The following is a 72,089-nucleotide window of genomic DNA, read 5'->3' on the forward strand; positions in this document are numbered from 1 at the left end:
AACATCATTTGTCATTAGGGAAATGGAGATACAATTTCAGTCTCCTAAGATGACCAACCTAGATAGCATATTAAAAAAAGCAGAGATATTACTTCACCAGCAAAGGTCCATCTAGTCAAAACTATGGTTTTTCCAGTAGTCATGTATGGATATGAGAGTTGGACCATAAAGCAAGCTGAGTGCCGAAGAATTGATGCTTTCGAACTGTGGTGTTGGAGAAGACTCTTGAGAGTCCCTTGGACTGCAAGGAGATCCAACCAGTCCATCCTAAAGGAAATCAACCCTGAACATTCATTGGAAGGACTGATGCTGAAGCTGAAGCTCCAATACTTTGGCCACCTGGTGCGAAGAACTGATTCCTTGGAAAAGACCCTGATGCTGGGAAAGACTGAAGGCAGGAGGAGAAGGGGGCGACAGAGGATGAGATGGTTGGATGACATCACCGACTTGATGGACATGAGTTTGAGCAAGCTCTCTAGGAGTTGATGATGGACAGGGAAGCCTGGCATGCTGCAGTCCATGGGGTCACAAAGAGTCAAATATGACTGAGCAACTGAACTGAACTGAAGATGGCTGTAACAACACAAACAAAAGGAAACACAGAAAATAAGTGTTGGTGAGGAATTCCCTGGTGGTCCAGTGGTTAGGACTCCATGCTTCCACTGCAAGGGGCACAGCTTTAATCCCTGGTAGAGGAATTAAGATCTTATAAGTCTTGTAGCACAGCCCCCCTCCCTCAAAAAAGAGAGAGAAATAAAGAAAGAAAAGAAACAGAAAACAAAGGGTGGTGGGATGTGGAGACATGGGAACCCTCATGCATTGCTGGTGGAAGTGTAAAATGGTGCAGCTGTTAAGGAAAATAGTTTGGAGGGTTCTTGAAAATTAACCATAAAATTACCATGAAAGTGAGAAGTGTTAATTGCTCAATCATGTCTGACTCTTTGTGACCCCTTGGACTGTAGCTTGCCAGCCTCCTTTGTCCATGGAATTCTCCAGGCAAGAATACTGCCTGAATACTGCCAAGAATACTGGACTGGGTAGGCATTCCCTTCTCCAGGTGATCTTCCCAATCCAGGGATCAAAGCCAGGTCTCCTGCATTTCAGACAGATTCTTTACCACCTGAGCCACCAGGGAAGGTCAGCAATTCTAGTCCTAGGTGTATATCCAGAAAAGAATTGAAAATAGGCCCCCTCAAATAGATACTAATATACCAATGTTTCATAGCAGCATTATTCACAACAGCCATAAACATTGAAACAACTCAAGTGTCCATCAACAGATAAATAGATAACTAAAATTTGGTGTGGACATATACAATGGACTATTATTCAGCTACAAATAGGAATGAAGTTATGCTACATGCTACAACACGGATGAACCTTGAAGACATTATGCTAAGTGAGAAAAACTGGACACAAGAGGATAACCATCACATGATTCCACTAATATGAAATATCTAGATGGGCAAAGTCATAGAGACAAAAGTATATTAGCAGTTACCAGGGGCTGCAAGGAGTGGAAAATGGGAGGTCATAGCTTCACGGGTACAGAGATTCTGTTTGGGGCAATTAAAAACTTTTGGATATAGACGGTGGGGATGGTTGTACGACATTGTAAATGTAACTAATGTCATTGAACTCAGAAAATGATTAAAATGGCTAAGTTTATCTTGCATATATTTTACCATAATTAAAAATTTTTTAATCCAACAGGAAAACACATGGGGCCAAGACCCTCTTTGACAAGAATTCTGCTCTGTCTTTTTGGAATTAGGGGAGCCCCGTGGAGGGTGGACCCTCTAAAGTGCAAGTGGGAGACTGATTGCACTGTCCCTCTTTCTCTTTGCCAGCTGCCCCCAGGTCCCCACACTGCCCCCTCTTCTGGCCCAAGGCACGGGGGGCAAGTTGGCCAGGACGGGGCCAGCCTGGGCCTCCTCTGAGAGCAGATGGCTTCCCTCGCCTCCTCTCTCCCCACCCCCGGCCCCCTAAAGAAGAAGAGGCCTTTCCAGAATACATCATCTCACTGGCGCTGTACATGTTGAATTTAAATTCATACTTTGTACCACCTTTGATTTCAAAGCGGATTACACCTCTGCGGTGAAAGGCGACCCCAGCACAGGGCCTGAGCCGGCCTCCTGGGCCTCTGCTGGGCCCTGAAGCATTGTTAACTCCTTCCAATTCATTAGGTCTAATCCTGGTGGTGCTGAGTTAGGGGCCCTGGGCCGCACCCGGCACTCGGGACCATATGTGCCCATTGTATCTCTCAGCTGCTAATCCTGCGCCGTTGTGGGCACCAGTCCACCGGACAAGGGCTCTGGTCCCCTACACCAGGCCAGGAGAGGGTCCTGACCCTCAGGGGGAAGGCAGTCGGGGTCTGGCTCAGCTCCACCCCCAACCCACAAGCCTTTTAGAGAGTGGCCCCAAGGAGTGCAGCGTGGAAGTCAGAGAGGGGTGGAAAGATGGACACCCGCCTGCCCTATGCTAAGGTTCTCTCCACCAACATACACTCGCTTCCTAAACGCCCAATGTGAATGCACGCGCATGTGCACACTAGTTCACACATCCACACTCACTCTGCGATGTCCACATGCTCACAACACCCAGCAGCACACTTGTGCACCAAGCACGTGCACCCCCAGACACAACCACTCTTGTGCACGCTCACACAATCACCCCATGCTCACGACAGCCACCCCCCAGGGGTGTCCCCATGTGCCTGCACACTCTTACACCTCACACAGGCAGACATGTACACACCCACGTACCCTCAATATACCTGATCACTCAAGTATGCCCACCCACACACCTGTATCTACCCACTCCCATCTACCTGGTCCACTTTACAGAACTTTCCAAGTTTGTGTTTTAAAAAATAGAGTCCTGGGCATATATTTGGAGAAAACCATATTTCTAAAAGATACATGCACACCAATGTTCATTGCAGCACTGTTTACGATAGCCAGGACATAGATGGAACCTGAATGTATGCATGGAGGGATGGATAAATAAGATGTGGTACATATACACAATGGAATATTACTTGGCCATGAAAAAGAACAAAATAATGCCATTTGCAGCCACACAGATGGATCTAAAGGTTGTTGTAAAGTAAGTCAGACAGAGAAAGACAAGTATCCTATAATATCACTTATATGTGGAATCTTAAAAAAAGGGTACAAATGAATTTATCTACAAAACAGAATTAGAGTTACAGAGGTAGCAAACAGACTTATGGTTACTAGAGAGTAAGGGGGCGGGGATAAATTGGAAGATAGGGATGAACATATACACACTACTATATAAAATAGATAACTAATAAGGACCTACTGTATAGCACAGGGAACTCTACTCTGTATTACTCTGCAAAGGCCTATATGGGAAAGGGATCTAAAACAAGAGTGAATAAAAACACACATGTATAACTGATTCACTTTGTGGCAGAGCAGAAGCCAATACAACATTGTAAATCAACTATACTCCAATAAAAATTGCTTTAAAAAGAGCCCCTGGCATTCCTCACCCCCTCACCCCCACCCCTGATCCCCAACTATTGCCATGCCCAGGATGTTAGTGCTGGAAGGGGCTTGAATGCGAATTGAGTCCATCTGTCTCATCTACAGGCGGGCAGACGCAGCCTAGCAGTGACAAGGCCCAGCAGGCAGGCTGGGAGCCTGGGAGGAGCGGGACCTGCCGTGAGCAGCTCTGCCCATCTTGCTCGTGGACTTTGAGAAATTCTCTTAGGACCCCAGAGCTCCCTGCTTTCTCATCTAGCTAAAAAGAAAATGGCACTTATTTATTTTTGGCTGCTCATGGGCTTTCTCTACTTGCAGTGCACAGGCTTCTCCTTGCGGTGGCTTCTCCCGTCGTGGAGAACAGGCTTTAGGTGCCCGCAGCTGTGGCACAGGGCTCGGTAGTAGTTACGACCTCCTGGGTTCTAGAGTGCCCAGCAGGTATGGCGTGTGGGCTTAGCTGCTTCACGGCATGTGCAATCTTCCTGGGCCGGGGATCAAAGCAAAGTCCCCTGCACTGGCAGGCAGATTCCTATCCACTGTACCCCCAGGGAAGTCTAGAAAAAGATGTTTATAAGAGCACCGGACCCACAGGACTGCAGTGAGGATAAGACAAAACAATGTGTCCAAGTGCTTTGTGAATGCAAAAGTGCCCCACGCCAGCGTGTCCCAAATGGGCTTCCAGGGAGGCTCATGAAACAGCAACAATGGGAAGACCAGAACCCAGAGCTCTGGCCTCTGCCCAGGCTCCCCACTGCCCATGGCTTTTCGGGAGAGAGCGAATGCCATCCCAGATCCCGGGCCCGGCAGGAAGGAGCCAAACAGCCCACAGCGGGGCCGGTCCTTGCTCAGGCAACCCCCCTCACATGGTGACCTGAATCTTGAGGAAAAGTGGGTTCTCTAGGTGAAAAGAGTGAACAGGGCATGTCTGGCCACTGATAACTCCATGCCTGGGCTCCAAGGCTGGCGCTCAGGTCTCTAAGAGCTCCCTGAAATGCAGGCTGGCTGCGGGTGACACTGCTGGGAGAGGGGGCAGAGGCCACCATGTCACCGCTGCTGTCCCCACACGGAGCCCCTAAGGCCGCCTGAATGCAGAGGCCCCGGCCCAACACCACCTGTCTACCTTTCATCAGTCTTTCTGCCCACCTGTCCACAGTCAGGGCCACCGAGGGAGAGGGCTGAGGGGAAGGCTGGTCAGGGAGGGGCCGGTTCTGTTTCATCTGATGATTTTCTCCAGCCAAGAAAAGAAATCTGCACACACTGGAGTCAGCTCCTATCTCACAAGAGCTGAACACACACACACACACACACACACACACACACACACACACTACTGTCTAACTCCGTGTTCAGGGACGCCACAGTTGACAGCTTGAAACCGGCTATGATGGAAGGATTTATCCTACCAAAATGGGTGAATGCTACCAGCCGGGACTTTTCCCCAGAGAGCCAGTTGATAAACATTCAGCAGCATCCCAGGAAGTTTCAGCCTGGAGTCCTGTCTCCTTCATCAGCCCCCGGCAGACACCCAGCCCCTGTTCACAGTCCTGACCCCAGATCCAGAATGCCAAGGGAGCTCCGGACTCCCAGAGCCACGAGCCACTTGTTAATTAATTGCACTAATTATCAGGGGTGAGGCCGGACATCTGGACCCTGCTCCCGGGTGAGTTCAGACAGACCCTCAACACACTCTGGCTGAGGATAGTTGCCTGCAGGGACATCATCTCCAGTGTGCTGGACCTGGACTCCCCCTTCGACAGGCGCAGAACTCCCCCCACACTCTAAGCACCCCAAAGGGAGGGGATGCCAGATCAGGCTGGGGTCAGGAGCCCTAAACTACATCCCCGCCAAAGGCCATTCCCCCCAGCTTAGTCACCTCTGGAGTGAGGAAGGGTTGTGGGGAGGATGCCCTGCCTAGGGCTGGAAGGAGCCCTTTGAGCTGGGAGAGCCGCTGGGCCCCTCCTCGTAGCCCTGCTCGTCTTCCCTGGGGCCCATGGACCGCTCAGTCCCCTTCATCCTCAGCACCCAGGGCCACTTACTGGCGTCTCCATTTGAATATTCCTCTAGGTTCTTAGAGGTAATGTTTCTCAGACAAAAGCAAAACCATAAAGATCTGTCATCCCTGCCATTCATTCATTCATTAAAAAAAATACTAATCAAGCACTGACTCAGAGTCATGCTCTATGCCAGGCACCGAGCCTGCAGCTCTAACCAACATGTGATATATACACACAATGGAGTAGTATACGGTCGTGAAAAGGAATAAGATTCCAAGACACGCCATAGCACATGTGGACCTTGAAAATGTGATCACTAAGTCAGACACAGAAGGACTAAAATAGAATGATTCCACTCACATGAGGTATAGGTGAATTCAGAGATAGAAAGTAGAATAGGGGTAACCAGGATTTTTGGGGAGGAAGGAATGGGGAGTGATTGTTTAAGGGGGATGGAGTCTGTGTTGGAGATGACGAAAACGTATAGGATACAGACAGTGGTGATGGTTACATAACATTGCAAATGTTTCTGATGTCACTGAACTGTACACTTACAAATAACTTAAATAAATATTGTTATAGATATATATCCCACAGTACAAACACAAAACAGAAGTCTTTATCTTCATGGAGCTTAAATTCTAATGGAAAGAGAGAGCAAAAAAAAAAACAAGTAAAAATATATGAAAGATGGTGACAAGTGCTATGGAGAGAAATTAAGTCAGAGAAGGGATTGCCAGGGGGAAGGGTTATGGAAATAAACAGGATGGTCTGGAAGACCCCACAGAGACAGAGGACCTTCCAGCGAAGGCATGATGTGGGTGAGAGAGCACGTGGACACCTGGGGGGACAGAGACAAGGCCCTGAGGTGGGAGCAGGTCTGGGGCCCACGAGGTACAACATCAGGGCAGCAGAGGGAGCAGAGGGCAGGGGGTGGTAGGGGAGAGGAGCGGGCTGACGGGATACAGGCCCGAGCGCACCTGGAGCACTCATTACACACCCAGCACACGTCTGTGAAGGCCGGCTGCACCCCAGGACCTCCCAGGCCCCGCTCCCCAACCCTGCCCCTCACACTCCTGACCCACCTCTCAGGTCCACCGTCCACGGCCCCTCCTCCCATCTCTAAACTCGGGCCCCCTCCGTGTTCCCCCCTCGGGTACCTGGATACCCTCCTGAACCCCTCCTCCCGGTCTCACTGCAACTACACTCAGGCAGATGTTCTAGTTCCCATCTACACGGCCCTCAGATGGGCCCCTGGCCTGGGGCTCTCCCACGGACTTCGTCCTCACTTCTCAGACGGGTATACCAAGGTTCAAACAGAAGGACGCCAGCTTCTTGACCTGAGGTTTCCTAATTCTGCTTCAGCAAGAGGAGGAAGGCTTGAGTCCAATCCCAGAAAACAGTATCTTAAACCTCCAGGAAGTAGCCTGCACGTGTGTGTGTGCGCGCACGTGTGCGCATGCCTCCCCGAGGCTCATACTGCAGAAGAAATGCCTGTCACAGACCTCAGCGGGCAGAAAAGGAAAGGTGATTGGACGAGGGAAGCTCCAGCTCGGGATAGCAGCTCAAACATGTTCTTAGCAGAAGAAAACTACCAGTTCACGTTGAACGTGCTCAGGACCACCCACCCCAGCCCCTCTGGCCCCATCACCCTCTCTGGCTCCCACCTTCCTTCTCCTACAGTCTACTGTCAACCCAGCAGCCAGAGGGACCCCATTAAGCCTAAATCAGATTACGTCTCCCCCCACTCAAACTCTGCTATGGCTCCCTGCTTCCCACAGAGCCCTCCAGTGACCCACCAGGACCATCTATCCGTCCCCAGTGCCCTCCCCTCTCAGCACCCCCCTCCCACCATGCTCTCCCCCTCTCATTCCACTGGCTTCATTCATTGACTCTCCTCCAGTGCCCCAGGCCCTGTCCTGTTTCAGGGCTTTTGCACTAGTTGTTCCTTATGCCCAGAAGTCTCTTCCCCCAGAATTCTGCACGGCTCATCTAGATCAGGTCTTTGCTCAGTTGTCACCTTCTCCGGGAAGCCCTCCTTGACTACCCTACTTAAAACCCATTCCACTCCCACAACTGCCTCCACACCCCTTTTGTCTCTTTCACTCACCAGCTGATGTTATTTACCATTTGTCTCCTTCAGCTTGGATGTAAACTCCCTGAGGGGAGTCATTTCTGTCTCTTCATTGCTTGTCGCCAGTGCTTAGAACCATCCCTGCACCTAGTCTGTTTTCCATCAAATGAATGAATCTACCAGGAACTTCAATGGAGAGTGAAGCTCCCAGGGAAGGGGCAAGGAAAAGGGAGGAAGAAGAAAACTGGCATTTGTCTTAGCCTTTGGGTAGCTTAGATGGTAAAGAACCTGCCTGTAATGCAGGAGACCTGGGTTTGATCCTTGGGTCTGGAAGATCACCTGGAGGAGGAAATGGCAACCCACTCTAGTATTCTCACCTGGAGAATCCCATGGACAGAGGAGCCTGGTGGGCTACGGTCCATGGGGTTGGAAAGAGGACTGAGCGACTAACACTTTCACTTTTCACTTTCTGTAAAATGAGCACCTCACATGCAGGAGACTGATGGTCAGAAAGGTGAAGTAACTCACCCAGGGTCACACAGCTTAGAAAGGGGAGAAGAGTGAGGCGTCTCTGCTTCAAAGCCTGTTTACTCTACCCTGTGCTGCCTCCTGACCTCCTGGATACTGGATACAATCCCCTCTGTCCTTCCTCTCTGCCCTCCTTGTTCCACTAAATGATGTTTCCAAACAGTTCTCCCTCCTACATCAGGCAACAATCCCATTCCTCGCCCCTCCCTCCCCACCACATCATTCCCACTGGGAATCCTGTCCTGAAAAACCCTGGATTCCGAGTTCTAGTACCAAGAACCCATGTGACCTTAGCAAGGTCCTGCCCTCTGCACCCTGTACTTTCTCACTGGTAAGCTTAGGGGCCGCATTAGAAGACATCTAGGTCCCTTTGCGCCTGCTTGAGATGGGATGAACGCCTCCACGCGCACCTTGGCTTTCCCTCAACCCGGAGAACCTGCGCATGCGTCTGTGTTCCTGGGGGCGGGGCGGGGTGGGGCAGGATGGAGGCGGGTGGGGCAGGGGAACGAATGAAGTGAACACCCTTGAACCACTCCAAGCTTCCGCAGGTGAGGGCTGCAGCTGGGACCAGGTCGAGGAACCCCACCCAGAGGAGGGGACTGGAGAGGAGAACAGAGCTGAGGGAAGGCCCCAGATGGGCATGGGGATGAGTGTGGTCTCACAGCCCTCTCAGAACCCATCAGCCGCAGGGTGGTCGCCACCACCATTACTGAGCGCGCGCCGTGTACCCCGCACCACGTTAATAGCTTCACACACATTAATCTCCTTTCATTCTCCCAGCTATCCTGGGAGGTCGGTCCTGTTACTAGCCACCATTTTCTAGGTGAGAACGCTGAGACTCAGGGAGGCCAAGTGACCCGGCCGTGATGCCACAGCCAGAAAGAGGCAGAGTCGGGATTAGAACTCAGTCCTTTCTGAGCCCAAAACCCATGCCCTGTTTTGCAGCCTTTAGGTGGGGCACCTACCACCCCGCCTCTCCCAGAATGCCCCAGTTCCCTCAGTCTCATATTTAGGGTCATCGATTGATTATTGACGGGTGCATTTGTGGTCTGGCTCTGGGGCCTCTCAGTCAGGCCCTGGGCAAGGACAGGAACGGGGGTGGGGGGCGGGGGTCCTCCAACCCCAGGAAAGGCCCTCGGGCTGCCCCCACCCCAGCGCCTGCTTTGGTGGCCAGCACTGCCAACTCAACCCACCTTCCCTCCGCCTCTGGATTTAAAGGCACAGTGACAATTAATCACCCGACGACGTGGAGGGCAGGCTGCAGAGGAGTTAATTAATTAGGGAAATTTCTCCCAGCCCTTTGAAGGTGAAATGTGTGGGGAGGGGACAGGGCCAGAAACAGTTATTATTCAAGCTGAACAAACTGACTCTTAGAGAAGTCTTCAGGAGTGGCTCCAGGTGGTCTTTGGTAGGGTGGGGGCAACTTTTACCATCACCACTCCCCCATTTAGGAAAAGGGGGCTTTTACCAGGAAAGATGTGGGCATGCCCAAGACTGCCCTCCTCAGCCCAGCTCTAGGCCTCCAGCCTCCAAGGCTGGAGTCTCCCTCGTTTGTCAATGGGATGTATGTGCGTGTTAGTCAATCAGGCATGTCCGACCCTTTGAGACCCCATGGACTCCTCTGTCCATGGGATTTCCCAGGTAAGAATAGTGGAGCGGGTTTCCATTCCTTTCTCCAGAGGATCTTCCCATCCCAGGGATCGAACCCAGGTCTCCTGCATTGCAGGCAGATTCTTTACCATCTGAGACCAGGGAAGCCCTGCCAATGGGATGGGACATCCCTAGAGGCATATGGGTCTCGAAGAAGTAGAAGAAGAAAGGCAAAGCTGATTCCTGCACCTCTTCACCAAATAAAAGCAGCCAATGATATTGCATGTGCCAAAGCCCCCACCCCCACCCCCTGGAATGATCTGAGTGTTGTTTTCATAGCTTGGATGCTCCAGACACAGAGAAGCCTGGCAGGGCACTCCGTCAGCCCAGGCTCAGGGAGGGAAACTGGGCAGGGGGCGAGCTTGGTCATAGGAGTTGGGGGGGCAGGAGGGTCATAAGTCCCCATCCCCTCTGCCACATTCTCACCGACCAGTGGAGTAGGTGGGCAGTTGACATGGCCATGAGAGTAAGGGCAGCAGGAAACCCCATCCCCCCAACCACACATTAATTATCACCCTCTGCAGCATCAAGACTCGGAAGCTAGAGAGACACTGCCCTGAGAGAGAGGCTTGAGACCTGGTCCCTACCTCGAAGGCCCCCACGATGGGGTCAGACCATCTTACGCCATTGGCAGACAAGCCAAAGGTTGCAGTCAACACATGGTGGATGCAAAGCGCCACGGGAGCACAAAGGAGGCGCCGATTCAGAATGATCAAGGGGATCAGGAAAGACTCAGGAGGTGTGTCGTCAGGGTGAACCCTTGAACGACAGTAAAAATCTCAACCGGCAAAGAATGGATGCAGGTGGCACTCACACGGTGCATGTGGGGAAGGGTGAGACGGTGAGTGGCCGGCCCACTGCGGAGAGGATAGACTGGGATGTGGGGGGCTGGACTGGGAGTAGAGCAAGGTGGTGGGCCCCGGCGGCAGATGGTCTTATATGCTGGGACTGGACAGGATTCAGACAAATCCCCGGGAGGGCTTTAAGGCAGAGCTGCCATGACTGCAGAGCTCTGGGCTTGAGAAAGAATCCCCTGGCAGCTGGGGTGTCAGTGGGTTCATCGGGGAGGGGTGAGGCAAGATGGGAAACCACTGAGGAGGCAGGTCTCACGGTCCAGGAGAGAGCTGATGTTGGCTTCAGCCAGGAGATAAAGCACAGGGGAAGGGACTATGGTTTATTGTTCACCTACTATGTCCCAGACATTGCACCGGACACTTTCATCATCTTCTCCCTCCATCTTGGGATTTCTATCATGTCCAGCATTTGGGGGCAGCTAGGGATCTAATGGAGAAGGAAATGACAACCCATTCTGGTATTCTTGCCTGGGAAATCCCACGGACAGAGGAGCCTGGCGGGCTACAGACCATGCGGTCACAAAGAGTCAGACACGACTCAGCGACTGAGCAACAGCAAGGGAGCTAATAAAGTGGAGGTAAGCAGGTTCTGTACACTGAGCAAGTGTCTTTTCTCCGTTCTCTCCTCTCCCCTCCCCCCGGGAACCTCCTTCCCACCCTGCAGGAGGGTCAGGGGCCTGGGAACCCTGCTGGTGCCCAGCGCAGGGACCCCCACGGAGAAATCGGAAAAGCAATGCCACGCAGGCCGCACCGCCCCCTACCCCCCACCCCCACCCCCTCCAATCATTTGTACGACAGGAAAAGAACCTAATCCCAAATCTGAAAAACTATGTGATGGAGGATTTACAGTATTAGAAGGCAAACAGTGGCAGGTGTAATTAGGAGAAAAATTTGTCATGCTCTCGACTTGGGGAAGGGAAGGGAAGGTCTGGCATCACAATCTCCCCGGTGTTTACCCAGTGTGTGCACACACGCGGGGGAGCGGGCGCTGGCCACGGGCAGATTAATATTTGATGCAAGGAAGAGAAACGCATGCTGTTCATGTTTATTTAGGATATTGTGAAATACAGTGAAATTTGCAATTTTATTGGATTTGGGGGGGGACGGTGTTTTGGAGAAGTCTTAAGCTGCATGGTAGGACACGCACATCTCTCTGGAGCATACCAGCTTCGGCTTTGGCGGTGAGCCCTCTCGACCCCCCTTCCCAAATCCAAACTTCTAGTTCCATCCCCCCTCCTGAAATGAGAGACGATTGGCCCCAGGGGTATGGGGGGAACAAGAGAAATCTCAGCTGGGCCTCTTAATCTGGAGTTTAGTGGCATGTGGCTGGCACAGAGAGAGGCCATCTCGGGGAGTGGGGGTTCTTGTCGATTACAGTAGGGCTGGAAGCCACGCTTGGGCAGCTTAAGGCACTGGTGTCCATGACTGGTGTTAGTGGGGGTGCCTGGGAGGGGTAGGGAGAAGGGGGAGGGTGAAATAGAGAGTCTTTCTCTTTGTGTTCAGGAAACTGGGTGATGGGAATTCCCTGGCGGTCCAGTGGTTAGCCATCAGCACCAAATTTTTTAGAACTGTGAAAACAAAAGAAAGAAACTGGCTGATGGATAGAGCCTTAAAAGGCGGGAGTCTAAACTCCTTCTTTCATTCAAGGGTTCAACTTTCCCATTTCCTTTCTCCACATAGTCACATAGCCTGCGCTTCCATGTCTCCAGTGCTGGGGAATCTCATGAACTCATTCCACTGATGACACTCCCCATGGAAAGCTTTCCCTTAGAAACAGTTTCCAAGGTACATAGTCAGGTTGGGGGGCAGAGGAGGGGCAAGGGTGAGGTCATACATGCTCTCTTTTGTGTTAAAATAAAGGATCTAGATGACAGATAGATTGAAAGATAGATTGATCGATCAATAGATAGAAACGTATGTGTGATGCACAGTCAATTTCTGAAAGAAAATATAAACATTGGTAATAGTGATTGTTTCTGGAGAGGGAAACTGGATGACTGTGAAACTGGGAAGTCTGGGAAGGGAGAGAGACCTCCTTTTCACTGTATATATTTGACCAGTTCGAACTTTTCATCATGTGTACGTAGTACTTTTTGTGAACAAAAACACTCTTTACTTTTTAAAAGAGAATATTTTCTAATCAGAGAATAAGGTGATATAAAAAGAAAACAGTGTGGTATAAAAAAAGAAATATGGAAACTTCCCTGGCAGCCCAGTGGTTAAGGCTTCACCTGCCAAAGCAAGGGGGATGCAGGTTCGATCCCTGGTTGGGGACCTAAAATACTATTTGAGGTCAAGAAACCAAAACATAAAACAGAAGAAATGTTGCAATAAATTCAACAAAGACTTTGAAAACGGTCCACATGAACATCTTTATGAAAAAAAGAAATAGGAGAACTAGGGGAGCAGTTGAGATAAAGGACTACTAGGAAACTAAAAATGCAAGAGCAGAATACACGCACACAGAGAAATCACACCGATCATCATATTGAACCAAAGTCTGTCTCCTTGGAGCTTCTGTCCACTTTCCCGCTGCACTAGTTCTATCAACTGGGTCACACAGAAACCCCTTCCCTCTGCCTACGGCAGCTCTAATAGTATTTGAAGATAGAATGAAATTCCGCAAGTGGGTCTGGTACCTATAACCATCTGATCTGGACTGAATCGAGTCCTCGCCCCCACTCAAGCTTTTCCCCTTCACCACGTTCACTCCTCTTTTTCTCAAGGATGTGCTCTGGTGAGGCTGTCAGTTCTGGTCTTGCCCCCAGGCTCACGCTCCTCTTAGGCTAGGAGCTCCACGCTGGGCTGAGCCATCCCCCATTCGGGGCTGTCTCTGCTGTTGGCTCACACTCCACGACCTGGACAGAGGCCCAACCTTATTCAGCAACAAACACTGGGGACCTCTGCAGCCTGGTAGCCTCGGAGACAATCCAACTGCCACATTTTAAGAATGGGTGACCTGAGGTGTCACAGGATGGGGGAATGGCCTGAGATTGTAAAAGCAAGTTTGGGTCTCCTCCTCCCTCGGTGGTGAGCGAGCCTAGCGTTGGAAGTGGCTCTGTCCTCAGTATAAACCACCACCAAGCCCAAAGAACCGGGCAAGCCAGACAGGGAATGAGGGTGACTCAGGCTTGTGGAAAGGCTGGAGGCCGGGGAGGCATCGGCATGCAGCAGTGAGAGTGGGAAGGTGCCTATACTGATGCTTAGGGTACCCATTTGTGTGTGTGTGTGTGTGTGTGTGTGTGTGCATCTGCCCCCAGCACACTCCCTGTCTTGCCTTTGTTCAAAAGGTTGCCTCCTCCTCTGAACTGTGACCTGAAGTCTCATCTTTTTTAAAAAAATTTCAACATTCCCAGTGCCAAGAACTATCGAAGGCATATAGTAAGTGCTCAGTAAACACTTGCTGGGCTGAACTGAATTTTCCCAGTGTACCAGGGAGGGGACAGGTGCCATGGGTGAAGCCTGGGGACAGTGTGCACATGCGTGTCTGGGGCAAGGCTCTGAGTGTGCATTTGGGTCCATCTACATGTTGTGAACCCACTGAACGCAAACCACAAGGAGGGAACACGCATTCACCTGTGTGCATATGTGGGCGTACACACACGTGTGCCAGTTCCAAAAGCCCTCGCAGGCATGCAGAAAGCCCAGTGACTCCTGGCTTTAGTTAAGCCAGGTTTCTTCCTGGTAAACCTGGAGCAGCTAAAATTAGTATGAAAATGGTAGTGTTCGGTTAAAAGGAAGGGGGGTGGGAAGAGATGAGAGTGCCCGTGAGTGCTATTTTATTTCTCAGTGAGAGGATAAAGTGATTTTTCCTACATAATTTTTGATGTAGAGGCTAAATTAGGCCAGAGGAGAGGGACAAAGCAACTTTCGCCCTCATTAGTATTCTGGCCGCGTTGGCCCAGCCACGGCAGTTATGTATTTTTGCAAGTATGCATATAATTTATTGTGGAGAACACAATTTACATGGTAGTCGATGCCTGTTTTATAGCCTCACAAATAGATGTATGAACTCAAGCATATAATGGCCCAACCAGCAGGCGCAAATACGTTCTAAATCTTCTAAATGTGCTTCACAAAAATGTAACTGAGGAATATAAAACAGATCAATTCTTGCATGTTATATATTGGTTTTTGATTTACAAATCTAATCTGGGACATTTCTTCAGAAATGAGGGGCTTTTTTCCCTCCTCCTCCTCTTCCTCCTCCTCTTCTCCCACCAACTTCTCTGTGCACAGACCTGGCCCGTTGGTCAGGGGCCTGCAGGTGTTGGCCCCTCCAGAGTGTGCCCACGCATGTGCCCACGTGTGGCACATGCTCTTGCCCAGCTGCCCACATGTGCACTCGTAGGTGTGTTAGGAAGCTGCAGACCTTGGGCGGGAGGCATGGCGTTATCTTCGATCCAACTATGTGATGTCCCCCATTTGAGGCTAAAAATTGGGATAGAGGGCTGATAAGAGAGCTCTCTTTGGCTTGTGGCATCTCTCAGATATAGTCCCTCTGGGCTCGGACATCAGTGATCTATTTTCTCTGAGACCCAGACTGGTTTTGTGATTGACTGGAGCAGAAAAAGAAAGTGGTGAAGGTCTTAGAAATGAACCTTGAATTAACATTCTCTGAGTTCCATCTTCAATTTGTATTTACTGTGAATATTTTTATCAATGTATTTTCATGTCTTTTAACTTTTTTTTTAAAGCTTATTCCATCATTAGTTGAATGGACACATAAATAGTGGTAGACTTCTAAAATGGAATGTGACACAGCAAAGAAAAAGGAAACTCTTGTATTCAAGAGTATGGGTGAATCTCACACACATGATGTTAAATGCAAGAAGCCAGATCCAAAGAAGGACCTGCTGTAGTATGGATTTATATAAAGTCCAAAACACCAACTGAACCAAAATATAATGTTTAGAGATGGCAAAACTATCAAGGAAAGTAAAGAAATACTTTCCATAAAAGTCAGGATGGTTGTTATCTTTAGGGAAGAAAGGCTGGGGAAGTGTTCAAGGGGCATCTGGGCAGCTGGCAACATTCTAATTCTTGACTGGGTGGTAGTTCCAAGGGTGTTCCATTGGTGATAAATTTCTGAGCTGGGCATTTGTTTTTACTCACTTTTCCATACATGTGTTTTATTTCACAATGAAAACATTTACAAAAACAGCCTGTAAGGGCTTGTAATTAAAAGCAAATGGCCCTCCCTCCCCTTCTTACTCCCTGAAAACAGTGACTAGTGACTGTTTCTGATTGTTCTCTTCACAACTCTAGAAATGTTGTGGAACTTCTCTGGAGCCTCGGTACTAATAAAATTTTATAATCCTTTTTATTTCTGTAAGGTCAGTAGTGGTATCTCCACCTCTATTTCTGATTTTAGTAATTTGAGTCTTTTCTTTTTTTTCCCTTGGTCAGTCTAGCTAAAAGTTAGTCAATTTTGTTGATCTTTTCAGAGAACCAACTTTTGGTTTAGTCGATTCTCCTTTGCAGTTGTTGCCTTTTTTACTCCCCATGTCCTCTATCTCTAATCTTTATGATGCCCTTCCTTCTGCTGGCTTTTTCCAGTAAAGTGAAGTGAAAGTCACTCAGTCGTGTCCGACTCTTTGCGAACCCATGTACTATACAGTCCATGGAATTCTCCAGGTCAGAATACTGGAGTGGAGATACTCTACTAGCTTTTCCCTTCTCTGGGAGGGGATCTTTCCAACCCAGGGATCAAACCCTGGTCTCGCGCATTGTAGGCAGATTGTTTACCAGCTGAGCCATAGGGAAACCCAAAAACACTGGAGTGGGTAGCCTATCCCTTCTCCAGGGGATCTTCCCGACCCAAGAATCGAACCAGGGTCTCCTGCACTGCAGGCAAATTCTTTACCAACTGAACCATCAGGGAAGCCCTCTTCTAGTAGGGTGAGGAGTTATTGACTAGAGACATTTCTTCTATTTTAATGTTGCTATTTCAGCTATAAATTTCCCTCTGAGCATTGCTTTTGCTGCATCTCATACATTTTGGTATGTAGCATCTTTGTTTTCATTCACCTCAAAGTATTCTATTCTCAAATTTCCCTTGTGATTTTTCTTTGACCCTTAAATTAGTTATTTAAGAGTGTGTTGTTTCATCTCCACATATATGTGACTTTTCCAAATTTCCTTCTGTTCTTAATTTTTTAATTTCATTCCACTGTCATCAGAGAGCATGCTTTGTGTGATTTCAATCTTTTACAACTTATAGAGGCTTATTTTGTAGCCTAAGATGTGTTCTTTCCTGAAGAACGTTCCATGAACACTTGAGAACATGCATTCTGCAATTGTTGGGTGGAATATTCTATTCGGTTAGAAAATAGTGGGACTTCCCTAGCAGTCGAGTGGGTAAGACTCCTCATTCCCAAGCAGGGGGCCTGGGTTTGATCCCTGGTCAGGGAACTAGATCCCACATGCTGCGCCTAAAAGTTCGAATGCCACAACTACAGATCCTGTAAGCCGCAACGAAGATGGAAGATTCCACATGCTGCAACTAAGATCCAGCAAAGCCAAATAAAGAAATAAATATTTTTTAAAAAAGAAGGAAAATAGTGTCTGCTAGGCCTAGTGGTTTATAGTACTTTTCAAGTCTTCTATGTCCTTGTTGATCTTCTGTCTAGCTGTTGATCTTCTGTTCTAGCTGTTACATCAGTGGGATTTTACTTCTCACCTGTGTGGTACTCATGATATACAAATCCCAGCCCCAGTTTCAAGGGCTTACAATCTGGGGAGAAGATGGAGCTTTGGTTCTACTGAGCTGGGCCACCCCATCCCTGCTCCCCGATAAAGGATGCGCTCTCTCACCCCCACACAGTCCTGCAGTCTGGGGGACTACCGGAAACCCCCATCAGCCTTAAACATCCCCCTCACTCCCAGGGTTAGTGACCCTGAGGGGAGGAAAGCAGAACGGGAGAGTCTTTGAGACCATGTAGTAGCGGCCCATGTGCCCCTGGTACCCAGGGGGAGACTGAGGCTCAGGAGGGGAGGATCTTGTTCAAGGTCTCTTGGAGCCAGGCCCACTGGCTGCTTATCTTATCATCTGCTCAGCCCACTGCACCATGACGGACACACTGGTTGTCAAATAAAAAGGGGGGACCTATTATAGTCACCCTGGGTGGCTCAGTGGTGAAAGAATCCGCCTGTGATGCAGAAGATCAGGAGAGGCCACAGATTCGATCCCTGGGTCGAGAAGATCCCCTGGAGGAGGGCATGACAACCCACTCCAGTATTCTTGCCTTGGAGAAGCCCATGGACAGAGGAGCCTGGCAGGCTACAGCCCATACTGTCGCTCAGAGTCGGACACGACTGAAGCGACTGAGGACGCACACACAGGGTGGTGGAGGTGGACAGGGGTCGGACAGGTCAGGAGATACAGTCAATGGCCATCCCAGCGAACTTAGAAGACTTTCATCCCAGCCTCACTTACTCTGAGCAGTGTGACCTTGGGTGAGTCATTCTCTGAAGTTCAGTTTCCTCTGAAAGTATCACAATCACTGGCATCATTTTCAGAGTCTCCGGCATGCTCCTGGTATGGTACATATAGAATCTCATTCAATCCTCTCCCAGCCTTGGAAGAGGTCAATTCCTTAGGTCTAGGAGGAAACTTGGGCCCCCTAAAGCAAAATAACTTCCCCAAAGCCACAGCAATCACCCATCACTTCTCTGGAGGTCCCAAAGCTACAGCCCAGAGAGTTTGCTATTTGCCTTCCATTCACCCTCGGATTATGAGTCTACATACTTAAAGGCAGATTTAAAGCCAGATCGAGAATTAGATGATATTCATCCCTGAGGTTACTGTTCATTTGGTTAGGTGTGATCACCGCGTGGTCAGTTATCAAGGGGAGATACACACTGAAGTGTTTCCAGATGAAATGGCCTGCTATCTGCTGATTTGCTTTCAACTACCCCAGCCAAAAGATAAAAAAGAAAGTGAGAGAGAGGGAGTAGATGAAACAAGACGGGCCAAGCTGATGATTGTTGTACCTGAATGATGAGTACCTGGGACTCAAACTACTCTCTCCAGCTTTTACTGTTTGAACATTTTCATAATGAAATACTCACAAAACCCCTCAGGGATTCTGGCTCCAGACAGACCCCCATCTAGGAGAGTTGCTGGTTCTCAGAAAACTTGGACACTATTTCAGAACAAGTTCCAGGCCCCTCGGCATCCCCAGGGTCAGCAAGAGTCTGGTCTCCTCACCAGGAGGAGGAGGACCAGACGTGTGGCTGGGTGACTCCCCATGTTTCTCTTCCTGCCCCGGCCACCTGCCCGCAGAGCCCTGGGGAGGCAGGAGGCCAGCCCCCGGACACTGAGACCCACGGTCCCCAGGACGATGGAGACTTTTCCCTTTGGCCCAGGAGAGCCCTCCTGAGGGGCAATGGAAGGAAAGGAGGCCTTTGCTTTAAATAACAGAGAGGTAACTGGGCGGGCTCTCCAGACCAGTTTCCGAGACAAACACAGCCCGGCTGGGGGTCTCCACCTGCCAGGAAGGGGAGGGGGTGGAAGGCTCAAGTTGAACTTCCAAGCCTGTATTCACAGCTAGCATTCCCATGGCAACAAGCTAGTTAGAGGGTCCTCAGCACGGCCCCCTGGGGCCACTCATCTGTGCCCCCCCTCCAGGAGGGCAGTATTGATGGGCTACCCTGCCCTCCTCCCCACTCCCAGCTCTTAGGCCTTCCCAAGAGACCCCCACCCCCTCCAACCATCTCCCTGGTGTACATAGCCCAGGAGACAAAGGCTCCCTACCCCTGGCCCATACAGACACACGCGTGCATAGATGTGCACACACACACCCCCATCTGGCTCTCACACATACACATGTCCTTCTCTCTCACACACATACACACTTCTGTCTCATGCATACACCTCCCCTGCTTGACCTTGCTCTCCCCTCCCACACAGATCCCGCTCTGTGTTTCAGAGAAAAAAGGACCAAACATTTGCTCCCACACTCAGACACACACTCACGGCCACACAGACGTTCTCACAGTCACACATGACCTGGCAGGTGTCAGCGGCCAGGCCTGCAACCCCTCCACACACAGGGGAAGGGAAGGTCCAGTGTGGGAACCTTCCAGCCCGGGGAGGTTCTGGCTCTGCTCTCGGGGATAACACACCAGCTCCGCAAGCCCTGCCCCACCACCTGGCAATAGGGAAGTTGCTCTTTGAGCCTCAGTTTCCCCATCTCTACATTGGGAATAATCAGACCAACCACCTACGCCGGCTGTAAAGATTAAATCTGATCAGGAGAACACAGTAGGTGCTCAGTAAATGCTTCCTTCTTCTACTCCGGGACCCAGGGCAGTCTCTGTCTCTGGGAGGCTGTGCTGGGTTCTGGGGACGGAGGGCCTGGGAGTCAGACAGCGTGGCAGGTGACTTTGGCCTCTGCCACCAACCAGATGCTTGATCTAAATGGTCATGTAATCTCTCAGAGCCCCAATCTCCTCCTTTCTGGATGTCTGTGAGGAATAGACGTGTTAACACAGCATTTAGAACAATGCTTGCTATGTTGTTGTAGTAATAATATCACTATTGCTTTTCAGGTGGGTCAGGGGTAAAGAACCCTCCTGCCATTGCAGGAGATGCAGGTTCAATCCCTGGGCCAGGGAAGACCCCTTGGAGAAAGAAATGGCAACCCACTCCAGTATTCTTGCCTGGAGAATTCCATGGACCGAGGAGAATGGCAGGCTACAGTCCATGGGGTCACAAAAAAGTCGGACACAACTTAGCAACAAAATAATACTAATACAACTAATACAATAATACAAATAATAATACAAACAACAAAAATAATACCATTAATAATGTGTGTGTGTGTGTTAAGTCACTCAGTCATGTCCGATTATGTGTGACTCCATAGACTGTTAATAATAATTAACAATACTATTACTATTATTACAGAAGCTATCACAACTATTTTCACAACAAAACCTGATGCTCATGACAACAAACACTGCCTGAACAGAGAGCTTACTGTGTCCCCAGCTCTCCATCGACACATGAGCCCAGCTAGTCCCCTCAAAGTCTAAGAGGGAGATACAGCCATCATTTCCATTTCACAGACGGGAAAACTGGGGCATAGATACACTAAGAAACTCATTCAGGCCACAGAGATGGAAAGTGGTGGTGTGGGGCTTACACGCCAGGCAGCTTGACTCTATGTGCATTGCTGGGCCACACGGCAGTGTTGGGAGGTGCCACTGTTATTTTTAGAGAGAGGTCACGGATCACAGACCTGCTCAGCTTGAGTGAGGGCTGGACCCCTCACTTGACAGAAAGGAGAAGTGAGTTTTCGAGAGGTCACCCCTATCATATCATATGCCTGGGGCAACCTCCCTTCTAGGGCGCTCCACGCTGACCCAGGGCTGCGGAGAATCGGGCAGCAACAGCTGGCTGGAGCCTCAGTGGGGCTCTTGTTGGCAGAGACCCCAGAATCTTGTCATAAATCCCTCCTGTCCCTCGTTTTTCATCCTTCACTCCTTCCTTCCTTTTCCCTTGCACGAGTCTGACTGAATCTCAGTTCCTTGGGAGCAGTCTTTCATGCTCAGCAAGACTGCCCTCCCCCGCCCCATCCACCAAGCTAGACAGCACACGGTGGGGCTTCTCTGTTTCCAGATTCCCTGACCTCGGGCGACCCTGCAACCACTTGATTTTCTGTCTGTAAGATGGGGGTATCACACTCCCATTCCCAGGGCTGTTATAACAAGTACTTGAGAGAACCTGGAAAAGCTCAGAGCAAGCCCTAGTGTGTGACGTGCACTCAAGAAAATGCTTTACTTCCAGGGGGTCCCTGGTGGTCCAGGGGCTAAGACTCTATGCGTCCACTACAGGGGGCATGGGTTCTATCTCTGGTTGGGGGAGGTCCCACATGCCACGTGGCATAGCCAAAAAATAAATAAATAGAAATGAAAAATGCTAAAATCTTTAAGCAAGAAAGAAATGCCTTTCTTCTATTCTGTACAGTTCTCAGCAGCAGCAGGGCCACTCCCGTACTCCTCTCTCAGCCTTGCCCCTCAGGCTTGGCACCCCTGGGGCCCAGGCTCATGCATTTCTGCCCCCCTCCAATGATCTGGCGTGGAGAGCCATTTGAGGCTCTATTTGATAAGGCCCTGGCTTCAGAGGACCCCACACGTGGCAGGAGAGAGAAGCGAGCATCCTAGTAAGTGAGGGAGACCACACAGGGTGACAAAGGAACAGCCAGCTCCAGTGGTCCTCATCGCGGGATGCAAGTCAGAATCTTCTGGGAATTCTATGCCTGGGGTGTACACGATGGGGTTGCCCGTGGGGTTGGAGTGGGCCACAGGGTCTCCTAGGACCCTTGGTCACAGTGTGGGTGGTGGAGAGGAGGCAGAGCACAGAGTCACCAGAAGGAAAGGGTCTGATACCCACCCCTTCTACCTCCAAGTTCTGGAAACAGCAAAGGCTTTAAAAAACGGACTTTTAGATACATGGACTCTCCAGGAAGTTCTCCTAGAGGAGGAAATGGCAACCCACTCTAGTATTCTTGCCTGGGGAAGCCCATGGACAGAGGAGCCTGGCAGGCTACAGTCCATGGGGTCACAAAGAGTCGGACACGACTGAGCATGCACACATGCACGCACGCACTCCACTCCAAGCTAGAAAGTGTCTTAGAAATCAACTTGTCCAACTCCCCATACAGATGGGGAAACTGAGGCCCAGAGAAGAGCATGAAAGGAGTCACCAGCATCTGGGGGGCAGTGTTGTGTGTGAGAGTTCCCTGCACAGACCCTGGGGTAGGGGCAAGGATGGGGCATCTCCTCTCGCTGTTCTCGAGGCTGCCAAAACCTCACACTGGAGGCCAGTGAGCCAATTTTAAGGGGCTGTATTCATCTCCTAGGGCTGCCACAAAAGTACATCACTCTTGGTGAAACGACAGAAATATATTGTCTCACAGTTCTCCAGACCAGAAGGCTGAAAGCAAGGGCTGGCAGGGTTGGTCCTCCTGGAGATTCTGAAGGAAAATCTACGCCCTGACTCTCTCCTTACTTTCTGATGGCTGCCAGCATCCCTTGGCTTGTGGCTGCATCACTCCCGTCTCTGCCCCCATCTCCACATGGCCCTCTCTGTGGGTCTCAAATCTCCTTCCTCTTAAAAGGACATGAGTCATTAATGTAGTTGTTGTGGTTTAGTTGCTAAGTTGTGGCCAACTCTTTGCAACCTCATGGACTGTAGCCTGCTAGGCTCCTCCATCCATGGGATTTCCCAGGCAAGAATACTGAAATGGGTTGCCATTTCCTTCTCCAGGGGATCTTCCCGACTCAAGGATCAAGCCTGTGTCTCCTGCTTGGCAGGCAGATTCTTTACCACTGAGCCCCCAGGGAAACCCAGAAGGGCCCACCCTAAATGCACGATGATCTCACCTCAAGACCCTTAAATTAATTAAATTGACAAAGATTCTATTTCCGAATAAGGTCACATTCACAGGTACTGGGCTTTAGGTTTTGGACACATCTTTTGGGGGGAAGACAATTCAGCTCACTAATAAGGGCCTCTCTGGGTCTCCACAGAAGAGGGGGGAGCAGCAGGGTCCCCACATCTGACCCTCTCAGCCCCGAACTGTCCTCCTGGGTCCAGCAGCCTCAAGTGTGCCCTCCATGCTCACCGGCACCCCAGGATAAGCCCAGGTGTGTGCTGGAGCACCGAGTTCCAGAGGGAGCAGGACACTGTCTGCATGCTTCCCACGTGCTGGGGACTGCGCTGGGTGCTGGTGGGAAGCCAGAGGGGGAGCTGAGTTCCAGACTCCTGAACAGAGGGACCTGGGAGTGCTGGCTTGGGCTGACAACGCTGTGGGGCAGGGACCGCCCAGGGCAGCCTGCCAAGAGGACCAGGAGGAGATGAGGGAGGGTCAGGAGATGATGCTGGGCCTAGCCTTGAAGGATGCAGAGGACTTCAAAGAAGAGAAGTGGGGAGGAGGTTCTAACTATGGGAGTGGGTGCAGGGAGGGTCATCCCTGGAGCTCCCCAGGCTGGGCCCCAGGAGACTTGCTACACGTGGGGTCCTTGGTTTGTCCTCCGCTGACCCCTCCACCCGGCAGTGAGCTCCTGAGAGCAGAGGCTGGGTGTTTCATCAGAGCACCTGCACAGTGGGGGCTCAACACCTTCTCTGACCGAGCAATGGACAAAGGGCTGCTTCTGCAGGGACCCTAAGGGGAAGCCCCTGAGAATCTTGAGGTAAGGGCTCCCCCACTTCATCTTCAACTCATGCCACCATCATTACCATCAGTGATTGACTCCTAGGGTCCTTTATGTACCATGCAACACACACACACAGTCAAGAATCTGATGCAGCGTGTAAAAACAACATACAAATCAGTTCAGTTCAGTTCAGTCATTTAGTCGTGTCTGACTCTTTGTGACCCCATGAACCGCAGCACGCCAGCCCTCCCTTTTCATCACCAACTCCCAGAGTTCACCCAGACCCATGTCCATCAAGTCGGTGATGCCATCCAACCAGCTCATCCTCTGTCGTCCCCTTCTCCTCCTGCCCTCAATCTTTCCCAGCATCAGGGTCTTTTCCAGTGAATCAGCTCTTTGCATTAGGTGGCCAAAGTATTGGAGTTTCATCTTCAGCATCAGTCCTTCCAATGAACACCCAAGACTGATCTCCTTAAAGATGAACTGGTTGGATCTCCTTACAGTCCAAGGGACTCTCAAGAGTCTTCTCCAACACCACAGTTCAAAAGCATCAATTCTTCGGTGCTCAGCTTTCTTTATAGTCCAACCCTCACATCCATACATGACTACTGGAAAAACCATAGCTTTGACTAGACGAACCTTTGTTGTCAAAGTAATGTCTCTGCTTTTTAATATGCTATCTAGGTTGGTCATAACTTTCCTTCCAAGGAGTGAGCATCTTTTAATTTCATGGCTGCAGTCACCATCGGAAGTGATTTTGGAGTCCAGAAAAATAAAGTCAGCCACTGTTTCCCCATCTATTTGCCATGAAGTGATGGGACCGGATGCCATGATCTTAGTTTTCTGAACGTTGAGCTTTAAGCCAACTTTTTCACTCTCCTCTTTCACTTTCATCAAGAGGCTCTTTAGTTCTTCTTCACTTTCTGCCATAAGGGTGGTGTCATCTGCATATCTGAGGTTATTGATATTTCTCCCGGAAGTCTTGATTCCAGCTTGTGCTTCCTCCAGCCCAGCGTTTCTCATGATGTACTCTGCATATAAGCTAAATAAGCAGGGTGACAATATACAGCCTTGACGTACTCCTTTTCCTATTTGGAACCAGTACAAATAGGTAAAGTGAAGTGAAATGAAGTCGCTTAGTCGTGTCCAAGTCTTTGCGACCCCATGGACTGTAGCCTACAAGGTTCCCTTGTCCATGGAATTTTCCAGAAAGCAAAATTTAAATACATGAAGATGACATTGAGACCAAAGGAAAATGTAAACAGAGGTATTAGCACTGGCCTCATCCGTTGAGCACCTACTGCATGCCTTCACAGATGGGTGACTCCAGCTTCTCCTCTTTCCTGGCCAGGAAAGAGGCTGGTCATTTTAGAATTTCAAGGTTCTCAATCTGGAAAAGCCCCTAGAAGTGCCTGAATTCAATCTCCTACACAAAGAGGAGTGCGCTAGATTTCATTCGTTCACTCATTCATGTGTTTATTCCACAAGTCCTTTATTGAGCACCTACTGTGTGCCCACCAGTAAGCACAGACAGGCAGTCTGGACAGAATGGCAGCCGTCTGTCCCTGCTCTATCAGTCTCCGCTCTTTACCAAGTGCTCTCCAGGGTCTCTCTCTCTCTCTCTCTCTGTCTCTCTGACGGCTCCATGCTGTGACACACAGCCACCCCTACAGGGAAGCGGGACACAGATGCTGGGATCCAGCCTGCCAGGACCACTGAATAAGAGAGAGGGTGGAGGCCAGGCCCGATCCAGGCTTTCTGGAATGGGAACAGGACTGAGGCCAGGCATTCAATAGCCTTTTCACGTACTTCATTTTATGTGTCATAATGCAACGTGACCTTGGGCTAGATACTCAGCTTCTCTGGGCCTCCCTAAGCTCATCTGAAAGGTGAGACGATTAAAAACTCAAGGACCTAAATGTGCCAATGTTGGTTTTGACACGTGTACAACGGTTATGTAAGATGTTAACAATAGGGAGAGCTGGGTGAGGGGCTTACGGGAACTTACCACTATTTTGGCAACTTTCCTGTAAATTTAAAATTACTCCAAATGTAAAACTTTAGTAAAAAAAATTTAAAAGACTGTCTCCAAAGTTTGTTGTGAGGAGGACTAACTATGTAATAAAGCACACTCTAAGTACTGATGATTATGACTTAATCCTCACAAAATAGTGATGGAGGCTTAAATGATTTCCATTTTCCAAAGGCCTCAGAGAGGTTCAGGGAGTTGCCTGAGGTCACACAGACAGTATTAGGCAACAGCTGGATTCGAACCCAGGCCTGAAGTGCTCCAAAGGCCACGTTCTAGCGCACTCAGCCCCCTCTAACATTTTAGAACTTTCAGTGACAAGGAAATGACCGCTTCGCTGGCAGCAGTTCTAACTGGAGCCTGATCACTGTAATGACAAATGATCGCATGTCCTCTCCTGCTCAGGCCTCAATTCTGAATGAGTGGTCACCGCCGCCCCCCCACCCCATCTCACACACGCTGACCCATCTCAGCTGGTCATCGTCCCCCTTTACCTTAAGTGAGGGGCTCAGAACAGGCTCAGGGCTCCGGGTGTGGCCCCTGAGAGCTCAGCCATCCTCTTCCTCCAGGGGTCTGGGCAGCACGGTGCAGCTCGTGCAACCTGGGAGGAAGGAAGCCTCGTCCTGCCGCTGAAGGCGCCAGGGAGAGCATCGCCCTGGCTGCTCGGGTGTCGCCAAATAAAAAGACACAGCGTTCAGTCCTGGCCATTCTGCGTGTCGGTGTGGCTGTGGGCGGTCCATTAACCTAAGACTCAGTTACCTTACCTGATACACAAGGAGACTAATAACAATACTTCCTGTCCCCACCTGCCTCCCAGGCAGAGCTTCAGGTGAGATACCCCAGCCCTGCCCATCCGCCCGCCACAGTCCCTACACTTCCCAATGGCATAGCCTATGGGACAGCAGCACAGCCTACATAGCATACATATCGTAGCATAGCCCATGGCACCTTGGGCTTTCCTGGTGGCTCAGACGGTAAAGAATCCACCTGCAATCTGGGAGACCTGGGTTCGATCCCTGGGTTGGGAAGATTCCCTAGAGCAGGGCATGACAACCCACTCCAGTCTTCTTGCCTGGAGAATCCCCATGGACAGGCTACAGTCCATAGGGTCGCAAAGAGTCAGACACGACTGAGCAGCTAAGGACATAGGACTGTGACACCACTTTCCTTGTATCTCTTCCCCCAGAAATCTACCATTCCTTCTGGCAGCAGCAACTGTGTCTTATTTATCTTGGGGGTGCTCAATATCTAATAAGATTGACAGTAGACAACTTTCTATAGCACCTCCTCTGGGTTGGGCTCAACCCTGTGAGGTAGACACTATTTTTTTTTTTCAGAAGATCACTCTGATACATATTTATTCATCCAACAAGCACTTATTGAGCACCTACTACTCGCTAGCCACAGGCCTGTAACGCGATCCTAGCTCTAACAATAGCTGCCCTCCTGGAGTTGACCTCTTGTGAGAAGAGAAAGGCAGATGCACAATGGGGCAAGCAAGACCATGGAATAAAGAGGCCACGGGGGTTCTGAGACAGACAGCAAGGGACAGCAGAGCAGAAGGGGATGCAGAGAGGAGAGAAGAGAAAGGGAGCAGGCCAGGAGATGCAGAAGGAAGCGTCTGCAGGCATCCAGGTGAGTCAGCAGTGGTCCAGGGGAGGGGAGTCATGGTGGGGATGGAAAGAAGAGCCCGGGGTCAGGCCTCCTCGGCTCAAGCTGAGAGCTCTGTGGCCAGAGCATCTGGCCTGCATCTCCTCCACCGCCTGGAGGAGTCTCATAGGTGCACCACACCTGCTTGCCCAGGCTTCTCTGACTCTCTGTGCATCCCACCTTGGGCTCCACCCCTTACCACCCAGATTTCTGAGACCCGTAGATCCTATTTTTATCCCTGTTTTACAGAGGAGGAACCTGAAGAACAGAGAAATGTCTGGAACTGTACCTGGCACACAGTGTCCAATATCTGCTCTTGTTAGATGGAAGCATGGATAGGTGAGTTAATGAGCTGCTCGGCGGATGGATGGTTGGGAGGATGGATACCTGGGTAGAAGGATGAGTATATGAAAGAATGGGTGGATGGGTGCATATGGAGCACAGATGGCTTGGTAAAGAGGTGAGTGTAGGGGTGTGTAGACAGGGTGGGTGGGCAAGTGGAAGGATGACTGGCTGAGTGGGAAGATGGATGGGTGGATGGATGGATGGGTGAGTGGTTAGATGGATAGATAGTGGATGTGTGGGTGAGTCAGGAAATGGATGAAGGAATGAGTGAACAGATGGATACCTGGACGAGTGCTCAGAGGGTGATTCGGAAAGCGTCTGTGTTATCAAGTCCTGAGAGTGAGGAAATAATCTTGCAACCATTTAAAGGGTGGAGGCATTTAGAAACAGCAAAGGAAACCTCCTCCTCACTAATCCTGGAAAGCCACTCCCCACTCCAGATCCTTGGGCAGGCGGCCACCCCCACACCTGTGTTCTCTCTCCTCCCCCGCCCCTGACACCGCCCCCCACCCCCCCCCCCACACCTGAGGATGAAACGTGGGGAGAGGCAGCGGGTGGGAGGGCGGCTTGCTCCCTCATTGTCGGCGGTAACCTTCCTCCCGGCTGCTTGTTCTGCGTAATGTTACACTTGTCTTCCTGCAACACTTGGATACCCGAGCCAATTTTGTCATGCAAATTAATTCAGCCCATTGTAAATCCCGCGGAGGGAGCGGGTCTCCGAGCCAGCGGGGGCGGGGCTGCGCCAAGAGCCGAGCGGTGCCCCCCGCACCCCCTCCTCCGCCACGGAGGAAGGGGGTTACAGAGCTTGGCAGCAGACCCCTGGCCCTTCCCCACCTACCCCCACCACCCCCCCCTGAATCCCAGACCGTTAAAGCCGTAGCAGGCTTCACAGATGATCATCTCCGATGACAGGTTAATAATCTGAGGCCCAGAGAGGGTCAGTGACTTGACTTAGACACACAGCCGTCACTAATAGTTAGGGCTCACCTGCTTCTCGGTCACAATTCCCTCCACTGCGGTTGAGCTGCCCCTGCTATGTCGTCATTCAAAGCCCACTGGCCACCAGGGTGGCCCAAATCTACTCCGCCATCCAATCTAAACCATAGGGTGACTGTACCACCTTCCAGGGGCAGGGACCTCCCAGGAGCTAGTCCTGCCAGAGGCGGCAAGACTGAAATGGGGACTAGGGACAGGTCTGACTCAAGAGAGGCAGGAGGGTCTAGGGAACAGTCCACCGGTCTAGGCAGGTGAAGGCCACGTCCATGGATGCTGGACATGGCAGGCAGGGCTGCGCTGACAGGTGTTAATGGTGGATTTTTGGGCTGGAGTGCAAAGGCCAGGGATTTTGCCGAGGAGGGCAGGCTGGCATGAATAACAGGATGTCATCATTAGCAAAGGCAGGAACGGGTGGGAGAATGCTTGGCCCCTGGGAGACAAGGTATGATTAAACCCACATAGCCATCTGGGGCCGTGAGGAGCGTGAGCACTGCATGGGAGCTGGCCTGGGGACGGCAGACTGCCTTGTCCCAGCCGCAGTGCTGACAGCAGGCAGGGTGGGAGGTGAGGACGGGAGAACTGGCTTTTAGTTCAAGGCTGCAACACTCCAGCCACTTGACACGCTCCTGAGCTAATTCTTGCAGCAACTCTGTGAGACAGATGTTGTCCCCACATTACAGATTAGAAAACTGAGTCCAGGGAGGTGATCTCCCTGGACCCCAAGGCCACAGATCCTGGAGAGCTGATTCACAGTTCACAAGATTCGGGCATTCCCGAGGCAGTGATCTCGCCACTCCACATTCGGCCACTCCTGCCAAACTCTGCTCCAGGGAAGCAGTCCCACAGTGAGCTGCTGACACCTGAGGAAGATGGGTGTGATGAGGGTGGTAGCGTTGCATAATAGAAAGAAGGAAAGAAGGGAGGAAGGAAGGGCTGAAGGGGGAGGGAGGGCAATGGGGGAGGGGAGGGGAGGAGTGGGAAGGGAAGAGAAAGGGAGGAAGGAACTGGAAGCCAGCTGGCCCTAGAAGGAAGACAGGAGCAGGCGTAGAGTGAATAAATCCCAGACTTTGGAGTCCAAGAGTCCAGAGTCTTACGGGCCGGTTACTTCGTCTCTTTGGGGCACTTCCCTGGCAGTCCAGTGGTTAGGACTTTGCCCTCCCACTGCCGAGGGCCCAGGTTCAATCCCTGGTTGAGGAACTAAGATCCCACAAATGGGATGCACAGTGGGGCTGAAAAAGAGAGAGAGAGAATACACTTCACCTCTCTGGTCTCAGGGTTTTCCCCTGTAAACTGAGCGTGGAATGGCTTCCCCTTAGGTAGTGGTGAGGATAACAGAAGAGAAGTAAAAACACTTGGGACATGTAAGAAGCGCTCAACAGATGCTGAGTCCCTTAACTACCCCCTGCCCAGTGTTGGGCCCTTGCCAAGTGCCCAGGAGGGTGCGGGGGTGAGTCATGTATCAGGAGAGGCTGCGTCTGAGGGCTCCCCAGCTGTCCACACCGCGGACTCCGTGACCAGCGACCTTCTATACTCGTCGCATCTGTCTGCCCTATATTCTTGCCCCACTTGCATCCCCCTGCCCCATCCCGTCACTGCATCCCTCTGCTGATGACCCTGTCCATTCTCAGCTGGCCTGAGCCAAACCAGATACAGAGGAGCAATCAACTGCTAAAAGCACTCCCATTTTGGAGCCTGACTCGGGTCGTTCTGAGCAAGCTGCGGCCCAGAACAGCCTCAGATACAGGCTCAGGGCCCCGGGGCCAGTGGCAGGGCCTTGGGTCCCCTCTGCCCCCACGGCTGCAAGCACCAGTGATCTCTCCTGCCTGGCCAGCCTGATGGCGGAAGCAGCCCAGAAGGCAGGATGCTGCAAAGGAAAGGAACCCCACCACCACCCCCGAGAGCTGTGAGACCTGGGCCTTTGTCCAGCTCTGCCTAGGACCCACCATGTGCCCCGGGCCAGCCCCTTCCTTCTCTGGGCCTCAATATCCCATCTGCCAACCGAGAGGACTGGACTCAGGAAATGCCAAGGCCTCAGCTTTATGGGAGCAGGACCTGAGGATAAGGCATTCACTTATAGCTCAGAAACCTCTCCCCTGAACCTCACTTTCCCCCTCGCTGGCCCGGATGAAGGAGGAAGTGCTGAGCTGTATACAGGCCTTAGGACCATCAAGGAACAGCAACCACACAGAAAAGAAAAGGCTTACTGAGCACGTGGCAAGTGCAGGCATTGTGCTAACGTGTACATGCTTGTACTCAGCCGCCTCAGTCGTGTCCGGCTCTTTGCAACCCCATGGACTGTAGCCTGCCAGTCTCCTCTGTCCATGGGATTCTCCAGGCAAGAATCCTGGAATGGGTTGCCATGCCCTCCTCCAGGGGATCTTCCCGACCCAGGGATCGAACCAGCATCTCCATTATTTTCCTCATTTCTCGGGGGGGAAGGGCAAGAGAAGGGCCCCTGTCCCAAGCTCCCCAGAGCTCAGTTCTGCCCACCCCAGTCCCCATTTCGGCATCTGGGTTGGACTCCGCCTGGCTTCAGGGCTTGGCTTGGGGACATTTGTGAGCCTCTCTGCCCACACGTGCCCACTCCCCTCTGCTGACTTCGAAGGAGGGTGGCCCTAGGTAGAGAGAAGGAGGAGTTTACAGGCAAAAGATGCTCACAGTGCCCCTCAGTGCCTGGCTCTTCCTAGGCACTGGTGCTGGAGGAAGGGCAGGTGAGGAAGGGAGAGACCCACAGCCCCCGATGTTCAGGGGACATCCACCCTCCACATCGCCACCTGGACAGTAGTCCAGGCTACAGGAGGCTCATCTCTTTCAACCAGGCCACATGGGAGGCTTGGGCCAACGTGGAAGTTTCTAGAACGACAAGAACCTGCAAGAGGCCTCGGGGGCACCCTTCTGTTCTCTGATCCTCATCCCTGCCAGACGTGGACTTGAACCCCAGGGCCGTCTGCACCGCCCACCGACTTTGCGGCACTCCCCCAGCCCCTGGCAGCTCAGCGAGCCTCCCCCATCCCTCCGCGCCTCTCCCCACCCCCCTGCTGATGAATACACTGCACCCAGAGGGTCCCGATGCCCATGCCGGAGCCCCTCCGGGCCAGCCACCGCGCCCACGGGGTGCGCCTGGCCGCCCCCGGGCCGGACAACGCCTTTCGTCAGCATAATGTATGCCCCGCGCCGCCGCCGCCCTGTCACTCGGTCCCAGCCGGTCTGCGGAGGCAGAGATAGTCCTTAATGAGAAGGGCCCCGGCTTTATCTGCTTTCTACTTCAGCCATTATCTCCCCCAGTCTATAGACACGCAGTTACCTCTGACAATAATGCGCAGAGGCAACAAATGCTGATGAGTTTTCTATGCAGTCCGCACAATAAGTCTATCAAAACAACCTCGGAAAATTATGAACCCCCGTGACAGACAAATACAACCAGCTCCGGCATGAATTTAGAGCCCCCAACGCCACGCTTCTTTTAATTCTTCAGGCCTCTCTTATCTCTGCTGTTCCTCTTCTGGTAGGGAGATAACAGTAATTCTTCTCCGTGCTGGTTTTTTTTTTTCCCCTCTCTCTCTCTCCCTCTCTCTCTCCCTCCCCCCTCCTTTTTTTTTTTTTCCACCCACTGAGTGAGATGTTTTCCATGTCTTTCTGCTTGCTAAAGATAAAGGGTTAAAGACCAACTTATGTTGGGTGCTGGGAAGGGGGGAGGGGGCACAGGAGGGGGGGGCAAAAGTAATCAGCATTCAAGAGATTGCTATCAGAGAATCGGCGCAGAGAACAGTAATTTTGCTGGCTTCGCGAGGGCTCTCTCCGCTCCCCCCCACCTTTTTTTATGAATGCACATAATGCCTGGAGTGTTGGGGCCAGATAAAAGAATTAGCGGCAGGCAGGGGGACGGAGGCCCGGAGAACAGGGGAGAATTAGAATGTCTATCTTTGTCTCTTCCGGCTCATCCAGCCAGCCGAGGCTCCCGGCTCGTAAACAATTTAATCTTTTTGCTACAGTTAAAATACAAAGACAGCAAGCCTCCTTCTTCCAAATGGAAACGGGAGGAGGAGCAGGAGGAGGAGGAGGATGGGGAGGGGGGCTGGGGGGGTCCGCAGGGTGAGGGCGAGGCCGATAGGAAAGAGCTGACACCAGAAACTTGGCTGCTGGGGGCTTAACCCCTTGGCCTTGAGACCTCAAGAACTGACCTCCATCCACCTCCACCCGCGCTGCCCCCCACTGGGGACACAGCCTAGATCTGGTTTGGCCCAGCCACTGGAGGAAGGGGACCCGGCAAGGGCTGAAGGGTCGGGGGGCTGGAGGCAGTCTTGCTTCTTCAGAGGGTCTCTGTTCCCTTGTCTTCCAGGGAGGTGACAGCTGAGGCCATTCATCCCAGGCTTCCTCCCTTGGAAAGTAATGACAGCCAAGGCCTTTCTTTATTCCTCCTCTACCTCCTGCCTCTCCTCCCCTGGCTCCTAAGCTCTGCTGAGAGTTCTCGAGTCTTGCAAAATGACTTGCTCACCAGGCTGCAAGCTCCCTGAGGCTCAGGGGGTTATAGTGGGCACTATGCCACCGTGCTCCCTGCAAGGGGCAAGAATGGGGCTTTCTGCCTCGAAGCGGGGCTCCAGCTCTCCACCTACTGAGACCAGGGATGGAGAAGGAGGTCCTAGGGATGGAGAGAGGTAGAGATGAGATGTAAGGGTGCATCCTTTCTCCCTTTTCCCCGTTCTTTCACACGTGCACACACACAGTGGAAGAACAGAACTCAGGAAAGAACCTAGCCTAGAAGGAGAAGCCCCTCTGCAAGGACAGATCATTTTGAGGAACTTGAAAATAAGCCAGAAAAGTAGAAGCCTTCCAAGGGGTCCTGGAGATGAGTTTAGAGAAGGCGGGACCCCTCCAACCCAAGGGTGCCAGCAGCCCATGTGGCTGGCCAGCTGGGCATCCTCAGGCGATCCAAACAGCCCGCACGTGCTCGCAGTAACACCACGCTGTGGCCACTCTGAGCCATTCCAGCTGGACTCTTGTCCCAGACAACGTGAAAAGCTCACTTCCCATAGGGCCAAGTTGGAAGCTGGATCCTCCTTCTCTGCCCTCGTCTCTCCCGCACGGTACTCATCCCAGGGTACTGGCAGTGAATGCACTGCCCCCTCTTGCTTGAAAGCTCTTAAATGGCCAGGAGCGTCCTCCCTACCCCTGGATGCCTGAAACCAGCACAGCGCCTGGCCAAGCTGAGTGAACTCATGCTGAGTGATTCTGTGAATGAAGAGAGGAGTGAAGTCAAGGAGAGCTGGGCGAGAGGAGGGGGCTTCTTTGGGCCCAGACACACACTTGAGGAGGGGCCACCCCAGGGAGACGAGAGCTCACACGGAGGAGGATGGAGGTGTGGTTGGTCCAGAGAGCCAGTCCTTTCTCCCCAGGCTCCACCAGCTGGAGCCATTCAGCAAATGGCAGGAATCAAAGCAGTGCTTGGGCCTCAGCCACTGTCCGAGTGAAATCCCCAACCCCTTGGCTTGGGTCCCTTCCCAGGAAGGCATGGAGGGAAACCGTAGGCCTTGGGGTCAAGGGAGCTGGGGGCACCTTGCAGCTCGAAACCTCTTGTGAGCTGTGTGTGTGGACTCCATCCAGTAGGCCAGTCTCTCTGAGCCTCCTCAGCCCCCTATCTATAAAATGGAAATAATGACTTCTACTAACACTTGGGTTAGCACACAATAGTTGGGTTAGCACATAGTAGTTGGTCATATCAAAGGAGAAGAAGCAATGCCTTGTAACAACAAGCATAGCAGACACAATAAACCAAGGATGCTGAAAACTGAAGCTCAAAGCTCCACAGAGAAGCTTCCATTTATAGCTGACCCTTGAACAACCTGTGGGTTAATCTCAGATTATAAGCTAGACAAATAACATATACGTCTACCATAATATATAACATATATATATATATATATACACATATATATAACTTAAATAACCTGTAACTTAGAGTTGGCCCTCCATATCTCTGGTTCCTGCGCATCTGTGTGTATTTACATAGTTCATCCTACCTCTGCCCTCTACTCCTTGGGAAATTGAAACTGGACTGAGCCATGATGAGGGGGCAGGGGAAGGGATTGTAAAGTTGCTTCCTCCAGCTCCTCTGGAGCTGGGAAGGGAGCAGTTCAGGTGGAGCTGTTGGGAGACTCCAAGGGAGGTGGGGGCTAGTCACCTTCTCCGGGGTCTACAGCTTTGCAACTAACCTCCAACCTGCTGGCTTCCCTTCCAATCCCTTCACATCTGTGACCTGGGCTAAACTCTCCCTCTGGTCCCAACTCCAAGCCCAACTTATTCATCCTTCCACATCCTGACTCCAATGTTACCCTGAAAATGACCCCCTCAGTGTAGCAGAGGTGACATGGGAGTGGAAAGTAGTGTATGAACATGGGTTTATAGAAACAATGTTCAAATAATAATGTTTAGTATTTATATCTTCAAACCAAGTAACAGTTATTTTCAAACATACATGAATTATATGTAATCTTGGCCATGTCCTAAGCCAGGATTTCCCCAAATCATCCACATGTCAGGATCATATGGGTAATTTTAAAAGAATACTAGATTCTGAGCCCAAGCCTAGAGATTCTGAATCAATGTCTATGTGGGTGGTTTTAGATTTGGGGGGTGAGAAAGTAGATTTTTCAAAAGATCCCAGGTGATTCAGCTGAGAAGTCTAATTTTGGATCTGCTGTCTTTAGCGGCAAATAAAGTGGCTTCACTTTATTCATTCATTCAACTTTTAAAATTAATGAATTAATTAATTCAGTACTTTTGAGCCCCTTCTATCTATCTTTGTGTTGCAGGTGGGGTTTGGGGGGCAGGACATAAGCCAAAAAGCCCACAGGGCACAAACAGCAGTGTCTAACCACCACGAAGATAGTCCCCACTCCCCAGCCTCAATGGAAAAATGCACCCAACACTGATTTCTCCCCTTCTGATATCTGTAGGGCTTAATGTCTCTTCTCTACTTAATAGAGTGAGTCAAACTCTTTGCCACCCCATATAGTGTAATCCCTCAGGCTCCTCTGTCCATGAGATTCTCCAGGCAGGAATACTGGAGTGGGTAGCCATTCCCTTCTCCAGGGGATCTTCCCAATCCAGGGATTGAACCTGGGTCTCCTGCATTGTAGGCAGATTTTTTAACATCTGAGCCACCAGGGAAGCCCCAAGAATAGAGCAGGAATACATATTAAGTAAGGATCTGATAAGTGCCAAGCATTAAATTCAGTGCGTAACTACCTATGATTGAACTTAATCCATACTTTGTGTGGTGTAGTTATTGTTTTACAAAATTTCATTTATTTGGTTGCACCAGGTCTTGTTTGCAGTACAAAGGGTCTTCAGTATTCATTGTAGCATGCGGGATCATTCGGTTGCAGCCCATGAACTTTTATTTGTGACATGTGGGTTCTAGTTCCCTGACGAGGGACCAAACCCGGGCCCTCTGCATTGGGAGTGTGGAGCCTCAGCCACTGGACCGCCGGGAAAGTAGTTATTATTACTTCATATTATGAATGAGGACACAGAGGCACAAAGAGGCTGAAGAATTCACATAAGTTCACAAAGCTAGCAAGGGACAGGGGACAATTCCACTGGAATTGTGTGCTGCTTAAGTGTAGGGTCTTGGCTTTCTATTTTTTTTTTTATAATTAATCATAGTGCATACTGCTTAATCAGTCATTCATTCAAAAAACTGATAAACCACCCACTGTGTGCAAGGCACTTGACTGGTTGGGGGGGAGTTAAATAAGACCCTGTCCTCAGAATGCAGGTGAAGTTGGGCAACTGAGCACATAATTCAGAGGAAATGTATAGGTGCCTCCCAGGAGAGGGGCAGTAGTAAGTTATCAGAATCCATGGAGAGAAATTCCTTCCAGCTTCAGGGACTCGGAATGCCAGAAATCCAGAGGTCCTTGGCAAGCACTGAGGTCTTATTTCATCAGGGAGGTGACACACCTCACGCAAGGTCACACAGTTGGGTGTGCCATAAATACATGATGAATCGAAGGAGATTATTCACTAACTCCAATTACATCTTAACCGCTAATAACTTGGCGCTGGCTCCCCTAATGGGATTTCCTCCTTGGACATCAACCTTCCCTCCCCCTTCCACTGACATCGGCCAATTAGAGAAGGGCAGGTGCTGTGATTGGGGTCACCGTGGGAGCAAGGGATGAAGAGGACCACAGCTCACCCTCACCCAGAGCTGAGAAGGAGGTGATCCGTTTCAGGTGCTCACAGCCTCTTGTGACGGCGTCTAAGAGAAGCTCACCCACGTGGCACTTGGATGTCCATGTCCAAGTGCCCCCAACATGAATGCCTACAGCATCCTTTCTGCACCATGTTGAAGATCGGCAGGTGTGGGGAGAGATGTACAGCTATACGGAGAGACACTGAGGCAGACCAGTAGACAAGGAGAGGGGCGCTAGCCCAAGAAACACACCTATACCTGAGCACAGACCAGGTACTGCCACCAAACTAGCTACTGAGAGAGTCCCTGAGATCCAGAAAGATGCGGGCAGACGCAAAGGAATTCTGGGCAGATTCAGGTATCCACTGATTTATTCTACTGGAATACATGCCTGCTTGAGTGCTCAGTCGTGTCTAACTCTCTGCAATCCCATGGACTGTAGCCCACCGGGCTCCTCTATCCATGGGATTTCCCAGGCAAGAACACTGGAGTGGGTTGCCATTTCCTCCTCCAGAGGATCTTCCCCACCCAGGGATCAAACCTGCATCTCCTGCATCTCCTGCATCACAGGTGGACTCCTTACCTGCTAAGCCATCAGGAAAGCCCACTGGGATGTACGAGGCGCCTGCACTGTGCAGGTGCAGGGAGCTCTTGGTCCTCACAGAGCTCGTGCCCTGGCGGGAGAGAGCAGGCACGAGAATGGCAATTATAACACACAGAGCAAGAAACACAAAGATGAAAAGCAGCCCGGAGAAGCACAAGAAGGCAGCCAGGAAGGAGAAGATACAAAGAGAAACCCAGAGATGCTGAGAAAGAGGAAGGCAGAGGTGAAAACACACGGAAGTGCTTAGAGAGAGCAAGAGACGTACACGCGCGCGCACACACACATGTGCACACCTCTGCTCTGTGCAGTGGAGTACAGAAGAGGTTCACACACACACACACACACACGTGCACACCTCTGCTCTGTGCAGTGGAGTACAGAAGAGGTTCCCGCCCAGAGCCCCCCTCTCAGCAGCTCCAAAGCTTCCTCCCATGAGGATATGAGAGTGGGGCTTGGGGATGTCTAAGGTTTCTCCCGCAGGGACCCAGTAGGCTCACGTGTGGGAAGGGTCAGGCCCCGAGGACGGCAAACAAGATCTGTAGATGTGGACAAAGAAGAGCGAGATGGCAGCTGCTGACATTGCTTCCCACCCCCCACTTCCCCGGGAGCCAAGGCCACCAGCCCAGCGCCTGCAGATTCTCCATGATGACTATGTTTGGGTCAGCAGCCCTCTGCCACGAACCAAGAGCCCTTCAGCTGGCCCACTGCAGAGGAAGGGGGTCTCCTGACCTTAAGAAAGTCCCTCGGGCTTCTCTGGTGCCTCAGTGGTTAACGAGTCCTCCTGCCAATGCAGGAGACTCGGGTTCGATCCGTGGTCCAGGGAGATCCCACATGCCTCTGGGCAACTGAGCCCTTGTGCCACAACCACTGAGCCTGTGATCTGAAGCCCGGGAACCACAACTACTGAGCCTGCGCGCCTGGAAGCCACTCCACAATAAGAGAAGCCAGCGCAATGAGATGCCTGTGCTCACCGCAACTAGAAAAAAAAAAAAAAAAAGAAAACGTCCCCAGTCACCTAACCTGGAACCACGCAGTCCTGAAAGCTAACATCCTTTCAGTCTAACTTGAGTCTCTCCAACTGGGGCTTAGGTCCACTTCCAGTGGTAGAGGGCAGGAGCTTGAGGCCACAGAGCAGGTGTTTCCAGGATGCCTGCTTCATTCTGATCACCTGCTCAGGAGCCCAGCCCCCTGGAAGTCACCTAAAGTGGCACCCCCTCGGAGAGGTTCTAGACTGAGCTTCATTAGACAGAGGGCAAGTCAGGGACAGGATGGGAAGGAGGAACTGGCCCAAGATTTTGAAGAGGTGGGATCGGAAAGGGATCCTGACTCCTCACAGGCAGGCTAAGTCATTTCAGCCAAGTCTGAATCTGTGCAACTGCATTAGCTGTAGCCCGCCAGGCGCCTCTGTCCATGGGATTCTCCAGGCAAGAATACTGGAGTGGGTTGCCATTTCCTTCTCGTCACAGCACAGCCCTTTACCCCATAGCCCCTGGCCCCTGGTTCCTGGTGGAAGCCAGGAGCCCATGGCTGACTTGAACCCAAGGGGACACAGTTGGCACCCCGAGGACTGGAGAGGGTTTGAATGTAGTCTTAGAGGACATGAGCGTGTCCCAGTACCCAACCTGAGCCCTATACGAATTTAACAGCACAGGGTCAGGCACCCCATGAGTCACCTGCCTCCACCAGCCCCCTCCCACCAGCTGAGCCCAGGGGTCATATGATTTCCTCAGCATCCTTCCTCCTGCCATGTTTCCACTCATTGAACAATTGTCTGTTGAGAGCCTCCTTCCTGGGCTGAGCAGTGGGATGTGGAAGTGACAAAAACAATACTTCATGAAGGGGCTGATGAACGGGGTTGGTAGCGTGGGTTGGAGGCCCACGCAGGGCCAGTAACCTCACAAAAGGCTGAATCAGAGCAGAGGGGCTGCAGGGCAGGGGCTCACCCACCCAGTGCCCCCTGCCCGAGGCCTCTGCACCCCACCAGTCCCTCGACCGCTGCTCTCCTACCCAGCGCTGCCCAGCCTGGGCATCCCCCGACCGCGTGGAACGGGCCCAGGCTACTCTCTGATTCCACTCGCACCCCGCTGGCCTCTGCCACCTGACCGTGACCTTGACCCTGACCGTGACCCTGACCCTGCGCTTGTGCTGCCAGACGCCGCCAGACCGGCTCAGTTGCCTCCACAGCCCGGAGCTCGCCAGCCCTCTCGAGAGCGAGCGCGCGCGCGCCCGCCGCTCCCGGGGCCGCGCCGGGGTCCCGGGCGCGCGCTGCGCCTCCAGAGGCTGTGCCCGGCGCGCCCCCCGCATGTTAAGTGCGGGGCCCAGACTTAAGTAGCAATTAAGGCTGCCAGAGAAGAAAGAGGAGGGCAAACAGCCTGTTTATTTCCCTCCCTCCTCTATCCCCATTACACACACACCTCGTAGATGGAAGAAAAGAGGGTAAGAGTGAGAGAAAAAGGGGGAGGAGGGAAAAAAAACTAAACCAAACATCACTGCAATTAGGAGAGCCGGCTGGGGGAAAAAAAAAAAAAAGATATGTATTAAATGGATGTTTCTGCACAAAAACCCCAGGCTGACAACATCGCTGGCCTTGTAAGGGGGAAATGACCGTGCCTCGGTGTTTACATAGCCGAAATCAGGGGGAATTATGCTGTCATACTGACAACTGGAGGAGGACAATTTTAAAATTACACCGTTCAACACCTTTAATGATTTGTAACAGAAGAGGTGTGGCTACTCCTATTAAATGTGTTGCCAAATCAATAAAAGGGATAATTGGAGTTGTTAGAGCAAATTATAGCCGCGTCTCTTCTGTTGCTGTACAATGTTCCCTTGTAAACTGCTATTACAGGCAGTGCCGTATTTCTCTCTTATTTGGCCGCTTTGTAATGAGTTGGCATTTTGCAGCATAATAGTTCCACTTTCTTTTATGGAGCTCTTACTTTAACTTTTTCTCCTTTGTGCAGCCTATAATTTCCTCGCCCTCCCAGCCTCCCTGCCTGTTTTCAGAGGTGGCCACACTGCCTGTCAGCAGCCTCTGGGTGATAAACTATATTATTTCACATTATTTTCAGGCCTTTTCAATTGGCAGTCGGATGGGGCTGAGGGGTAGATGAGTCTGAAGGGATGGGGCTATGGAAGGCAGAGAGAGAGGAGACAGGGCCAGGAGGAGAACTAAAAATTCACAGAAATGGAAAGGAAAGGGGATGGGCAGGGGGTCCAAGGCGAATCTGAATCCCAGGGGCGGGGGGCCTGGCCCTTCAAACACAGGACTTGGCAGAGGCTTCTGAGCTGAGCGGAGACTCTGCCTGGTGACTTAGCTATTGGTGTGATGGGGGGAGGGGTGGTGCAGAACCCTGCCAGACCCCAGCTTCACCCTCAGCACCCCAGAATATCTGCCTTTGCCTGCTCCTAAAAGTAAAACCCAATGAACAGCTCAGGAGCAAGGAGCTATTGTTTCTCCCTCCCCTGCCCCCATCCACCCACCTTCTCTGCCTGGGCAGAAAGAAGCAGGCATCCAGAGCTAAGGCCAGGCCACCGGAGGAGTGAAGAAGCTGCAGTCCTGGAAGCATCTAGGAACCCAGATGGATGGAAGAGCCTTAGAGGATGGACCATTCCCATTACAGATAAAGCCTGAAACTACAGGGAATTCTAAAGCACCGTAGTCACAGCAGAGGCAGGGAGATGGAGACCATTGCAGACCTGTTCCTGGGGCTGTATCAAGAAACCAGAAGCCTAGCTTCCAGGCCTGAAAGTGCCACCTCTCACCTCACCCACACACAGGCTTTGGACCCTGGCTGGAGAGGACCGTGTCCCTGGGCAGCTCTGGACCAGCCTCACGGTGTGTAGCATTCAGTTCCCAAGACAGCGACAAAAATTCTAGCCCAGAAAAACCTGATGCAGTCAGTCCCTGCGTCGGGTTACAGGACAATCAATTGGAATCACTGAGAGGTCTCAGTGAAAGACAATTGGAAGTGAAACACCACTTTATTACTTCCACAGGACTACCATCCCTGGAACCCATCTGCTGCCAAGCAGCGTGGCAGTGAGACCGGCTCGGATGAGCAGATAAGACTTGATGGTGAGCAAATAAGATCCATCTGCAATAAGCAGCATCAATTTGCTTGCCAACAATGAACAAAGTCCTAATTCTCTATGGTAGGTGCCTTATGGCCTTTGGAGTGTCCTCTTGTTTTATCCTTCATGGTTCAGGCTAAATTTTTTTTTTCCCAAGAAAGCAAATGAAAGTCAGCTTGCTTAGGTGCGACGAGAAGAAGTTTTAGATGATTAAGGTTTGAGTGAATGCCATTTAGCCTGTGACAGATTTCCAGGTACCTGTCACCAAGCTCCCTAATTTGAACAATAATCAGTCCCATACAATCCCAGCAAAATGAAAATGTGTGGACAGCCCCATAGCATCTGCTTTCAGCAAGAAGGTGACATTTTTCTTTATACTGGTCTGTACTGACAGTACTTCAATTCAAAGAGTTAACTATCAATCCAACCCAGGTTAACAGTCTCTGATATGCCAGGCACTGTACTGAGTGTTAGGGATCCAGTGGCGAACAAAAAAGACACCATCTTTGCCCTCCAGGAGGACACTGCAAATGCCATTATGAGCAAGACAGGTGTCAGGCTTGCTCCTATGCAGCTTATGGTCTAGTAGCAAAGCTAGACATCAATCAAATCGTCATATGAGTATATAATTGCAGAATGTGATGAATACTGGGAAGGAAATTTAAGCAGGAAATTTACACTACATGTTAGGAATACCACTCACTGCAGATGTACTGGGCAGATGGGATTGGAGGGGCCTAAAGTAGGAAGAGGAAGACTGGTCCTGGTGGGCTATAGTCCATGGGGTCACAGAAAAGTCAGACACAACTTAGCGACTAAACGACATTAAAGTTAGATATAAGCATACACTGTGACCCAAAGTAAAGCCCGCCAAAAGACATGAGCTTTATTTTTATTTGTAGTAGCAAAAAACCAGAAACAACTCAAATGCCCAACAACTGCAGAACGGGCAAGTAAACCATGGTCTATCCACAGTGGAACATTGTACATCAATGACAAAGAACAGTCTACTGTTAAACAGTACATGGATGAATCTTGCAATAGAAGAGAAGATATACTGTATGTTCCTATTTATATGAAGTTCAAAATGGGCAAACAAATCTATAAGGACAGCAATCAGAATAACTTATTTTGGGGGGGATAGTGACCATGACATGCGGTAAAGCTGGGAACTTCTATATCTCCATCTGGACGGTGGTTACAATACTGTAAAAACTCATCAAACTGTGCATTTCAGGTTTGCACACTTTGCTAAATGTTGCAACTTAAAAAAAGCTTAGTGAAAAGAACTGACAGTAGTTTAGACTAGGAAGGTGGCAGAGATGATGGTGAGATGTGGACAGAATAGAGAGAGAGTTAACAGGTAAGATAATATCTACCTAGCTTGCCTTGCCACAGTGTCCTGAGGCTTGAATGAGATCATATACAGGAAAGGTTGTCAGCCAGTGGCTTTCTTGCTGTGAAAATTCCAGCTAAAACAAAAAGAATTCCCGGCTCAGAGCTAATTTGTTTTAGATGGTCCCACAACACCCACCTCTCCCACACCCCAGAGGAAGAGCATAATGAAAGTGTTTGCCTGAAGTATGGGATTCCTTGTTTTATACAAGGTGTAGTTTCAACCCGAAGCCTCAGCAGCAGCCTGGGACCGACTGGGCTGGGAGACACGCAGAGCTTCCTGGTAGTAAAGAGGCCACTTGCTTTCTAGCTGCAGTGTAACCACTAGTGGCTGCCCCCAAGTCCCTCTTTATCCTAATTGCATTGAATCACACCATTTTCCTGTGATAACGGGATTTCCACGGGTGGCATGGGGTTGCAGCTAAGACCGGATGAGGCTGCTGCTAGTGAAATAGGATGAGAGCGCCCAAGGGGAGGCCATGGAGAGCTTCCCAGTGCCCTCCCCCACAGCCGTGTGCAGTAGGCATTTCTAACACATGAGGGCATTAAAGCTCAGACAGGGGAAGGGGGTTGCCCAACCCAAGCTGGTAGGAGCAGAATTAAAATGTGAAATTTAGCTCTGGTCCACTGCCGTGCTGGTCTATTAGTGTTGTTCCTCCTTCCCCACAGCCCAAGCTCTGAAAGCATCAGCTATCAGCTCAGTCGCTCAGTTGTGTCCAACTCTTTGCGACCCCATGGACTGCAGCACGCCAGGCTTCCCTGTCCATCACCAACTCCCAGAGCTTGCTCAAATTCATGTCCATGAGTCAGTGATGCCATCCAACCAGCTCATCCTCTGTCGTCCCCTTCTCCTCTTGCCTTCAATCTTTCCCAGCATCAGGGTCTTTTCCAATGAGTCAGTTCTTCGCATCAGGTGGCCAAAGTATCTTCAAAGTATCTTCAAAGGAGCTTCAGCTTTAGCATCAGTCCTTCCAATGAATATTCAGGACTGAGTTCCTTAAGCTGAAAATTCCTTAAGTTGCCATCGTTGAAAGCATCAACTACGGCAAAGCCAAATTCACCGTCCTTGACAGACATAGGCCTAGAAGTAAAGGGTCACTGGTTAGTAACCTCATTCAGCAGACCCCGCTCTTTTTGATCCCTGGAGGGGTGCCACGTCATGATTTACTCATCCTAAAGATCCCCCAGGGAGCAGCACTGCTCAGGATGGGGGAGTCCACCGGGCACTCATGATGTGGACATGGCCCAGTCACATCTGCCCTGAAAGTTTCTCAGGCCAAGATCAATCTGGGCATGGTCCACGGGGTGGAATCGTGGATTTAGATCAAGTTCCTATCTGTGAGCAGGATGGGTAGCAAAAGACCCATCTTGAGGGGAAACCTTGGGTGTGCCTACACGGGGACCCTCCAGCCCACCTGCACACACAGTGGGCGAGACCTTCCAGGTGGGAAGGACACTTACCTGTCTCCTTTAGTCTTAGGGTGTTGTCCACTCCTCTGGGTTCCAAAACCTGAGAGTCTCCCCACCCTCGATGGATGACTGGAAATTCTGAGGCTTCCTTCAGCATGCTCAGGGAACAGTGCACTTTTGAAATGTAGTTCTCCAGCCCAGGGAAAATGTCCAGCTTAGGACGGTGAAGAAAAGTCTCAGTCCAAAGACTCAAAGTGGAAGAGCAAACCTATTTTTCTTTAATGCAAATTAATTTCCATTTGGCGTCTTCATTCCACTAGCAACAGCGGCTGGGGGGGAGTGGGGGACGCAAACAATTCAGTCTCAGGCATTTTTGTTTTTTCTCCAGCTCTTTTCCTTTCCCTAGACTTGTAAGTTACAGCAGTGTATATAGTACTGATGTCAAGGAGGGACCATATGACCCACCATGTTATCTGTTCACCCTCTAAGAGGAACTTCTTTCTTGCCAAACTTAAGCCTTCAGATCTGTGCTGTTTGGGACCATGACAGAAAGCACATTGGTGATTTGCTGCTCCTATCCTGGGAATGGGATTCCCCCTGCCGCCACAGATGCCAACTGTCTAGAGTCACCTCTCAGCTATGCCCTCTGGGATCTTGGGGCCTCATCATCTGAGGTCCAGCAACACCTAAATTCTCAGCCTGGAAACAGTTTCCATTCCCCCCAAGCACCTGAGGTTTTCAAGACCTAAGCTAGAAAGCCTTCATGATCTCCACTTTCTACCCTGCTATGGTACTGAGGGGTGGAGGGAGGGGAGGTTGTAAAAGCTGAAAAGAAAAAACAGTAAGCAGTTCAAAAATACCCCACCACAGGAGTGATATTTATGCAGTACTTTTATTCAACAGTAAACATGTATTATACATGTAGAATGTGCCAAGTAAAATGCTGAGGTTAGGGGGAAAAAAAAGACCTAAAGATCAAAAGTACTATAGGAGACTGTGATATAAAGGGAAAGTCACACTCTGGCCTCACACTGCCTGGGTTCTTTCTAATCATGGCTTTGTCACTCCAGCCCTGGAACTTCGTGCAAGTTCCATAACCTCTCTACCTTCAGTTTCCTCATCCATAAAACGGACTCAACACATGGTTTAAATGCAGCAATATTTATCTTCCCTAAAGTAACTAAACACAGTGCTTGGCACACAGCAGGTGCCTATTAATTGTGGTCATTATGCCAAGGAAGCCGTAAGAGCTCAGAGAAGTAGCTGAGCCCCAGGCGACATAAAAGCAAGAAGGAAGGGACTTCCCTGCGGTCCAGCGGTTAAGAATCCATCTTATAAGTAAAAATGACATATGTATTCCAATGTTTGTTGCAGCGCTCCTTACAATAGCTAGAACATGGAAGCAACCTAGATGTGCATTGACAGATGAATGGATAAAGAAGCTGTGGTACAATGGAATATTAATTACTCAGCCATAAAAAGGGACACATTTGAGTCAGTTCTAATGAGGTGGACGAGCTTAGAGACTATTATACAAAGTGAACTAAGTCAGAATGAGAGTATAAATATCATATACTGATGCATATATATGGAATCTAGAAAGATGGTACTGATGGATTTATTTTCAGGGCAGCAATAGAGACGCAAACATAGAGAACAGGAGGAGGGGAGGAGGGAGAGGGTGAGACCCATGGAGAGAGTAACGTGGAAACTTACACCACCGTATGGAAAATAGATAGCCAGTGGGAATTTGTTGCATGACTCAGGAAACTCAGACAGGGGCTCTGTAACAATCTGGAAGTGTGGGATGGCGAGGCAGATGGAAGGGAGGTTCAGGAGGGAGGGGACATAGGTGTACCTATGGCTGACTCTTGTTGGTGTATGACAGAAAACCACAAGATCCTGTAAGACAAATATCCTTCAATTAAAAAGTACAGTGGCCGGAAAAAAAAAATCCACCTTACAATGCAGGGGACGCAGGTTCCATCCCTCGTTGGGGAGTTAAGATCCCACATGCCACAGAGCAGCGAAACACACGCGCCGCAACTCCTGAGCCCGTCTGACATAACTCGAGCCTGTGTGCCGCAGTGAAAGGTCCTATATGAGACATCGAAGATCCCCCGTGCTGGGACTAAGACCCGACACTGACAAAGAAATATTTTTAAAAGCAATAATTATGCATTAAATGATTTTTTTTAACTTAAAAAATATACACTTAAGTATAGAGGGGGAAAAGAAAGAAAGAGAGTAATCATCCATAGTCTCAACACCCAGAATTCACACTATGAGAATCTTGGGACATCTTTTTTTTTTTCCCTAAAGTAAAACCACCCTATTTGCTTTTGCAAGCATTATCCATACTCGTTATAAAAATTCAAACAATGACTAAAAAGTCCAAGCTGAGAGCAAACAAGTTCACTTCATATCTCGCCACTTGGTCATTGATGGATTTTTAGGGTGGGGAATGTGGGGGTGATGATGGGGTTTGTGTATTAGAAAGATCATAGACTGCTGGGTGGAGGACAGTCTGGAGGTAGACCAGGGAAGAGGCAGGAAATGATGAGGTCCCACCCTGCACGGGTGACAGTGGGAAAGAAAGAAAAGGACGAACTGGATTGGGATGGACCTGGGGGCACACCCTCCAGTAGGCGTTCTGAACGCTTTCCTTGCTTCCTGCTAAGTCCCTAGAAAGCCATAAAGCTGGACCGCACTAAGTTAGCCTTCTGCAGGATCGCCTTTACTGGGTCTGAGCTTTCACACTGTGCCCTCGGCTTTTATTGAGGGCAGATGCCAGAAACAGCCACATGAAGATCAGGGCTGGCTGCACCTGCTGTAAATCTTCGATAGAAAGCCTTTGTCCACTCGCTCTCCGAGTCCCTGAGCAACAACTCGGGTGATGGCTACCTATTTGAATGTAGTAACAAGGAATGTCAATCCTAAAGGAAATCAGTCCTGAATATTCATTGGAAGGACTGATGCTGAAGCTGAAACTCCAGTATTTGGCCACGTGATGCAAAGAACTAATTGAAAAAGACCCTTATGCTGGGAAAGATTGAAGGCAGAAGGGAAAAAGGGACGACAGAGGATAAGATGGTTGGATGGCAACACTGACTCGATGGACATGAATTTGAGCAAGCTCTGGGAGTAGATGATGGACAGGGAAGCCTGGCGTGCTGCAGTCCATTGGGACACAAAGAGTTGGACACGACCGAGTGACTGAACTGAACTAAACAGGGAATGGGGCTTCCCTGGCGGCTCAGTGGTAATGAATCCGCCTGCCAATGCAGGAGACACATGTTCAACCCCTGGGTTGGGAAGATCCCCTGGAGAAGGAAATGGCTACCCATTCCAATACTCCTGCCTGGGAAATCCCATGGACATGGGTTACAGTCCATGGGGTCATAATGAGTCAGACACACCTTAGCGATTAATCCACAATAGCAGCCAGGGAACAGTTTGTTTCTCTTGGAAAAAAAAAAAGTAGCAATTTTTTTTCTCCCAGATAATAAAAATGATGTGATCCAATATCTTTCCCCTTTTGCCATTGTTGCCAAGAAGCTCAGAGCCTAATTTCATGTTATATCAGCTCTATGCCTAGACACACTTACCTCTTCACTGCTTTTCCATTTTAATTTTGATAACTTTGTTGCAAATGTATCTTTTGAGAAAATCTTTTATGAAATAAAAACTCCCACTTTGAGGCTGGTGGACAATAGATGTTGGGAAAGTGTTTGATGAGTGAATGAAGGAATAAATTAAAAAGTCAGATTTTAATTCTGCTTGGGAGCCAAGCAGGGTGATTCAGAGGCAGATATCTCTTGTGGCCATGGGTGCAGCCCACAGGAAATAATGGGGCGTTTAAGGAATTAATAAGGAATTAATGAAACAGTCTCTTCTGGATTGAGTACATATAACTTATTCTCAGAGCCTAAGGACTATTCAGGAAACACTGAGCCAGTGAAAGGAAGAAGGAAAAATACGGTATGAGTGTGTATGTGTGTGTGTTTGATCCTCTGAACTACCCTTGGCAACAACTACCCTCTGCCTATCAAATTTCTACCCATCCTTTAGTGTGTAAGGCAAGTTACCCCTGGGTCCCAGTACATGATTATAATTGTAACCCATTTCATGAATGTAGGATATTACAAGAGGCTTCCCAGGTGGCTCAGTGGTAAAGAATCCACCTGCCCATACAGGAGATGCAGGTTTGATCACTGAGGTCAGAAAGATCCCCTGGAGGAGAATATGACAACCCACTCCAGGATTCTTGCCTGGAGAATCCCATGGACAGAGGAGCCTGGTGGGCTACAGTCCATGGGGTCGCAAAGAGTTGGACATGACTTAGTGGCTGAGCATGAGTACACGGTATCTTAGAAATATGTTACCTCTCATTCCATTTTCCAACAGCCCTGTGAAGGGCATGGTACTAGCATTGTCTGTATTTTGCAGATGAAAATAATTGGGGGTCTTGAGCTGTGGGGTCCCTTAAGGTTGGCCACTAGCCATACGTAGCTACCAAACACTTAAAATTTGTCTAATCCGAATTGAATTTGGCTCTCAGTGCAAAATACACAAATGATTTCAAAAACAGTTCCCTGAAATGTAAAATATCTCATTAATAAGTTTTATGTCGATTACATGTTGAAATGACAATATTTTCATCATATCGAACTAAATAAAATACACTCTAGCTAACTAATTAAAATAGACTCTAAATTCTCCTGCTTCTTTTTACTTTTAAAATGTGGCTACTAGGAAATTCAGACTCAAACATACAATGGTGTTCTGGATTTCTGTATAAATAGATAGCATTTATTCCATATAAATAGATAGTAAATACTTTAGCGCCTGTGGGCCATACGGTCTCTGTCACAACTACTCTGCCACTGTAGTGCAAAAGATGAGGTCAGCCAGAGGTGATAGTCAGTAACGGGAGTGGCTGTGCTCCAACGAGTATATTTACAGAAACGGCCAGCAGGCTGGGCAGTCAGTGACTGATTCTTGCTCTAGAGCAAAAAGCAACGTAGTGCGAGAGCTCAGGGCTGGAAAGAAGAGAGGCTGGCCTCTGCCTCTGCCCGTTGGCAGCTGTGAAACCGTGAGTGGGTTACGTAACTGCTCCGAGCCTCAGTTTCTTTGTCCACAAAACGGGGTGACTAGTCTAATAGAAAGTGGGCAAAGTGAGGAGGGAGGCTCAGGAGGCAGGGGACATGTGTACACCTATGACTGATCCATGCTGATGGATGGCAGAAACCAACACAACACTGTAACTATCCTTCAATGAAAAATAAATAAACTTTTTAAAAGAAAAAAAAGCAAGTGGGCAAAGAGAATCCCCTGGCTGTCCAGTGGTTAGAACCCTGGATTTTCACTGCTGAGGGCCCGGGTTCAGTCCCTGGTTGGAGGAACTAAAACCTTGCAAGTGGCCAAGTGGCATGGCCAAAAAAAAAAAAGAAAGAAAATGGGCAAAGAATACCAACGAACAATTTATAGGATGCAAATGGCTGAGAGGTGTAGAAAATATGTTTAACTTCACTGCAGGAAACAATGAAGACTAAGACAGTAACAAGTTGAAAGGTGTTTTAAAATTATAAAGTGTGTGCTTACATGTATGTCTTCTATATGGTTAATGGGGATGTAAATCAGTATAACCTCCTAGGAAGCAATTTGGCAATGTGGATCAAAAATATTTAACAATTTATACCTTTGACCCTGTAATTCCACTTCAAGGAATCTATCTTAAGGAAATAATCAGAGATGTAGACAGAGATTTATGTACAAAGATGTTCACTCTAGTGTTATTTACACAGTGAAAAAAAAAACTGGAAGCAACTTATACATTCAATAATTAGAATAATGGCTAGATGAATGTTGATTTGATCAATACTGAGCAAACATTCAGAATTGTGTTTAAGATATGTAATTAAAAGGAAAATGTGTCCTTTGTAATGTCAAGTGGGAAAAGAGGTACTGTATAAAACAGGTACTGTATAAAAGAGGAGTGTATAAACCATGTTATTCTAAGAAGGAGGTAGGAAGCACATATATTTGCATAGAAAAAAGGTGCAAAAATGCACAGATATGCTGCCCGGTGTTATCTCAGGGTGGAGGGATCATGTGTTGAATCTATTTTCTTTCTTTGTTATTATCTGTGTTTTCTAATATTCTTCACTTAAAATGTACTATATGTATTTTATACTCAGAAAATTAATATTATTAACACCTTAAGGCCTCAACCCAATCAAAATATGGGCAAAGCATATACATAGATGAGATATAAAAAGGGTAAAGAAGGACTTCCCTGGTGGTGCAGTGGATAAGAATCCGCCTGCCAATGCAGGGGACACCAGTTTGATCCCTGGTCCAGGAAGATCCCACATGCCTCGGAGCAAATAAGCCCATGCACCACAACTACTGAATCTGTGCTCTAGGGTGCACAAGCCGCAACTATTAAAGTCTGCACACTCTAGGGCCCGAGAGCCGCAACTAACGAGCCCCTGCGTAGCAGCTGCTGAAGCCCGCTCGCCTAGAGCGCGTGTTTTGTAACAGGAGAAGCCACTGCAGTGAGATGTCTGTGTTCCACAACTAGAGAGCAGCCCTGCTCTCTGCAACGAGAGAAAGCCCATGTGCAGCAACAGATCCAACGCAGCCAGAAGTAAATAAATAAATATAGCAGTGTGTATGTGTCAAAAATAAATAAGTAAAGGGCAAAAAAAATAGAAAAAAAAATAGCAAATAAACATAAAGCTCCCCAATCTCAGTGGTCATCAGTCAAGTTAAAACAACAAAAGTTTTTTTTTTTTTTTCATACATCAGCTTAGCAAAAATGGGAAAAAGATGTATCAAAGGATACAAGGCGATGAGGGGCCTCTCATACACTTTGCAGGGAGCATGAAGGCTTTTTGGAGGACGGTTTGGCAACAGCTATAAAAATGTTAAGGCACGTTCTGGCCCATCTGCAATTCTACTTCTAGGTATTGAGCACATGTGCACAAAAGGGTTGTACTGGAATGTTCAGGGAAACACTGCTCATTACATTCAATATCAAAAAATTGGAAACAGCCTACCCGTCTGTCAATGGGGGAATTAAGGTGAACCCGTTCTGTGGAATATTAGGCAGAAGTTAAAAGGATAAGATAGATCTACATGTATTGACATCAACGAGAAAAGAGAAAAGCAAACTATAGAACAATACAAAAGAATGATGACATTTAGGGGGGAAAATCCATTTATATAAATATTCATATATGTGGTGGTGGTGGTGGTTTACTTGCTAAGTCGTGTCCAACTCTTGCGACCCCGTGGACTGTAGCCCGCCAGGCTCCTCTGTCCATGGGATTCTCCAGGCCAGAATACTGGAGTGGGTTGTCATTGCCTTCTCCAGGGGAATCTTCCTGACCCAGGGATTGAATCCACGTCTCTTACATTGTAGACAGATTCTTTACCAACCAAGCCACCATGGAAGCACACATACATATATATGTGTGTGTGTGTGTGTGTGTGTGTGTGTGTGTGAAAATTCTATCTCATAGCTCTCTGAAGGAAAGGGAGATGGGAAGGTAGAACATGGCTGGGGTACAATGAGGCGACAGGGAGCTTCTCCCTTTGATTCCATAAGCTTCTCTTATTAAATGCTTTGGGTCAATGGCTCTGGAGACAGACTCAGTTTAGTTCCGTTCAGTCTCTCAGTCATGTCTGACGCTTTGCAACCCCATGGACTGCAGCACGCCAGGGTTCCATGTCCATCACCAACTCCCAGAGTCCACCCAAACCCACATCCATCGAGTCAGTGATGCCATCCAACCATCTCATCCTCTGTCGGCCCCTTCTCCTGTCTTCAATCTTTCCCAGCATCAGGGTCTTTTCTAATGAGTCAGTTCTTCGTATCAGGAGAACTTCAGCTTCTCCTGTATTGGAGCTTTAGCTTCAGCATCAGTCCTTCCAATGAATATTCAGGACTGATTTCCTTTAGGATTGACTGGTTTAATCTCCTTGCAGTCCAAGAGACTCTCAAGAGTCTTCTGCAACACCTCAGTTCAAAAGCATCAATTCTTTGGCACTCAGCTTTCTTTATGGTCCAACTCTCACATCCATACATGACCACTGGAAAAACCATAGCTTTGACTAGATGGACGTTTGTTGGCAGAGTAATGTTTCTGCTTTTTAATGTGCTGTCTAGCTTTGTCACAGCCTTTCTTCCAAGGAGCAAGCATCTTTTAATTTCATGGCTGGGCTGAAATCCTTGTCCCCACTTATTGCATGAGTCTGAGGAAGTCGATTAACCTCCTCAAAACCTCAGTTTCCTCATCTATAAAATAGGGACAATACAGTACCTGTCTCATGAAGTTGTGGAGGAAATGAAATAGGGCAGTACTTAGCGCATAAAGCCTAGCACACAACTGCCATCCTTAGAACCATGATGATCAGACACACGCCACTTAAAATACTTCCATTAAATACTTGCACAAAGATGGAAATATTAAAAGAACCAATAGATTTATATACACCTAAATGACAGTAAGGATCTCAAATTAGGGAGGCAGCTGTGAAGAAGCAGGTATGTGGCACACAGCAGATTATGAGTTTAAGAGGTTCTCCTCTGGAGTCAGCTTGTCTTGGAATCTTCCAGAAGCTTTCACATGCTGGTTGTGCAAATTCTCTGCACCTTAATTTCTCAGCATCTCAGTTTCCTCATCTACAGAGTACCAGTGTTACAAGGTTGTGAGGATAAAGTGAACTTGTATGGGCTAAGCTTCTTGGGAAAGTGCTTGGCACAGAGAAAGCATTAACTGTTCTGGCTATTGCTACTGATAGTACTGTGAGCCACACAGTACTAGTAGGGGTACTGCAACCACTGTGCTGTGCTTAGTCACTCAGTCGTGTCCAACTCCTTTTGATCCCATGGACTATAGCCCACCAGGCTCCTCTGTCCATGGGATTCTCCAGGCAGGAACACTGGAGTCGGTTGCCATGCCCTCCTTCAGGGGATCTTCCCAACCCAGGGATCGAACCCAGGTCTCCCGCATTGCAGGCGGATTCTTTACCAGCTGAGCCACAAGGGTAGCCCAACCGCCACCACAGCTATTGCTAAATGTCTTATCTCTCCCCAAGTGGCCCCCAGACTCCTCCAGGGCAGCAACAACATCTCATTCTTGTAAGACCCTCACCAGTGCCTGACAGATAGTAGGCACTTACACATTTGCAAGATTGCTATCACGGCTTTCGTTTGATATATCCTTTCAAAACCGGAGTGAGAGGCAGCCAGAGGGAATGGGAAGAACATGAGCTTTGGAGGAAGGTGGCCTTGAATTCCAATCCTGGTGCCTATCCCACCTGGGTGACCTCCGGCTGGCCTGTCACTGACTGAGTCTCCCTGGTCCTCAGGCTCCTCACTAGTGAGATGGCTTAATAATAGCATATACCTGGCAAGGTCATTGAGAAAGTAAAGGGGGTAATTCATGTAACCCCACCTCTCCAGTCCTCAATAGATGTTCAACAATGCTGGCTCCTTAATGCTACTGTATGCTGGCTTCATAGGGATGGGAAAGGCAAGTGCGTACTAAGGCTGCTCGGATGTTTGGGTCATAATGAGACATCGCTGCACATCTATTCTGGAGAAAGAAATGGCTACCCACTCCAGTATTCTTGCCTGGGAAAATCCCATGGACAGAGGAGCCTGGCGGGCTACAGTCCCTGGGGTCGCAAAGTCGGACACGACTGATCGATTAATACTTTCACTTTCACACATCTATTCACGGTACACCACAACTTGGACCAAATGCCTAACAGGAAACAACCACTTAAAATGCAGAATTTGCCAAGTTATGGATAGGTAGTAACTTCCTAGAGGCTGGGTTGTAGAAAACAAGGGTGGGTGGGAGAGAGTAGAATTGAATGATAAAATGAGCAACAATAGCAATAGAGTCTGTGCCGGGCACAGAGCTAAGCATCTCACATCTATTAACGTCTTTGTTCTTTACAACGTGTGTGTGTGTGTGTGTGTGTGTGTGTGCGCGCACATGCGTATTCAGTGGCTCAGTCAGGTCTGACTCTTTGCAACCCCATGGACTGAAGCCCCCCAGGCTCCTCCGTCCATGGGATTCTCCAGGCAAGAATACTGGATTGGGTTGCCATTTCCTTCTCCAGGGGATATTCCTGACCCAGGGATCGACCCCAGGTCTCCTGCACTGGCAGGCAGGTTCTTTCCCACTGAGCCACTAAGAAAGCCCATTCCCAATATAATAAACCCCAACTTAGAGATGTGGAAATGAGTCTGAAAGCAGTGAAGAAACTCTCCCAAGGTCATAGATCAGGAAGCGGCCGAGCAAGAACTGCAGCCTCTCTGTTCCCAGGACTCCAACACTGAACTTGTCTGCTTTAAGGGAGATAGGGCACATGCACACACACATATGTGCATGCACACACGCCTCAGTGCCCCCCCCCCAGGCATGGACGGGTACGTCTGCAGGGCTTCAGAAGTACTCACCCTCGCTTTGTCTCCTATAGGGAAGGAAAAGGGGCCTCGCACAGCACACCTGGGCAGAACTGAGCGCCTGAGTCCCAGTGTCTGCGCTCCTGGCTCAGCAGCTGCAGCCCTCATCCTTCCTGGACACACAAACGTGTCTACACCAGTTTTTTTAAGTCTGTACTTTTCTGAATGAGTACACATCTCTACATAAAAATATACACACAAAAATAAAAATAAAGGCTCCTGAAGGTTGGGGAGCCAGGCGTTGGTGTTCAGGACCAGAGAGTAGTGAAAAGCAGGAAAGACTCAGCTGTGCTGCCCTCTTGGGGCCGGCAGATGGCGGGGCAGGGGCAGGAGGCCAGGGACAGAGCGGCCCCAGCTTGGTCTAAGCAGCAACCTTCACCCTCCCAAGACTGGAACACGGACGGGCCCAGGGAGCATCTTGGCGCTGGGTACCCTGGACCACCCTGTACTCTGGCAGTGACGGGCTATCGGTTATCTGATTGCTATTCTTCCTTGCAGGGTGGACAAGGCCTCAGCATTAGACAGGAGGGCAGACGGCATCATGATAGAGATGAGAAAACAGGACCAGTGGGACACATTCCTAGATCCTCTTAGTTAATCTCCGGAAGTTGTGCTTTGTGAATGGGCAAGGGCTCTGAGTGAAAATTTAATGCATGAGAGCAGGAGGGACAATGCAGAACGGAGTGACAAAGCCAGCTGTGGGTTGCACGAATCCACACGGTAGTGTACAAGCACTCATCTGAGAGCTGCAGAGGGAAGACGGCCAGATGCTCCCATGTAACTTTACAGGTTTTTTCCAGGCCTGAGATCCCGGGTTTTGGTTTTGGAAAGTAAGAAGAAATCAAATGGTGAAGCCATGCCCGCATTCAAGTGTGCAAGATTCAGCGGGGAGAGCTCAGAAGCGCCACCAGGGGTATATGTTGTTGGGTGATGGAGCCAGCCCAGAGAGGGTTTCCTACCGCTCCTTTCCCACCTAATCAAACCTCCTGGCATTGACAGAGGGGAATTGGGGGTGGAGAGATCTGCCTCACCATTATCTCTGCTCTGGCGGCACCTTCTCCTCCCTCCTCTCCTCCCTCCCTCCCTTCTCTATCCCAGCTTTGCTCCCGCCTATGAAAAATCAGCAAATAAAAAGTTACATTAACCCCACCCTGACCTCACCGACATAATACACTGCAGGCTGATGTGCTGCCTTTGGAGCCTCGCTGAGAACCTGTCACTCTCCAATGTCCCGAGCACAGCCTGGGGAGCATTTACCGGATAATTAATATATTAAATGCATGAAAAATAGTTACACAGACTTCCCCTCCCCACCCAGGGAAGGGGGGTGGGATGCAAAAAAGACAGATTCAGGCTGTGTACCATCAATATAACAGCATCCCCCGAATAGCCGTCATAAAAACTGTTCATAATTTTATAGCTTCATTCCTGTTGGAGCACCATAAAGGCAAGTCATATTTTTTACACTCAGGATGCCCCATAAAAAAAAAAAAAGGAGCAAGTGAGAAAACGAGAACTTGGCAGGAGGTTCTTTACTCTCACCTGAGGGTGAGGGACAAGAAGGCGCCCCCCACGTTCGTCCTCTCTGACCCCCTTTTTCCACTTTTCTTGGCCTGGCTGTGAATTCTGATGAGTCTATCAGAACAATTATTAATTGCTTGACTTTATTACTTTTTATTTGACCTTTTTTTTTGGCTGATTCTGTATTTGACTTTTTGTGAGGATGGAGGTGGGTGGAGTTGGAGATGAAGTGCTTGGACACAGTCCTTCACCTTCCTTCTGAGAGGCTGGGGTATGAGGGAGAATGATGGGGGTCTGGTTGGACCACCTGGATACATGAAGTTTCAAGTGAAGAAAAGAGCAGGTGCCGTGGATACCTATTTTTTGGGAGATGGTAAGGGCCCCAAACTGGTTGAGGGAGACAGAAGGAAGAAGAGGGGCTGGCACATAGTAACTACAGTGTCCCCTGAGCTCCTGACCTTAAGTTGTCCTGGATGAAGTCCTCTGGGTCCCTCAAAGAAGCCCGGTGTTCCTGCACTAGACTCTCGTGCAGACAGCTCCAGAGTGGGGGCAGGGAGCATTTGAGATTAGCCACAGACCCAGGCCTGCTCCCCGACCCTGTGAGCAGAGCGCTCAGAGTTCAGGAGACTCGTTCTCTAGTCAGCCCTGCACTGCCCCAAGAAGGAATGAACAACAAGACGACCCCTTTACAGCAACACCCCCGAACACATCCCTGGGCCTTCAGAGAGACCCACCAGGCTCCCGATCCCGCTGGCCCCAAGAGGAACCTTTGCGGCTCTTCCCAACCCTAGAGAAGGAGAGCAGGTCTGGGAAGTGTTTCCCCTCTTTGCGGGGTCAGCTTCTGGCAGGAGAGAGACTCTCAGATGCGCATTCCCCAAGCCTCTGTGAGGAGCTGCGGACGCTTGGGGGAGACAGATACTCGGCGGAGAGACGCGCGAGAGACGCGCCCCACCTCCTGACACACACCCCGGCCGCCCGCCGGTTAAATCCCGGGGACCTGTGGACCGAGAGCAGAGGCGTGAAGAAGGCAGAGGCGTGAGAAGGGCCGGAGGGCGGGACTGCGGGTACGCACGGCTACGTGGTCGCTGGCCGAGGTGCTGAAAAGGGAGCTTTCCTGGCAGGCACTGAGTTTTCCCGCAGGCTTCCAGTTTGACCTTACAGGGTTAGGCTGGCACGCCCCTCCTCCCTGAGGATCCGCCACTTTGGTGGGCTTGGGGTGATTTCTTCAAGGCTAAACTGAATGGTGTGTGCCTCCCCTTCTTGGGATTTCTGCAGCTTACCTGCTTTCAGTCGCCCTGCTATCCCTGTCAGGGTAGAAGCTAAAAGACACTATGTCTCTTCAATCAAGACTGGGGCACCTGTCCCTGCCCCCACCCCCAGTCATACTGGCGTACCTTCCTGAGGCCAAGGGGTCTATCTGCCTCAAAAGTCTGGGAGCTCTGCTGTTTCCTACCAGAGAGGCCTTTTTCTCGGGCTGTTACGCTCATCAGACTGAAATCTCTCCAAGACACACTCTGTCTCCCCATCAGACTGGGATTTTACTATGCCAGGCTTATGCATCTCTCACCTGGTTTAGAGCTCCCTTGAAGCAAGAACTGCCTCTACCAACAAACTGGGGTCCTCTCCCTCACCCTTAAAACAAAGGCTGTGTGTCTCCTCTACCAGACTAGAGCTTTCTCATGGGTAGGTAGGGGCTGTTTCCCCAACCAAATGAGAAGCCCTCCATCCTGATCAGAAGCTTGGTTTCTCTCACTAGACTAGAATGTCTCCCAGAATGGAGTCTGGAATCCCCTCATAATACTAGTCCCCTCCCCAACACACACAATAGGCACTATAATTCCTTCTTAAGACTTGCAGCCCCTCAAGGGACAAGGGTTCCACCAACAAACCAGAAGTCACTCAGGTCAGAGCTTGAGTTTCTCTCATAAGATTAGGGGCCTCCAGGGTAGGGACTATGACTGCTTCATAGGACTTTAAGGCCCCTCAAGAACAGAGGTTCCCCCACTACACTGGAAGCTCCCACACATGAGGTTTCCCTTGGGCAGGAAGTGTGTGTATCCTTTGTTCCATCCTGCACCCAGAAGAGGTGTTTGGTTCCTGCTGTAGTTGAGTCTGACCACACCGTCTGTGAACAGGGGAAAACAGACTAACATGATTGGTCCCCTCCATGTGCTAGCCATGGTCCCAGGCTTTTCACACCCATTATCTCCTGGCCTCCCCACCATCTTGCATCACAGGTATTCTTCCCTTTCCACCGATGAAATGAGACTAGTACCCAGGGGTCCTGCTCCAACTCCCTCACCCCCAGTCCTGACCTCCCCCATCCCTCACCTCCCCCATGCTCCAGCCCAAGCCTGATGATCCATCCCCATAAAAGCAGCCAACTCAAGACCAAAATCCCAGGGCTTGAGAGAAATCAGCCTTCAAGCAAAGAAGAAACTGTACACAGGTACATTCTTCCATCTCCTTGAATATTAAGGATTGTGGGCAATAGGGGGGCTGGGCCTGCAGGTAAACAGGGGACTACATTCTCTCTAGAAGCCACTGTTAACTCTGTGATTCTGTATGCACTGGGAAAAGGGGAGATGAATGGAGAAAAGGAAGGCCACAGGGGTACTCTTTGTAAGTCAGATTTTATGATTCCACTTTTCCTTTTTTTTTTTTTTTCTCTTGCTAAATCAAAACCTAAGCCCTCCTCCTCCTTCTTATTTCCAACTTAGTGTCTCAACATGCTGGACTGAGAGCAGCTATTACCATCTCTGTATTATACATGATCTGTGTGTATGTGTTCAATAAAAACAGGTCCACCTCCTCTTCAGACCAGAACTAAAAATAGAGGGGGTGGGGGTGGGGGAGACGCATCTCTTCCCCAAAAGGAAAAGCATCAACTAATTTGAAAAATATTTAAGAAACTCTGGGTCGTCATCCACTCGCCTCTCCCTGCTCCATAATTACACTGCAGTGCCTGATATTTTCATGGGACATTAAACCAGGAGTCAGGTGATGGGTTCCTTCCGTCTACGCCTATCCGTTAGCCGCCAGGCCCCCGCGGACCTTGACATTATTAATAGTCCTATTCATTAAGTATTACTCTTGTAGAATGAGTAGCATAATATTGGCCTGGAGATAGGAACAGGCAGAAGGAATAAGTCAAATTAATTTTCCGGAGCAAACGCCCCGGTTCTGTAAATGACATTCTGTACTGTTAGCATTTTAAATGTGGCACAAATGGCAGGAGACACAATTTGAAAGCAAAATACTAGAAGACATGGCTCAGGGTGGAACGTGGCAGCAAGAAAGTCTAAGAGCGTCGAGGACCCGGGGGTGGGAGGGTCTGGCCCATGTAGTCATGGAAAGAGGGGGATTTTTTTTTAATAGGCATTTATTTTAAATGCAGGTGAGGGAGGAGGGTGGTAGGAGGGTAGGTAGCAAGGTCTGTGTGTGTGACAGTGTGTGAGTGTGTGGAGGAGTGCCTCGTGGAACAAGAAAGAGGAATCAATCACTGTTTTCCTTCCCCCTCTCTAGCCCCAAGTGAAGGGTTGGAGCTGAGGGCTTTCTGCCACTTACTCCCTAAGTGGGAGGTTTTTCACCCCTTCCAAGCCTTTCTGATCAGGTCTAGGGAAGGCTAACTCATGAATTCTTTGATAGGTAAGAACATTCAACTTCTATTCATTTGTACAACAATACATGCCAACTCTGAGATAGATCCTGTTGTATATTTCAGAGTGGGTCCCACACAAATTGGTTGGGGCTTCCCCAGTGGCCCAGTGGTAAAGAATCCGCCAGCAATGCAGGAGATGCAGGAGACTCAAGTTCGATCCCTGGGTGGGGAAGATCCCCTGGAGGAGGAAATGGCAATCCACTCCAGTATTCTGGCCTGGAGAAGCCCATGGACAGAGGAGCCTGGTGGGCTACAGTCTGTGGGATCACAAAGAGTCAGACATGACTGAGTGACTGAACATGCAAGGCAGCCTACATGTAAATTGGTTAGGCAAGGCATCATACCCTTAAAGCTTAGACCAGTGGTTGACTGAACCAGAAGGAGCCCAGATAACTGTGGTATAGTGCAGTTTCTAATAAGGGCAATGAAAGAAGGAAATGTAAAGGCTATAGGGTGTTCAAGATAGAAAGAGTCTGTTCCACTACAGGATGCCTGCTAAAGGTGATAACATGAACCTGGGCTTTGATGGATGAGCAGAATTTGGACAAGAAATAACAGAGAAAGGCAATTCAGATGAAGAGAGTGAGATGAACCAAGACTGGAGGTATCTGAGGGAGCAATGTAAATGAGGGACAGTGGGCCATCATCCAGGATAGAAAGCTTGGAAAGGGTCATCATTAGAGATGACATTGGGAAGGCCACTCTCAGAAAGTCCTGTCTGGGAGGATGGTGCCTTTTTGGAAGTCTGTACTCCTGCCTCATTCTCCCCAAGACACAAGGGCAGGTGCTTGGTGGGAGTCGGGGGAGAACACTATGGGCAGCAGGACATGCCTTGGATGGTTTCTGGATCCAAACCACTGCATCCCAGTCAGTGGCTAGGCAAACCAGCCTGCCTGGAAATAAGATTTCTCCTCAACAAAGTTAGGCTGTAGGCAAGAAAAAAGACAAATATCCACTCAGATGACCTTACTATTCCCAACCAGAAGCCAGAAGCAGAACTTGTTTCTATTTAATACTCACTTATCAGTGGGGTTTTTTTTGTAGTCTAACACCCATCACTACCTAAAGTACTCTTAAGTGTTTCAAAAATCCCCAGAGGACAGGCAGAGACTTCACCCTGGCCTCATCCCTGCCTGGGTTTCTGCATAACTAAGTTCCTGTCCTCCCTACCCCATCCTCATACAAGTTGAAGAAGGCTTTTTTCTCCTCCTCTTTGAGCAGGGCAATATCCGAACTTAACTGGATCCTGACTAGGACCTGAGGCAATTCCAGACCTAAGTAAACAAAATTCCTGAGGAACAGACCCTAGAATCCATCCTTAAGGAACTCAAAGAACAGAGATAAATACACAAACAACTTAATACAGTGCAGTGCACATTTAAAATGTTAAATCCAGAATAGCTATGACTTACATAGCAATCTGGAGTAGGAACTGGCAACCCACTCCAGTATTCTTGCCTGGAAAGCTCCATGGACCTCTAGAGAAGCCTGGCAGGTCCATGGGGTCACAAAGAGTTGGACACCACTGAGCAACTGAACACACACATGCATGCACACACACACACACAAACACACACACATAGCAATCAGACACTGTTCTAGGTACTTTTATGTGTATTAGCTCATTTATTCTTTATATCAACCTTATGAGGTCAGTACTGTTATCATAGGGGTTAACTTGCACAAAGTTACAACAGTAATAAAGTGGCAGGTCCAGGATTTAAATCCAAGCAGCTTGGCTCCAGAGCCCATGCTCTTAATGACAGCCAAGGCCTAGGGGACCCAGGTCCAGGGAGATAGTCTAGAAGATTCTTAGGATCAGAAAACCCACATATGTGAGCATCTCAGACAGGAATGAGTAACCATACAAAGAATCCCTCTTCCCCAAGTACAGGGTAGGAGATGCTGCCTTAATTCTGCCTGGTCTGAGTTTGGCCTTGGCTTGTCTGGGGCAGAGAGTTACAGAGCCAAGATGCCAACTCATCTTAGTCCCTGCTTCTGGCACTGGCCCTGTTCATGCTACTATGAAAAAGAGAGGGGTGTAGTAGAAAAAGCACTGGATTGGGAGTCAAGAGCCTGATCCACCCCTATGGATCTTAGAGAGACCATGGCCTCCTGAGCCTCAACTCCTCATCTGCAAAATGAAGAACTTAAACTAGGTGCTTATCTCCGAGCTCTGGTTCCTAAAGGGATTCTCAACATTGGAGGCACACTGGAATCACCCAGGTTCTTATTGGTTTTTTATCAATAAGAACACCAGCATTTGGGTCACACACACCCCAGGCCAATTGAATCAGAATCTCCTGAGATATAACCCCAACACACACTGGCATTTTAAAAACCTCTCCCAGTGATTTTAATGTGCTTTCATAGTGTGTAGAACCCAGGTGCATTGAAGAACTAAGGCTGTACTCTCCTTCTGGTCAGAGATCTCAGAAACTGGTGACCAGAGCTGTGGTTGGAAGGTTGTGGGGTTTAACAGATAAAAAGACCATCACAGTTGACCCAAGAGTTCCAGAGTAGCCTCAGAACCTACAGAAAAGCAGCCTCTTAAAAATGACTGACTAGAATAAAACCACGATTCTGTGGGCTTCTCCAAAGTGAGGACTACATGAAGGTTTCAGGACACAGGGTCTGGCTCATCCTTCTTCCTCCTAGCATTCAAGTCCCTTAATGGCCGGCATCTCCCCCCGTTTTTGGAGTTGTCTCCCTCCTTAACTTCCTCCCAGATACCTGGGATGCCCACCTCCCTCCAAATCCCATTGGGCACCACGTCTTGTGAGAAACAGTAGAGAGAAGGATCTCTTCCACCTAATCCCAGAGGAGAAGCCACATCGTCCCCCAACAGAACTGAATAAATACATTTAGCACCGCCTCTGCCTTTTTTTTCCCCAATTTAGTATTGTTTAATATGCATTTAATCAGGCCATTCGGTATTACAGCGCCTATGTAGCGTGACTCCCCCCGCGGGCGCGGGGGGAGGGCGTTATAGGCCATTAGGCTAAAGTAATATGTATGAGGAGTCACTTTTCCCCAGGGCGCAGTAACTATTTTTGCTCCCCAGTCGTCCCCATTAAATCATTAAACCTCATGACTATACTTTCTGAACTCTACCATGATCTTTAAAAAGCCGAGCATTAAAGGGCAGCTGTCACCCTCCACCGCCCAGGCCTCGCGCTTTATGTATTCACTGCATTAAGTCCTTTGCCAGTCTATACATCATTGGTGCTGGGGTGGGGGTGGGTGGGAGGTAGTTACAGCGCTTGAGGAGTCGATCCGGCCCCCAGTTCTCCCCTGGGGAGGGCCCAAAGGGTCTGATGATGGACCGCTCCTTACGAGAACACAGGTAACAACGCAGGGCTGCCAGGCAAGAGGGGCGAGGTTGCCGGCGTCTGGGGCTGTCCGTGGTGCTGAAGTCCTGTCCCACCGACGGACGTTATCCTCTCTTCCCTTCTCTAACCAACTACACATGGCTTTCTCAACCGGCAAGCCACTTCATAACCAAATATATCCCCCCAAATCCCTATTTTTCTCCTCTATAAAGTGGGTATGATACTGTCCAAGGAAAGCTGTGTAGTAGCAGAAAGATCTGTGGATTAGGACTTAAAAATAGGCTAACCACACTTAGACAAGTCTGAGCATCAGTTTCTTCCGTGGCAAACAGTGATAATGTTGGTCACACAAGGTTGTTAGATTTAGAGGATTTATATTTGTTAGTTATTTGCAAACCACAAACACTGCATATGTAATAATATATTAATGTGTTTGTGATAAATATTGATATTAATTTTGCTTTTACTATTTAGTAAATATTTATTTTACACTGTTACTACTATTTATTGTTGTTCTTGTGGATAGGTGTTACTCAAGAACCATTTTCCAGGAACTTCCTTCTGCCCTAGGAAATCTCCTCCCACAGGGAGGGAAAAAGAGGACCCTTACCAGCAGAAAAAGAGACCTGGCATGTTTTTATGTATTCCCTTCCTATGAGTTGAAGTAGAGAAGACCCTTGAGTCCCTTCTCCCAAGACCCAGTCCCAACCCTGTGGGGTCCCTACCCAACCCTTATTTCAACGCCCCAGTCCTCACCTCTGACACACAGGTGCTTTTCTTGCTCTGAATCTCACCATCAAAAACCTGGGCAGGGAAGGGTTAAGCATCTCAGCAACCCCCAGCAGGGTCCTCCTCGCAGGCTGGGAAACAATGGAGCCATCAGTCTATATTTGACCTTTGCTCCTGTGGCGTCTATGACTTATTCCTCTCCTCCACAGCCTGCTGTGATTCAGCCTTCAATCTCCCACCTCTTGCCAGAGTGTAGCTGGCCCTCCCCCAACATCCTCCCCAGCCTCTTAGGCCTCCTTCCTTCCCCTTTTCTCACCTTCCTTCTTCACCTCTCCCAGATTCCTTCCTGTCTCCTTCCTCATTTGCTTGTATTTCCCCCCTCCCTATATTTCCTTTTCAAGCTCTCCACCCCAACTTCCGTTCTCTCTTTCTTTCTTTCCTGCCTTTTCTTCTCTTCCCTTCCTTCCTCCCTCCTTGCTTTTTCTTTCTCCTACCATACTAATTTATCTGTGGGTATGCCAGATCTGGGTAAGGATTCTTAGAAAAATCTCAACTTGCCCTCTTCTCTCCAGTTAATAACCTCAAACTTATAGACCCTTTTCTGCTCACCCCTCATCCCTGGCATCATTATTTCCAAAAGTGGACATAGTTGGCAAAATGAAGGTGTGAGGAATGGGGAGGGTGTTGTATCAGTTCATGAGGTGAGGGCTCTCCAGGGGTGGGGGTAGTGTCACTCAGACTAGAAAAGAGATGAATGGAGGGTCTTATCAAAGAGGAGGAACCCTGGTGGGTAGAAAAAAGGAAAAGAGGACAAGGGCTTAAATATCAGAAAGAACCAGATTCCAGCCTGAGCTCATCCACCTACTAAGTGACCTTGGACAAGCCCCTTATCCTATTTGAGCTTCTTCCTGCCCTGCAAAATGGGAGTTAATAATATCTGCCTTGACTTGGCTTGCATGGTTGTTATAGGGATCAAGAAACAGAAAGAGTATAAAACTGTGTTGTAAACTGTAGAGGGCTGAATAGATACAAAGTGGAAGGTTGTATTATTTTTTTCTTGGAGACTCATCTGGCTACCATGCTTCCACTCCTTGCCCCACCTCACCCCACCCCACCCCTGCATGTGGATGGAGGAAGCAATGATCTATAAGTTTGAGGTTATTAGCTGGAGAGAAGAGGGCAAGCCGAGATTTTTCTAAGAGTCCTTACCCAGATCTGACAATGATCCCATAGCACCTTCCTATTTAAAAAGCATTGAGACAGCTTTTCACTTTTAAAACAGCCTTATGGATGGAGGACACATCATTGACCCCATTTCATGGATGTGGGCAACAAGGCTTAAGCAGGTTTGAAGTGACTTGTCCAAGACCACTACACTAGAAAGTAATAAAGCCAAGACTCAAGGCTAAGTTTTCAGTCTCCAAGTTCATTGCTCTTTCCACCAACTCCGATGGTTTCTAGCTTGCCCTGAGGTCCCCCTGGGCAAAAGGGCATCCGTCTGAACCAGCCTATTACCTACCTTGCACTGTCAGTTTACAAGCCTTCCTCCAGCAATGGTGAGTTCCATGAAAGGAGAGAACATGTCTAGTGGGCACTTGGTGAATTGTTTGCCAAATGAATGAATGAATGAAACCCTGCCCCACTCCATCACATAGAGTGTTACCCCTGGGTGCAGGGTTATGTCCCAGAAGGTGAATTACAACTTGGTCCTCTTCTTCACAACTCCGGAGGACTCTGGGCTCTGGCATGAGAGTCTCTCTGGAGGAGGGGTCCAGCCTGCCACCCCTCTACACACACACACACATTGCTCGGCCCCCGCCCCCAGCCCTGTGACAGCAGCCTCTGTAATGAATGACTCTGCAGCAGGGCCCAGCAAAAGGACAGGAGGGCACGAGACAAATCATAGCTGCCAGGTGCTAATCTTCCCCTGGGAAAGTCACCTCCACCCCCCTCATCCATCACTGGGCACTGGGCTGCCACTATACCCCCACCACGTACACACCCAAGACAACTGTGGACGCACATGAGAGTGCCCAGAGAGGTGGGCTACAGCATTCACGTGGGAGCTTCTTACACAAGCAGAGCAGCGCATGCAAAACCAAACCAAAAAAGAAAAAGGCCATTAGTGCTCTATACAAGGCCCCTGCCTCGGTTCTCCCACCCCCAGAAAAAGTGACGTCTAATGCATCTAATGATCCCATATAGACCCACTGAGCCATACATTTGTTTAATTGCCTAAGAAATCTTTGTTGAGAGTCTATTTCAAGTAAAGCAATGTGGTACAGAGGACACGGAAGTGAACAGAACAAGGTCTAGTCATGAAGGAGCTCACAGTCCAGCAGGAAAGCCGAAACAGACCGAGGGATGTGGGGAGGAGAGGGACATGGGTGTGAGAGAGGAGGAGGATGGAAAGTCAAGGGAGGGATTTTTCCCAGCTGAAGGTGCAGGACCAGCTTCACGAAGGAAGACCTTGAAGGGTGAGTGGAGTTTGCAGGGATAGGAAGAAAGCCATCCAGGAGCAGCAAGCCGGGTGAATCAAAGCAGAGTGTGAAGGCAAAGTGTGCCTATGAGAGAGGCAATAAGTGGTTCATGAAGGGGGCAAAGAGAGATGAGACTGACATCTGTCCACTGGAAGCCACACGCTCCCCCACGTCCATCAATCCCAACACACACACACACACACAAAGCATCTCAGCATCAGGAGAGAGAGGAGCCGGTCCAGAGATCAACGGCATGGAGATGTGTCCAGCCACCGGTACATCTTCAGAGAAGAAGCTTTGGAGGCGCGGACCTACAGCCACAGGCCATGTCACTGTCGAGCTACTCTGCATTGTTACCCTCCAGGCCAGTGCTCACTGAGCACCATTCTTAGTGCTTCACCGAATCATGAATTCCCACTAGAATGTAAGCCCCACGGGGCATGGAATGGCTCACTCACTGCTAACCCTCCAGAGCTCAGAACAATGGCTTGGCACACAGGTGTTTGATAAGCTTTCAGTGAATGAATGATTGAGCTCATGGCTTTGTTTAATAAGGTGGTTATGCTATAAAAAGTTTTCCCAGGTGGCACAGTGGTAAAGAATCCATCTGCCAGTGCAAGAGACAGGAGACGCAGGTTCAATCTCTGGATCAGGAAGACCCATTCCGGTATTCTTGCCTGGGAAAATCCATGGACAGAGGAGCCTGGTGGGCTAGAGTCCATGGGGTCGCAAAGAATTGGACATGACTTGAACATGCACACACAGGCATGCTGTAAGATAGACATAAATATTACCCACCCACCCTTATTTTATAGAAAACTCGTCTTGGAGAGATTCAAAAACTTGCCAGCTGGTCAGGCAACTAGCAAGCGGAGGGTCCTCAATGCAAACCCATCTTGGTCACCAAGGCAAGCTCTCTGCCAGCTATGCTAAGAGCAGCAGCCCAGCCTCTGGCTTTTATATCTCTGCAGTTGTGGTTATGTTTCAAGAAGGTATAATTTGAGCCTTCTTTTTCATAGGCTGCATAATCATGAACTCTGATAACAGGCACTAATATATCCACTGTCTACAGTTACACACCCTCAGTCAGCCCACTTCAAGGAAGCCCAATACAAACAAGAACACCCAATTTTCAAAGTAGGTAAGTCTAGGAGTTCTCCTTTGCTTTATAGAAAAATTCTTGGCACTATAAATAAGACGTGTTAATAAAGCAGTGTTTTAAGTAGCAGAACTTCCTGGACACAGCAATGCTTACCCAAAGGGGACAAAGGATGGAGTGTTGACACTGGCATTCGTGGACCGCCTGCTGTGTGCCAGGTATTTTAGCTCCTTGTAGAGGAGACAATTTACCCCCACTTTAGAGATGAGGAAACTGAAGAACAGGAGAATTCCCTGGCGGTCCACTGGCTAGGATGCCTGCCATGCCTCCACTGCCAATGGCCTGGGTTCAATCTCTGACTGAGCAACTAAGATCCCACAAACTGCAAGGAAAGGCACAGCCAAAAAAAAAAAAAAATGGGGGAACTGAAGATCAGATTCAACACATTTAGTCATTCAACATTTGCTCATTCTGGTTCTGTGCAGGCCCCAGGAAAGCAGATATATACGGGTTCATCTTTGTGCCTAGCCCCCTCCCTGCCCAAGGGCACTTGTGTTCTAATGGGGAGAGATAGGTAATAAACAAATGAATAAGTGCACAAATCTTCAAGAAAATGTCATGTTGTGATAAGCTATGAAGAAAATGCAGAGGGTGATAAGAGAGAGCTGGTGTGTATCATGCAAATATGGAGGCATTTAGGGGACCCCTTTGGGCCCCTCAGCAAGAAGCTGGCTGACTTCATTTCTTGCTCTTCCACCTCAATACAAAAAAAAAAAAAGGGAGGGAAGAAGGGAGGGAAAGAAGGAAGAAGGAAAGAGGGAGGAAGGGAGGGAGGCCTTCAACCTCCAAATGGGCAGAAATCCTAATGGAAAAGAGTTGCTAGAGAAGCAAAGCGTATGCGAAGCCATTGTCCATCACACACCCCTCTGCAGTTAGCTCCGGAGCCCTGGCACTAACTCTCTGTGAAAACAGGGAAGTGATATGTAAAATTCCAGCTCATCCTGCTTGGTGGGAGCCCTGGAGCAAGGAGGTCTGGGGCCATGGTGGGAGAAGGCGATGCAGGCTGACAAAGTGAGGCTTGGGGAGGGATGAGGAGCCAGGCCTGTGGCTCAACTGCCCAAGGGTATGTGGCTTCCGGGGGGATGTCTGATCTCTTTGCACTCCAGGCTCCCCATCTGTCAGCTGGGGATGGTGATGGGCCCCCACTTTGAGGGCTGTGGGAGGAGGAAGCGCATCAGTGCGCACCTCTGTCTGCTGTGGAGGGACCATCTGAAGGTCTTCTCACGTGCAGGGGCTGGAGGAACTGAGGGTGCAGATGGCAAAGAGGGCAGGAGGGAGAAGAGGGGTGCAGAACTGGAGAGCCATGGCGGGGAGAGAGGAGATGAGCAAAGAGGAAGCAAGTGTGCGCACCGTGACCAGGCTTCCCTTCAACCTCCCCCAAAGCTTAATAGGTTTCTAAATGGGCTTATTATCACCACCTATGAATTCTTTTAAAGGACCTAATTATCAATATAAAACACCAAACTAACTAATTAGGTTTCCTGAGTGGGCCGTGACACAGGTGCAAACAGGCTCTCCGGATGGTAGTCCTGGCGAAGCCTGCAGACCCGGATCAGTGGTTGGGGGGTGGGGGGCGGTGGGGAGGGCTGCCCATGGCCCCCAGTTAGGCCGGTAACTGCAGGGCCCCTCCTGCCACAGCCAGGTCTTTGGAGACACCCGCTGCCTGACCTCTCTCCCCATGTGGCCTGGAGCCCAGGGCCCACAAAATAGGGTCCAGCTACCCTTGCACCCCTCTGGGTTAGGGGCTGAGGATGAAGCAAGCGGGTGTCCCCAGAGTCCAGCTTGGTGTGGGGGGCACTGCATGCAGGCAGAGGGGTCAAGGAATCAAGCTGTTGGCATCCCTCCCTCCACTCCTAAGCAGAAATGCCCAGGGCAGGGGCTACTGAGATACTGGGAAAATGCACTTGTTCTACACATCATTGGAGGGATTGTGGCGGGGGGCGTAATAACATGACAGAGATGGCTAAGCCCCTCCCCCACCAGATTACAGGACCCCTGTAGGCAGCGAGGGCCCCGAGTCCTCAAGGACTGGATGGTGCTCACCTGAAACCCTGTCTCCACTACAGCGATTTCCAAAGTATGTTCCCCAGAGCCCCAGAAAACATCAGCAACATCTGGGAAATTGTTGGCTAGGCAGACCATCGGATACCACCTGGGGCGGGGCCTAGCAAACGGTGGGGGTTTTTATTATTGTTATTTATTTATTTATTTGGTGGCATTGGGTCTTAGTTGTGGCATGCGGGCTCTTCCTTGCATCATGTAGGATTTTTCTGACGAGCCCTCCAAGAAATTCAGAGGCTGGCTCCAGTTGAGAACCTCCGCTCTCGTGTATATGTACAGGAGGAGGTCATTCATCAGTGCAGCTGCCGACGGTGCTGCCGCTGGCTTGTTGGGGGGTGGGGGGCGGGTGCGGACAGGCCTGTTTCTTAAATTAAACTAAATGATGGCCATTAAGGGGGCGTCCCCTGCACATAATTAATTCTCCTTTAGCTAAAAGGGGCAGGTGAGAATTGGACAGCTACTGATGATCTCGGCGTGCCGCACCCTCATTCTCTGCCACCCTCCCATCTCCAGGGTCCCTTCTCTGGCGGCTCCACCCCTCAAGTCGGGTTCTCCTTCTGTGCAGCCACCCCAGGGGAGTCTGAGCTTTGTTAGCTACCTGGCACTCACTTCTCCAAGTGCCACACCCCTGTCCCCTTCTCCAAGTCAGTCACCCCTCTCAACAAGTCTGTCCTCATCCCCCCAGTCCTCTGCAGACACACGGGGCCCCCATGTCCCTCTTTCATCAGAGCACTTACACTTTACCCAGGTTGGCACGTTAAATTCATGGGCAGAATTTTGTTTACTATTTAAACCACAGGTGCCACGACATTAAGAGATGTAAAAATCTTAAGAGCTTGAAATCCACACCCCAGGCCTTTCCAGACTCGATGGACTAAGGGAAACCAAACTCTTGGGGTGGATCAGGCCATCCTTTACTAGCTGTGTGACCCCACACAAGTGCACTCACCTCTCTGAGCCTCATTTCCACAGCTCTCAGATATGGGTGATGCCACCCATCTCATTAGGTTTTGGTAAGGATAAACAGAAACTGTATGTGGGAAGTCTCCAAGCAGAATCGGTTCCACATCAGGGCTGGGGACACACTCCCCCCACCAACTCCCTTCAGTGTGTTCCAGATGAACCCAAATGGGGCTCATTCTTTGGGTCTCAGCAGCTCACCCCCTTTATACCGTTAATAAATCCTGGAATCCAGATGCTAGGCCAAGTTCAGTACAATTCAATCAACCTTTTCGCAGGTACCTGCTGTGTGCCAGGTGCCTTGACAATGGCTGAAGATGCAGAGACAGAGCAAGAAAGGACCCTGTACCCCAGAAGTTTGAGTGTGGTAGAACAGACGCATTTGTAATGCATCTTTAAGAAGAAGGGAAGAAGCAGGGTGGTGCCCCAAAAGAGAGTAGCCTTAGAGACAGACTTGGGTTCAGATCTTGACTTTGCCACTAAGAAAGCAGCTAACGCTGTGATTTTTACAGTAGTCATGCATGGATGTGAGAGTTGGACCATAAAGAAGGCTTAGCAACAAAGAAGTGATGCTTTTGAACTGTGGTGCTGGAGAAGACTCTGGAGAGTCCCTTGGACTGCAAGGCTATTAAACCAGTCAATCCAAAAGGAAATCTACCCTGAATATTCGTTGGAAGAACTGATGCTGCAACTGAAGCTCCAATACTTTGGCCACCTGAGGCAAAGAACCAATTCATTGGAAAAGACCCTGATGCTGGGGGAAAATTGAAGACAGGAAAAAAGGGGGTGACAGAGGATGAGATGGTTGGATGGCATCACCGACTGAATGGACATGAGTTTGAGCAAGCCCCAGGAGATGGTGCAGGACAGGGAAGCCTAGCATGCTGCCGTCCATGGGATCACAAGGAGTTGGACACGGCTGAGCGATTGAACAACAAAACGTTGTGCAAATTACTTAATCTCTTTGTATCCCCTTTTTCTCATTTATAAGGTGGGGAAAAGGAACTTCAAAGGATGAGGCTTGCGGATGTTGTGGGTAAGTGCCTGGCATGTGTGTAGGCTCAGAAAATGCTGGCATCATTATCATCATTATGAACGCAGTGGGCTTCCTCATCCTCCAGGAGCCCACCCTTCCTCTGCAGGGTCAGAGGCTGCACCATCCTGGTGGCCCCAGGCTTTGGAGTTAACCAGATGATCCTTTAATACACAAAGAAACCC

At 49.6% G+C, this 72,089-nt stretch overlaps 1 long non-coding RNA gene across 1 annotated transcript; it reads right to left on the reverse strand.

Annotated features, from left to right (window-relative positions):
* Window positions 1–11,787: 11,787 nt before the first annotated feature.
* On the reverse strand, window positions 11,788–26,409 carry LOC122450046. Its single transcript, XR_006272058.1, has 3 exons — window positions 26,303–26,409; window positions 18,051–18,149; window positions 11,788–12,180 (listed from the first exon to the last, which is right to left on the reverse strand). It is a non-coding gene; the product is annotated as an uncharacterized LOC122450046 (long non-coding RNA).
* Between the last annotated feature and the right edge of the window lie 45,680 nt (window positions 26,410–72,089).

Source organism: Cervus canadensis, chromosome 1, assembly GCF_019320065.1.
Source record: "Cervus canadensis isolate Bull #8, Minnesota chromosome 1, ASM1932006v1, whole genome shotgun sequence".
In the NCBI taxonomy this organism is placed as follows: domain Eukaryota; kingdom Metazoa; phylum Chordata; class Mammalia; order Artiodactyla; family Cervidae; genus Cervus; species Cervus canadensis.